Source organism: Momordica charantia (assembly GCF_013281855.1).
Source record: "Momordica charantia cultivar OHB3-1 chromosome 11 unlocalized genomic scaffold, Mcharantia_2.0 BLBB01000011.1, whole genome shotgun sequence".
In the NCBI taxonomy this organism is placed as follows: Eukaryota; Viridiplantae; Streptophyta; class Magnoliopsida; order Cucurbitales; family Cucurbitaceae; genus Momordica; species Momordica charantia.
In genome coordinates, this window is record NW_028275159.1 from 12,432,932 (window position 1) to 12,504,438 (window position 71,507).

Consider the following 71,507-nt stretch of genomic DNA (forward strand, 5'->3'; position numbering starts at 1 on the left):
TAATCCACAGCAACCACAGCGAACTTGGTCTGGCCCTTGCCCAAAGGGAAAGGACCAATGATATCTACCCCCCACTGCGCGAATGGCCACGGGGCCGAGATGAGGGTGAGCAGCTCGGGAGGTTGGTGGATTATGGTTCCGTAGCGTTGGCAATTGTCGCAAGTTCTAACGAACTTCTTGGCGTCTTGGCTGAGGGTCGGCCAATAGTATCCTTGTCGGATCACTTTGGCTGACAGCGACCGGGCGCCTGAGTGATTGCTTCGTGGATTTCTCTGAGGACGTACAGGCCCTCTTCAGGGGTTAGGCATCTCAATAGAGGCAGGGAAAAGCCGCGTCGGTACAATGCTCCACCTCGGACCACGATCCGAGCTGCTCGCCTTGCCAACTTTCTACGCTCCTTGGGGTCTTGTGGTGAGTTGCCCCTAATGAAGTCCGCAATCGGGTCCATCCATGAGGACTCTGGAGCGCCGATCTCCATCAGTCTGGCTCTGAGATCGAGGGATTATCTAAGATCTCGACGGGGACCGACCTGGCCAGGTCGGTCTCGTACGTCGATGCTAACTTGGCCAAGGCGTCAGCAATAGAATTTTCTGCTCGGGGAACCCGGCTTACTTCGTAAGTTCGAATATAGGCGAGGTACGATCTGACCTTGCCCAAACACTTCTCCATTCGGGAGTTTTTCGCTTGGTACTCTTCCTTGATCTGGCTCACAACCAGCTGGGAGTCGCTGAAGACCTTAACACAAGAGGCCCCCAATGCTCTAGCGATTCGCAGGCCGGCAATAAATGTTTCATACTCAGCCTCGTTGTTAGAAGTCCGGAAGCCGAACCGCAAGGCATACTCAAATCGCTCGCCTCCTGGTCCGAGCAAGAGGACCCCGGCCCCGCACCCCTTCTCGTTGGAGGATCCGTCGACATAGATTATCCACGGTAGGTTGGACTCGCTCAGCTCGGAAGGTGGTGTGAGCTCGGCTATGAAATCTGCCGCTGCTTGTCCTTTCAACGCAGTTCTGGGTTCGAACTGGATGTCGTACTCACTTAGCTCCATTGCCCACTTCATCAGGCGTCCAGAAGCTTCTGGCTTATGGAAGATGTTTTTCAGGGGCAAGTTAGTGAGCACCACCACAGTATGGGCTTGGAAGTACGGTCTAAGCCGTCGGGTCGAGGTGACTAAAGCAAGAGCCAACTTTTCCATTTGAGGGTATCTGGTCTCGGCTTCGGTCATAGCCTTGCTTGTGTAGTAGACCGGGTTTTGCCGCGCTTCCTCTTGCCTGATTAGGGCCGAGCTGACGGCGCTGTCAGACACTGCTAAGTACAATTGGAGTTTGTCCCCCGGCATGGGTTTGGCGAGCAAAGATGCCGAACAGAGGTAGCTTTTCAACTTCTGAAATGCTTGCTCGCACTCCGCTGTCCATTCAAACGGCCCTTTCCTCCGTAGGACTTTGAAGAAAGGAAGGCACTTATCTGTCGATCTTGAAACAAACCGGTTCAGGGCCGCAATCCTGCCATTGAGGCACTGAAGCTGTTTCAGCGTCTTAGGTGCCTCCATCTCGAGCACGGCTTTAATCTTTTCGGGGTTGGCCTCGATTCCCCGGTTGTTCACCATGAAGCCAAGGAATTTTCCCGAAGAGACTCCAAAGGCACATTTAGCTGGGTTGAGCTTCATTTGATATGTCCTCAGAACCTCGAAGGCTTCGGTCAGATCGGAGAGATGCGACTTAGACTGCTTGCTCTTGACAAGCATGTCGTCCACATACACTTCCATATTCCGGCCGATCTGCTTGGCGAACATTTTGTTCACCATTCTCTGGTAGGTCGCTCCTGCGTTCTTTAACCCGAAGGGCATGACCTTGTAACAGTACAGACATTGATCTGTTATGAATGCGGTATGACCTTGATCTGGGACATGCATCTTGATTTGGTTGTACCCAGAGTAGGCGTCCATGAAGGTGAGCAGTTCGTGCCCGGCTGTGGCGTCCACGAGCTGATCAATCCTAGCAGTGGGAAGCAATCTTTCGGGCATGCCTTATTTAAGTTCGGTCGGTGGCCCCCAGCTTGGTTCCTATGCTTACTTGCTTCTCGGGACTAAGCAGAGAAACAAGCTCGAGCTCCTCAGTGGGTGCGGCAAACTCCCTTCTCGGCAGGTCGGCCTCGAACTCGAGCGTCCCATCCCTACCGACGAGAGTTTCGAGGGCGTAGACCGATGAGCCTTTGAGTGCGGAGGCATAACACTCCCTCGAAGCGGTCTGTTCTCCTCGGACCGTGCCCACGCCATTGGGGGTGGAATACTTCAAAATTTGATGAAGTGTCGAGGGAATGGCCCGAAATGAGTGGATGATGGGTCTCCCAAAGATGGCGTTATAGGCCGATCTACCGTCAATTACCACGAACTCGGCCATTTGGGTGACCTGAGTTTGGTCCTGCCCAAGTGTGACCGGCAAGTCGATGCAACCCTCTAGGATGACCGATTCTCCAGATAACCCAACCAGCGGTGTCGGGCTTTTCGTCAATTGCGACCTCGTCCAACCCAGGGCGAGGTAGGTCGGTAAGGACAGGATGTTAGCAGATGCGCCTCCGTCTATCAGCACCCTCCTGACCACCACATGATCAATCAAGGGAGCGATCACAAGTGCGTCATTGTGGGGCAGGTGGACCTCCTTCAAGTCTGCACCGTCGAAGGTGATTGAGCAGGTCGGCCTCTGCTCCCTGATGATGCACACCTCGCGTCTGGCTGCACGAGCTAACTCCTTTCTTTTATGTCCGGACTGATCCTCGCTTGGCCCTCCGAAAATGGTATTGATGACCGCAGGTCGGTTAGTGCGCCGGGGCGGCGTCCTCGAACGCTTCCGCTCTTCCTTTTTCTCTGCCGAGCTGGTCCTGGGCTTTCCCACAAATTTTTTGAAGTAGCCATCTTGAATTAGATCCTCAATTTGGCGCTTCAACTCTCAGCAGTCCGACGTGTTATGGCCGTGCTCCCGATGGAAGCGGCAATACTTGTCCTTGCTGCGCCTCTCCGGGGCTCCTCGAAGCTTCTCAGGACGTTTGAGTAGTTTTTCCATTCCAGACTCCTCGATGTTCGTTAGGATCTCGGAAATTGGAATCGTGGTCGGGGTGAAGCGTTCGTAAGGTCGGCTCCTGGTAGGTCCGTTCTCCGCCCTCCGATACTCAGCTCGATCGCTGGAAAAGGATCCCTTGTCCTTGGACTTGGGATCTGCCTCTTCTATATCCTTTCCACTTCTGCCCCGGCTGATCCTTCGTTCTGGTCGGCCGATTTTGGTTCGGAGGAGCTCCTGTCCATCGATGACTTTCTTCGCCTTCTGAAGCACCTCGGCGAAGGTGGCCGGGGCCTCCTCTCCAAGTTTCACCGTGAGGGCCTCGTCGACTAGACCGGTGAGAAAATAGCACATGGTCGAGTCATCGGAGCAGTGTGCGACCTTCAACTGCTCCTCCTGGAATCTGGTGACATATTCTCGCAGCGTCTCACCCTCCTTCTGTCTGATGGTGGCGAGATGGGTCGCTGTCTTTTTGTCATAATGCCGAGAAGAGAACTGGGCGAGGAACTCCCTTCTCAGCTGAGAGTAGGTCGAGATCGACTTGGCTGGCAGTCTCCGATACCACAATCGCGCGCTGCCAGTAAGCGCGATCTGAAAGGCGCGGCATTTGATTGCGTCTGATGCCGCTTGGAAATCCATGAGGCCTTCAAAGACCTCAACATAATCCTTGGGGTCTTTCGACCCATCATAAGGTTTCACGGTAGGAGCTTTGAACTTCGGAGGGATCAGTGCTTCCAAAATGTCCGAGGTGAAGGGCGATTCTCCCAAGTCGCCATCATTCAGTGGACCTTCTTTCTGCTCACATTTGGCCTTTAAGGCCTTCACCTGAGCGTCGAGCTGGCCCCTCAGCTGGTCGAACTCCTCCCCTGTAATCACTCCTGCAGGAGTTACTGGGTTGCGAGAGGATTCAGCCTGCTGGTTGGAGCTCCTGTGTGAGCGGGATGGTGACTGTCCTTTTCGGAGAGATGAGCCTCTCTTTCTGTTGAGGTGTTCACGGAGGTCTCCTCTCTGGCGAGTGTGTCCCTCGCTCTTGTTGTCTTCGGGATGTTCCTCCTCGACTGGGCCGAGGTGGGAACCCCTTTGCTCGCGTATGCCAACGCGCGTCACTCGGTTCTCAGATCGGGACCCTGCGCCTGCAGCTAATATCATTTCGTTATACATTTCCTCCATGGACCGCATTTTCGTGTGCATTGCCTCCATTTCTCTCTGGAGTGCGTCCAAGTTCTCACTTGTCGGGGCCGGGGCTGGACCCCGGGCGCCCTTTTTAGAGGTTCCACCTCGGCCACGGGTGGCCTTGGATTTCCTTGGGGGGTGCGCAGGTGGTAGGACAGGTGCGGTGATTCGTGCCGACCTGCGGAGGGGTTCTGTTGCTAGGCCGTCGTGACCTTGCCCCTCTACCACTGCTGGTCCGACCTCCCTCTGGTGGGCATCGCGGGCAGCTAGAGTCCTTCGATCTGCTGTATTGGTCGAGTTTGCTGGTTGAACCATTTTCGCTCGCGTATTGGTTTAAAAGGATTGGGATGACTTAGATTGTCGTTCCCAGAGACGGCGCCAAATGTTTATGCAAGGATATGCACAACAGTGTATTTCAGATTGCAGCTCGAACTCGGCCTCCGGACCGATCTGAATACTTGGGCGGACCTGCACAAAAAGGTGAGCACTCCGACGATCAAGTCAGTATAGGTCGGATTCCCAGTTTAGTTTGAGGTCAGAAATCATCGTACCTGATCGTGGAGTGAAGTCCTCTACTTATGGGTGGTAGTCCCGCTAATCTCGCGACGGTTACACCCGGTAATCTCGGGACCGTCGGTTACACCCGGTAATCTCGGGACCGTCGGTTACACCCGGTAATCTCGGGACCGACGGTTATACCCGATAATCACGCCGCTGACAGTAGCTCACATCGGCCCCTACCGAGCTTCCCGGTAGGTCGGACCTCGGCCAGGTTCACCTCAGCCCTCATACTTAGCATCTGTCAACGCTAGTGGTGGTGATCTCGGCGGTCCGAGTTGGGCATGACTCATGAGTCATCTTGGAGCACCAATAGGGGTCCTCCACGTGTCCAGGGTATTCTCTTCCCCAAACAGTCTAAAAATTAATTCAGTATTAAAAAAAATCATTTAGCCATTATTGCTAACGCTTTATTTATTTTAGCGGTGCAGTTGCCCTAATTAAAAATAGAGCTATCTAATAAATTATTTTACTAATTATATACTTTTATTTAATTGTATCTATAAACACAATATTCTCTACAGTTAAAATTTATGAAATTAATTTTATTTGAAAATTTTAATGATTTAGTTATAAAAAATGTATCATGTATTCGCACCTTTCCTGCTATTCTTTTTGCTATTCTACTTTTTTAAAATTTACTAATAATAAGTGCGATGCACGTGAAATTTTACCCAATAAAAAAGGAAGCACTTATATAAATAACATTGAATAGAAAATGAGTAGTTTTCATAGTCTAGGAACAGAGGAGTTCCATTATTTTTGGTATTCCAAACCATTTTTAAATGTCATGACTTTAAATTTTTGTAAATGTAGGCATACTCTACTATTTTATATTTCTTTTATTATTAATAATTGTATGTGAATTTGGTTTTTTTACCGAATAAATTCTCTAACAATTGGAAAATATATATAAAAAAGATTAATTTAATTTGATGTAAACATGTGTGATTGTGAAAAGGTCTTAGAAGACTTGAATTTAATTTGCATTTTTAAATTAAAAATATGATAGTGTATGTATTATCAAAAACCTAGAGTTTAATATTCTGTACTAAATTATTATTAATAACATTATTGTATTGTTTAAAAGTATTGCAATAATAAATTTTGATACAATTTATATCACCAATTCATATGAATCGAACAAACTAAAAGAACTTACAAATTTTAGATAATAAATTTACATATGTATTGTCACCACTCAGAAATTTATATCACCAATTTTTCGGAACTTGAACCATTAATCTACCTCCTTAATCTTGACTCATGCGGCTCATGTGCACCTTTGTGGGGGCTTTATTTCACTCCTAACAAAAAGAAAATTATTGATATTTTTTCTAGGTATTTACATAAATTGCATAAAATAATTTTGAGTTTTTTTAATATAGTAGACAACTTAAAATTTTACAAAAATAGCAAAATCAACATCAAAGTCAAATATAATATAAAACACAATAATAATAAAAGTCCTATGCTATATTTGGAAAGATGAAATTTGGTAACATTGTTTAGAATATCTCGCTAATAATAGGGGATGGAGGACTTTTAACTTCAAAAAATAAAAAAAAAAAGGGATGGAGGATAATCTCTCTTTCTATTTTTACGTTTAATATTCTTTAACCTTATAATATATTAATTATTAATTTTAGTAATAATTTTTTTTCTAAACAAGAGAATTATTCAAACTTCTACAAACCAAGACTCGATCTTCAAAATTAACAACTTAAACTAGCTATATTTAAAGGTTAATTCATGCCTAATGTAAGACATCTATTCTTATCTCAAAAATCGATATTTGATCCTCATTTCTACAATGGTTGAATTTAGAAAGAAAGGGAAAAAAACTATATTTAAAGTATTACATCGATCTAAAGGTTAAATTAAAGTAGTCAATCTAAGTGTAACTCAATCAGTTAAAGGTATCTATCCCCATACTTTATTCTCACAAAATTAAAATAAAAAAATATATTTTTTGTTTTAAAAGGAATATAATATTAATTAAAGATAAAAAGATTCGAAAGTAAAATAAATTAACCATATCTATTTAAATTTTAAATTAAAATGAACATTTATTAAAAATAAAATTAGACCATATGGAAAACAAGGCAGGCACACATTTGCTAAATTTAAAATAAAATGAAAAAAAAATTCTCTAAAATGTAAAGTAAAAATAAGTAACAAATATAGCTCAATTAGTAAAACCTATTTTGATAAGTAGATTCGAATAACTATCCTCACGTATTATTGAGTAAGTTAAAAATAAAACAAAGGATGAACTTGAACTAATTGTAATCAGTAATTTTATTTCTCTTGATTAACAAGTTTGATTCCATCGACAGATTGGACCAATTTTTAACAGATAAACCAAATTAAATTATAAAATTGAAACAACATTACTTTCTTAATAAATTCAAAATATTAAAATCAATTGATAACATCTAAGTATACTAAAAATTATAAACTATTTTGTTGAGGGTACACATACATATTACCATAAAAAGAAATTAATTCTACTTTTATTTTCCTTTTCCTACTTAAAATTTTTTTAATTAAAAATTGATACAAAAGCAGTCAAAGAATTCTATTAAGAGATAAAGAAAATACTATATTATATCTTTTCATATTAAATATTGCACAATTGAAAAATTACATGCAATTTTTATTAGAAAGGAGGTAAGTTCAAATTCAAGATCTTTCCTCAAAAATATATTTTTTTTACAACTTTGAGATTAAGATTTTGAAGTTGAAGAAGATATATTTGAAAAAATCTTCACGATATCAAAATTTGAAAAAATATATATATAGTTACTCCATGGTGAAAATGAAGCATATAAAATCAGCATGAGAGAATCCAACATTTGGTCACGAAATGCAATCAGAGGATTAAACTGTCTATATACGATATAAGTATGTAGTTACCCCACTGTCAAAAGAAGTTATAAAGAAGTTACAACAAATGGTAACTTCCCGATTCTGCAAGTCAAAAATAAGCGACACGAAAAAAAAAAGCAAATAATAAAGAAAAGATCAAAATAAAGCATAAAAAATTACTATAAGAGAGATCCTGCCTATGGTTATCAAATGCAACCAGATATAGGATTAATCTGGCCATACACAATACATCTATGTAGTTACCACATCTTCAGAAGAAAACATAAAGGAAGCTACAAGTGGTAACTTCTTGATTCTGCAATTCTAGGATAGTAGCCAAACAAAGTTGGTTCATACATAGTCTAAAATAGTAGCCAAAAAAAGCATAAACAAAGTCTGTCTAGAAAGTTTCAGGCATAAGTGTGTCACTCTCGCGGTTCCAGGGATTGGCTTAGGAGTTCAAACGACGGGTGATGGTATCCCCTTGGTGTCTTCTCTTGCATAATGCTTTGTCCCCTCACTGCGTTTATACATATTCCCGTAGCAATATTTTCGGTGGAACCCTCCACCTTTTTCATTATTGAATCACGGGGCAATAATTCTTTTTTCTTTTTTCTTTTTGCATTTTTATATTGGTGTTCACCTAAAAATTCAAATAGACCATGTTACCATGACTGTGCATGTAGCTAACTACATTTACAGTTAGGACAATTATGTATACAATACCTCTTAAAGTGCCAACCTCCCTTCTGAAAGTCGAGCCTCATCGGGAAGTACTTGATCCTATATTTTTATCTCCATAGCGTATCATTTCTAAAATGTCAAACCAGTTTTAAATAATAATTTCATACAGTTATAGGATTACTCACCCGTTGCAAATGATTTACTCCTCTACAAACCGGTGTCTTTGGAAGCTTAGTGTGTCTAAGTTTGGATGTATTCTGCATACGGTAGGATTACATGAGTACACGTTTCATTTTATATAGTCTATACATCTAAATAAAACAAAAGATCACCTTTCCCACCGCTGCCGCTCCTAGTTGGGTCATCTTCATCTTCTCAATAATTTTATCCTCATCAATACAACTTATGACCTCATTGACTTGTTTTTCAGAAACCTTTCCTGCATCAGTTCTCGGGGTGGCACTCGCTCGGATACCCTGCATAACTGCAAGGTGTGGTTGTCTTTATCCACCTGTAGGATCCTCCTCATCATCTTTCCTCTGCATACCTGAGACTTTTTCTTGGTGGTGATCATCAATTGGATGGTCATTCTTTTTCTTATCTTTTTGAGCTTCTAGAGTCTCAAGCTCATTTGTAAATGATGATGTCCTCTGCAACATTACAACCTTCATATATCAAGATGAGGCTGTAATAAACATACAGAGTAGCTAATTACATTTACCTTATAGATAGTTTCGAATGCACTTCCCACGTTCACATCACCTCTCATCATAAACCTATCGAGTCTTTCATTCTCCAGCCCAGCACTTGTTTTCAATTGTTCAAGAATCATATTTAAGTTTGTCATAATGCCATCAAGCTTCCCTGAAAATTCCTTCTGGGTATTTACAATTTCATCCTACTTATTTTCAATTGTAGTCAAACGCTCGTTTATACCTATTGCACTCCCAAATTCTGGGGCTTGGACCGCCCCCATTGTTGTTCCATCTTAATCTTCGAGAAATGGCACCATATATGCCATGGTCAGTTCCTCTTCGGTTGGCACCAATGGCACCACTTCCAGCTACACAAAAAAGTGAGGTATTTAGTAATTTAATCAGGTTGACAGTACAATTTATTCTAAAAAAGAGTAACTAGAACATTACCGTTGGCGAGCCAAAAATCGTTGCAGCCAATTCATTTCACTCTGGCTGTAGTTCAGCTTCCCAATTGACCATTTGTAGAGTGCCATACCTAATTCTCCGTGGGGTACTAAGTGAAGGTATCACCTCATACGTCCACACTATCGGCGCAGATATAAATCCACCCATCCCTACGCATGTTAGCCCTCGGCTATCTGGCGCCTTTTTCATGTAGTCAATAAGAAAGTCAAATGCTACCCTCCCCATGGGTAGTTATTGAATATTTCTTCATCGTCTACCATTAGAATGTGGTTCATATCTACATGTACGGAGTTTTGGTATGGCAAAAGAAAACTCTCTAAACAATAGAGCAAGGTCATCTTCACCATATCATCTTCATGTGCATTCTTGTTAACCTTGAAAGCAAGGTTTAGGTGTTTCCTTGTCACAGACTTCTCCCTTCAAAATAAACATTCTTATGTGTCCTTCCCCCTTCACCCTATCCATGTCTATCTGGGGTAATGGACCACAGTTCAACTCTGTCACTATGGCAAATTCCTTGACTCCAAACTTTAATATCTTCCCCCCAATATAGAAGTTTAATTCTGATGACTTTCTTGGTTTACAAAGGCGTTGGATTAGGTGAAGGAGAAGTTGAGATGACGTTTTGCTAATGGAGAAGTCCAATAAATGGCCAAAACAGGTTTGCCTAAACCTATCACTATGTTTTTCACCTAGGTTTGTTCGAATACTCTTCATAATTCCCCCCTTGCAGCAATGGTTTATTTCAGTGCTCGATTTCTCCTAGAAGCCTTCATTAGGTACATATCATCCTTAACGATTTTAAAATTTGAGTAAGTAAAAAAATAATGGCAGTAGACTAAAAATTATAAACTAAGTAAACTATGTTCAGTACAGTATAAGTTTTGTTATATACGACGTATGAATAAGAAGATACCTCGATTTCATCCTCGTCTCGCTACTTCAGTACACTTGTAGTGTTCTCATTCTGTCCTTTATTCTTATCTTTGTTTGTAACCACCGTCTTTGTAGGGTCTTTCTTAACAATGATCTGAAAAAAAATTTAGCACATTTATTATGTAGCGTTATTGGGAATTAAATTTTACAGAAACATACCTTTTTTAAGCTGTCTTTTGTGATCTTTTGTTTTTTGGCTCGAGGAACTATCTCTTCTGAATCCGTCATTGATTTGTCCTCATTATCGGAGTTGTTTATCTTGTATTCGTCTGAAAATTCGTTATCATTGTGTGATTCCCCGTCATTTGACTTTTGAACATCCTATTGGAAGGGAAGAAAATATTGGAATGTACAACTATATCCATACAAACCCAGTTTAAAAATCATATTTACCTCGCTCTTTTCATTTGGCCGCCCATGGTTCTTGGTTTTCTTTTTTTTGGTAACCTTTTCACCATTCCCTTTTGTTTTACTCGGTTTATCTTTCCTTTTTTTCACCGGTTCTTCGATTTCTGCTTTGCCACATTTTGACTTTTTGTCAAGCGTCTTTTTAAGTGCATGTGCCTCTATAGTGTCTATCTCGATTATAATATCATGGTAGACAAGTTTGGGTAGGGGAGTTGGGCCCAATGTACATGGGTACCGTTACCACTTAGCATTGACATATAATAAACTTGCCTAACATGATATTTTGTATTTTGTATTAAAAAAACATGATATCTTGTATTTAAAATATGAATGAGGGCTAGGTTAGAAATGAGTGTTTCTAGTTTATATATCGAGTTTTCAATAAGTTGTAGAAATATTAAATTTTCTTCTCTTAACTAACCTAGTTTCTCTTTTAAATTTATGTCAACTCATTTAGTATCATGTTAGGTAAGTTCTTAATGAGCCAATTTCAATACTCATCGGAAAGAATGATATAATTAAAAAATGTTAAAGAAGCTGAAACTCTTTAAATTTTATTGAGATTAAATTGAAAAAATACACCAATACTAAAGACTAAAACATATATTTGACATCTAAACTTTTTCTTCTCAACTTTAAATTTTATCTAATTTGTTGACTCAGTTTCATGTCATGATAAATTATTACTCTAATTCAAACAGAAAGTTAGTTTAAATTTTATGTAATGATGTTAAAACAAATAATTATTATACTTTTTTTTAGTACAAATAATTATTATACTTAAAATTGAAAGGAAACTAAAACTTTTTAGAATAAGACTAAATAAAACATCATTATTAGTTTTTAATGACTACAGTTATAATTTAACTAAAATTTATTGACAAGTGGCTTAAAAAAACTTTATTGACACGATTGTAATATATTTTATTTTACTTATTAAATATAGTTTTAAAGTTCGAATTTAAAAGGAAAACATTCCACATTCAAGGTGGGATTTAGCTGAGGATATGATAAAAATAAGGTGAAATTACCAAATTTGCATCCCTCGTTTTAGAATAAAAGGATTTGATCAAACTTGCGAAACAAAGAAATATTACGTGTGGTGCTAATCACCTTAAGTCAGAACGGGACTTGTATCAAAAGGCAATGAAAGTTAGGTTTCGTAGTGTATCTCTATAGTTCTACTATGAGATATCTTTCTCTATTCATAGCAGTAGTATACTTAATGCTTCTTAGTTATCTTCTTCTTCTGAATTCTTTTGATCGCGAACTTTTTTTATTACAACATATGGGGTGGGAGATCGAACTCATAACCTTTTGATTGAATATGTATGTCAATTATCACTGAATTATGATCGCGAACTTCAAATCCCACAACCCGGTCAGTTGATCATGAACGAATTGTGGGTGGCAACCTAATAGATTAAGTTGGTTGACTGTGGGCCGACTAGCCAGCCCGTGGGCTTATTGGCCCACCTGGTCGGTTGTTGGCAGATTAGCCCAGCCTACTAGCCAACCCATGGATGGTTGGGTGGGCCATGGATTGACCACTCAACCATATGGTGGCCTTGGTTGTTTCATTCTTAGGTGTCCAGCTCTTCGAGACCTGAACCATTAATCTGCCTCCTTAATCTTGACTCATGCGGCTCATTTGCACGTTTGTGGGGGCTTTATTTCACTCCTAACAAAAAGAAAATTATTAATATTTTTTCTAGGTATTTGCATAAATTGCATAAAATAATTTTGAGTTTTTTAATATAGTAGACAACTTAAAATTTTACAAAAATAGCAAAATCAACATCAAAATCAAATATAATATAAAACACAATAATAAAAGTCTTATGCTATATTTGGAAAGATGAAATTTGGTAACATTTTCTAGAATATCTTGCTAATAACAGGGGATGGAGGACTTTTGACTTAAAAAAAAAAGGATGGAGGATAATCTCTCTCTTTCTATTTTTACCTTTAATATTCTTTAACCTTATAATATATTAATTATTAATTTTAGTAATAGTTTTTTTTTTTAATTTTAAAGAATGATTTTTTTTTTCATATATATACCATGAAGAGCACTATTTGGGGTAAAATTGCGTCAGCACGTGGAGGACAAAGAGAAGTCCCTGGACACTTCCGGAAGACCAGACCACCTTAAATCGTTCCGAGGTGGCTTACTTATTCATAAATACGTTTTGGGAACCGTCTCGCAGTGCGATTAGCATCCAAGTCTGACACAGCTTAAGATATGTCCGACCTACTATTCGACACTGATAACTGCCTGTCGAAAGAATTGTCAGATCCCTAACCCGAAAATAGAAAGCACCACTTCTGCATACAGGTATCGCATTCTATCTCGAACTTACTATTGAGTCCGAGCTGACACTGATTTGAGCGTCGGAGTGTTTGCCTATCTTATGCGGGTCATTCCTTGACGCAGCGGGTATGCTATTTCACGTGTCCGACCTTGACCAGGTCTTACCTCATCCGATTTTATGCATAAACAAACACTTAAACAAGAGAATTATTCAAACTTCCACAAACGAAGACTCGATCTTCAAAATTAACAACTTAAACTAGCTATATTTAAAGGTCAATTCATGCCTAATGTAAGACATCTATTCTTATCTCAAAAATCGATATTTGATCCTCATTTCTACAATTGTTGAATTTAGAAAGAAAGGGAAAAAAACTATATTTAAAGTATTACATCGATCTAAAGGTTAAACTAAAGTAGTCAATCTAAGTGTAACTCAACAAGTTAAAGGTATTTATCCCCTACTTTATACTCACAAAATTAAAATAAAAAAATATATTTTTTGTTTTAAAAGGAACATAATATTAATTAAAGATAAAAAGATTCGAAAGTAAAATAAATTAACCATATCTATTTAAATTTTAAATTAAAATGAACATTTATTAAAAATAAAATTAGACCATATGGAAAACAAGGCAGGCACACATTTGCCAAATTTAAAATAAAATGAAAAAAAAATTTCTCTAAAATGTAAAGTAAAAATAAGTAACAAATATAGCTCAATTAGTAAAACCTATTTTTTGATAAGTAGATTCGAATAACTATCCTCACATATTATTGAGTAAGTTAAAAATAAAACAAAGAATGAACTTGAACTAATTGTAATCAGTAATTTTATTTCTCTTGATTAATAAGTTTGATTCTATCGACAGATTGGACCAATTTTTAACAGATAAACCAAATTAAATTATAAAATTGAAACAACATTACTTTCTTAATAAATTCAAAATATTAAAATCAATTGATGACATCAAGTATACTAAAAATTATAAACTATTTTGTTGAGGGTACACATACATATTACCATAAAAAGAAATTAATTCTACTTTTATTTTCCTTTTCCTACTTAAAATTTTTTTAATTAAAAATTGATACAAAAGCAGTCAAAGAATTCTATTAAGAGATAAAGAAAATACTATATTATATCTTTTCATATTAAATATTGCACAAGTGAAAAATTACATGCAATTTTTATTTTTCAGAAAGGAGGTAAGTTCAAATTCAAGATCTTTCCTCAAAAGTATTTTTTTTTACAACTTTGTGATTAAGATTTTGAAGTTGAAGAAGATATATTTGAAAAAATCTTCACGATATCAAAATTTGGAGAACAATCTATTGGTTGGAGGTATATGTCAATTATCGCTCAGCTGGCTTTTGGCCATTCACTCTCCCTCTTAAATTACGTTCTCTCCTCTATTCTTATTTATACTTTCAATAAAATAAATTGGACCCCACATTTTGAATATTTATATTGGTAGATTTTTCTCCCTCCAAAAAAATTTATAGTTTTGTCAAAGTATCTCATTTTTAATACTAAAAAATATATAATTTTTAAGTTTTTGTTTTTATATAATGGTACTTACCATTTCTCAATGCATATAGATAACAAATAAAATTTAATTATAACATTCTAAATTAGACAAAAAAATTACTTAGTCATTTTAAAATAAAGTTACAAATAAAAAGAATATATATAAATGGGTAACAAATAAAATATAATTTTGCTAGAAATAACAAATAAAATCTAAATATAAATATTGATTAAATAGGATAAAATAAGTTAACAATAAAATAACATGCGAAAATGGTTAACCAATAAAATAAAATTATAATATTGATTAGATTGGAAAAAATAATTATTTAATTAATTGAAAAGAAAATTCTAAATAAAAATAAAATATCAATAACGAATGTTGGACCAAAGGACGAAAAATCTACCAATGAATTGAGGAGTAGGGAGAGGAACGTGGAGTTGTATTTTTGTTTATTGTTTCCTTTCTTACTTTATTGTTTACTAATATAGTTTTTTAATATTTTAATACAAAATTAAAATATTACAATGTTAAATAAAAAAAATCTCCAAATTTAATTCACTTTAAAATTTAACCCAATCCAACCATTTTAATCTAGAAAATAGTTTAATTAAAAACAATATTTGAAATCCATATTATATTTAAGAGATAAGAAGAATCTATTTGAAATGTGTCCCAATTTGATTTGAGATCATTAAAATCTTGAAAGAGGAGATAGCTATGGAACAAATGCTTTTACTGATTTAATTTTCTAATTTATTTTGATACTAAAGGAAATAAATTATATCTAGATAAACAAGATTCCCTATAGGACTTTTAAATTTATGAGATTAATTTTATTTAAAAATTTGAATGATCTATTAAAAATTTATATGTATTTTGCACCCTTTTATGTTATTCCTTTTACTATTATATTTTTGTTTTAACTTATAATGCTATAATGTTTGTATTAAAAGAGAATTTTAACCAACAATAATATACTCAATTAAAAAAATATGATTATAATTTAAAAACTCATGTTTTCATTAGTTTTCATTTGTTTGATTGAGTAACTTTTAAGTCTTATCAATATTATCTTTAAACATTGAAATTATAAACTTAAAATTTGAATTTATTTTCTTTATTAATTTGAGTTTAATTTAAATTTACTATTTTTCTTTAACTAAAAAAGATAGAAAACATGGTTAGCATGTTAAGATAATAGTGAATATATATAGATGAAGGTGATTTATAAATTGACGAAATTTGAAACTATTAAAATCATATATACTAAATTAAAATTAAACAAAAATCATAAGAATAAAACTGAAATTAAAGCCAAACAATAAAAAATTGTATTTAAACTTCTGCCATTAGAATTTATAGAGAACAAATGCGTATTTAAGTAAGTCACATCATTGATTTAGGTTGGACTTGCCCAAATATGCAACAGGATTAATTTATTTTTAATTATTAAAAATTATTTTTTTAAATATCTTCCAAACCACCTTGGACTAATTTGAAATCAAACTCAGATAATAAAGATTAAATTAAAACTTGTAAAATTATAGGGATAAATTGGTTTTTTATTTTATTTTTAAAAAATCAATTATATATTTAAAACTAATTTATGGATGAATTTAAAAAAGAAAAACACTTATCTCGAGTGTGGACTGACTTCACTGAAATGCGTGAGTCTGCTCCAAATAAACGCTCCCTCTTAATAAAAGGAATCGTAACAAATTTTCCCTTTTCCTAACAAATTTCCTATTCCTTATGAGATTCTGTTAGGTGGATGCTTATCCAAATTATATCTGATTTATCTCTATAAATAGTGCAGAACTGAGATTGCAGAATTCACAGATCTGTTACAGAGATCATTCAGAGTGTTCATCCCAGAGATTTTGTTACACTTAAACTTTTTTTCCTTCTTTTGATTCTTTGATTGCTATGGATATCGATTTGACCCCGAAATTGTCGAAGAAGGCGTACGGCAGCGATGGAGGAGCCTACTTTTCATGGTCTCCGGCCGAACTTCCGATGCTGCGCGAAGGAAACATCGGCGCCTCGAAGCTAGCCCTCGAGAAGAATGGCTTTGCGCTCCCTCGTTACTCCGATTCTGCCAAGGTCGCTTACGTTCTTCAAGGTAAAATTTCTATTTCTATTTCTATTTCAAATCCGTCTTCTCTGTGTGAGTTATGTTGTGGTTCTGATTTTTATCTGCTCTGTTTTGTCGCAGGCAATGGTGTTGCCGGAATTATCCTGCCGGAATCGGAGGAGAAGGTGATTGCGATAAAGAAGGGAGATGCGATCGCGCTGCCATTCGGCGTGGTCACCTGGTGGTACAACAAAGAAGCCACCGATCTGGTGGTTCTGTTCCTGGGGGACACGTCCAAGGCGCACAAATCGGGCGAGTTCACGGACTTCTTCCTCACCGGGGCGAACGGAATCTTCACCGGCTTCTCGGCGGAGTTCGTGGGGCGGGCCTGGGACCTGGACGAGGCATCCGTGAAAACTCTGGTGGCGAACCAGACGGGAAGCGGAATCGTGAAGCTGAAGGAGGGGACGAAACTGCCGGAGCCAAAGAAGGAGCAGAGAGAGGGAATGGTGCTGAACTGCGAGGAGGCCCCGCTGGACGTGGACATAAAGAAGGGGGGGCGAGTGGTGGTTCTGAACACGAAGAATCTGCCGCTGGTGGGCCAGGTGGGGCTCGGGGCGGATCTGGTCCGGCTCGACGGAAGCGCGATGTGCTCGCCGGGATTCTCGTGCGACTCGGCCCTGCAGGTGACCTACATAGTGAAAGGCAGCGGGCGGGTTCAGGTGGTGGGCGTGGACGGGAAGAAGGTTCTGGAGGCGACGTTGAAGGGAGGGAATCTGTTCATAGTGCCCAGATTCTTCGTGGTGTCGAAGATTGCAGATCCGGAGGGGATGGAGTGGTTCTCCATAATCACAACTCCCAATCCAGTCTTCACCCATCTCGCCGGAAGCATTGGGACTTGGAAGGCTCTCTCGCCGGAGGTTATTCAGGCCTCCTTCAATGTCGATCCTGACTTACAGAAGCGCTTCTCCTCCAAGAGGACTGCTGACGCCATCTTCTTCCCTCCTTCCAACTAAACTGTTTTGTTTTGTTGGTGTTTTAATTTTCCAGCCACAATAAAACTCTCTCTCCCTCCCTCTCCTCTGATCTCCTCCTTTTCTTCACAGTTGCGTTAGGGATTTTTGTTTCTCTTTGGGTTTTAGTTAATTATTTGCTTTTGTTAATGCTTAGTTTTTAATTTCGAATATTCAGTAATAATTTTGCAAATTATGTTTGTCACTGTGGCCCATGTTTTTTGTTTCCCTTTTTGAGTTTTTCTTCTATTCTAGTTTCTTATAATTTCAACAAGTAACCAAAATACTTTTTAAACTGTTATAGGATTGAGTCACAAATTTTAGTGATTTGGTTGAGTCAAATCTTTAAAAGATTCATATTAACTCACCAAAACTTAAATTCTCAGATTAAAACCTTGCTTCTTAATTTCTAACAAAAAAAAAAAAATTATAGATACGGAAACTGAAAACTAATTTTCGTTACCAAACAAGCCCTTAACTTTCTTCAATCTTAATTAAAAACTCATATAAGGTAGGCTCAACTGATTGAATATTTGGGTCATAATTTTTTTATTTAATATTCTTTGTTTCTATAATGAAGGAAAAGAAAATTTAGAATCCTATGTCTCATGGGACTCACATGAGAAGATGAGAATTTGATTCCTTTATTATATAATAAAGTTTAGGAATCAATTCTCAGTGCTGGGTGAAAAACTAATCAACCTAATTTTTTTATGTATGCTGCAAAGATGGCAGCAACATGTTTATATTTTGATAATAATTTTATATGAATTATAGATTTTATACTTTCTAAACAAATTTTAAATTCTCAAAAATATAATGTTTTAATTTTAAAATGATTTAACATTGAACCTATTAACTTTGGTGAATCAAAGTTTACCTAAAAATTAAACTATCTATTTGGAAAGTGTGAAATGAATATTTTTGGTCCTTCAACTCCAACTAAACTAATTTGAGAAGAAAACATATATACAGGTAAGTAATCCCACAAATTTATAAATAAATTAAATTATTAATTTAATATATTACAATTTATCCTCTACAAAATTGATCCAAAACCTCATGTCAAAGGCACAAATTCGTATAAAGATATATTTGAACACATCGATATGATATCAGTTTATATATTTTTATATTAGTTTGTACCTCAATAAGAAGTATAACTAATTTTTCTATATAAATATTAGAGAACGATAATGAAACCAAAAACAATAATATTATATAATTTGTTATTATTTCATATTTGTAGATACTTTATGCGTGTAAACTGTAAGGAAAAAAGGGCTTCAATTTACAAAACACAAAAAATATAGCCTATAAAACATGAAATTCTAAATTATTTAGTTTTTTTTTAATTTTTTTTATGTTTTTTTCTTATAAAAGGATTTTATGGATGGATAAATAAAATAATATTTCAATTAAAAAAATTCTCTTGTCTAAAAAAAATGAATTTTGATTAATTTTTAAATAAATAAAAAATATATATACACACCAAAGCAAAAGTTGTGAAGCAATAATTGAATTAATTTGGACATTAACCAAACATAGCTAGCTGGACGGGTTAACATACATTTATCTTCCACCCCACAAGTTGATGTACTCAAGAAAAACTAAATAATTTGGACACCATCATTTTATAGTGCGTACCCTTCTTTAACAGAGGTGCAACAAATCGACCTAAACTAACCAAATCAAATTTGTTTGGTTTAATTAATGGTTCAATAAAATTATGTTGGTTCAGTTTGGTTTTCTACGTCTGATTTGAACCAAACCAAATCGATTCGATTGAACACTTTCCTATTTTGAACAAAATCTAACTAAACCTCTGTTTCTACCTTTTGGTTTTGGCACCTTCGTATTTGGCTAACGAATAGATATATTACTAGAACTTTTTTTTCTTGATGAAATATAAAATAGAACAAAAAAATGGCATTCTATCAACTTGAATGAAAGGGTTCAGCTAGCTTGGGGGCATTTGAATACCACTCCTCATAAGACCGTCTTCCATAGCACGTTTTGCTAGGACATGTGCAACCAGATTTCCTTCTCTGAAATGTGAGTCATGAGACCACTCAAATTTCCTCTCTACTATCTTTGTTTCATCTTCTCTAATTCAGAATATATTCGTCAAGTCTTCTTGCTGATGTTGAAGAAGTCGTATCGCCGTTAAAGAGTCTGATTCCAAGTATGGGAAATGTTGATTTCTTGGCGGAACTGTTCTCAATCCCTCCCAAATTGTTGACATTTCAAGGTAATGTATGTCTCTTATATCTCTAATGTACGTGCATCCAGCTTCGATTAAATCTCCTTTCTCATCTCTAATGATCCAACTCAACTCACTGACACCTAGATTCTCTTCTCTTTCCAAACCGCATTAGTATTCAACTTCAAAGCATGGTTCAGAGGTGGGTTCCATCTAATTGTCTAAATCAGGTTCAGATTCCGTCTTACTGAATTGTCTTGTATTTGCCTCTAGGATGTTAATTGTGAAATATTTTTGTCAATAACTGATTGCATTCCTTTAATTGTGAAATATTTTCATTATTCTTTTGCCTCCTCTTTTGGTTTATTGTCGTACATGGTTTCAGAGCTGTGGCTCTCTCCTAACAAATTTATTTATTTTTTGATGGCTTCTTCCTCAAATACCAGCATCCCTTCTACCGACATCTCAATCAGACCGATAATAGCGCCAACGATTACTCCCACTACTCCGGCGATTACTGGTCGTCATTCAGAATCAGACCCATTGCCCCGTGGTTTTGGGTGTGTTGAAAAATGATAGCTTAATTTACACTTGTTTAATCTAATCAGCTTATATTTGCCATTATGGACAGTCACAGATGAGGTGTATTCTTCGTCATTTGCAATTTTATAAGTTAATGCCTTTAATTGACATGTGCTAGACATGTGGGTAGTGATGCCACTCACCAAAATTAGTTATGGCTCATGTCTAAGCATGTGGGGAGCTGCAAAATTTGTTGTGAAGCGTCAAGGAGGTGCGGAGAAATAGCAAGATTGATTTCTGGTTTTACTTCTGTTTTGTTGAGGATTTCTGGGCGAAACAATTCATCAGGGTGTCAAGTCAGATTCCTTCTTTGTGGTCGTTTCTCTTTGTCTTCTCAAGAGATTGTTTCTTTTTCTTCAGTTGGCCCACATCTGTTTTCTTCTTCTTTTTCCAGCCAGTTATATCAACTTTAGTTTCTCCTGCGTCATCTGCTCTTCCTGACCGAGTGTGAGTGCCGTTAAATAATATTATATTTGAATTAGATTCAGTTTACATTATATTATTTAGATTAGATATTATTTGAATTAGATTTAGTATGAAAATCGATGAACACTAACTAATGATCGAGAGTGAGAGAATCTGGAGAATAGGAAATTGAGGGCTCATTTAGTAACGTTCTCTGTTTCTTGTTTCCCATTTCTTGTTTCTAACTTTTTTAGAACTAGAAAAAATGCGTTTGTTAACCATTTCTATTTCTTGTTTCTAAACAAAAATATGTTTGATAACATTTTCTTATTTCTTATTTTTATTTTTAGTTCTTTTAGTACAACAATTTGAGAGGGTGAGAATTTGAACTTGTGATATATTGATTTAGGATATATACTTGAACAAATATTGATTTTTAAAATTCTTGTGGTCTATTTTGTTGCTGAAAATGGTTTGAAAATCGTCTCTAATCACTTGTTCTAAAACAACTATCTTAATTAGTCGTCAATTAACTTCCCTTTTACATCTCTTAAATAATTTGCACCTAAAAATTACACAATACAATTCATAATAATCTCCTAAATCATTTGAATTGCAAAAGTAACTTTTAAGATTGAATTGCAACTATTGAACATAAGATAAATCCAATTTCGAATAGTAAAAGTTAATTGATTAAATTGCAAATATCTCTATCTAGTCATTACATCCAAAAAGAGGAAAAAAAACATACATCAAAAGAGTACAACTCATATGAACTTCAACTTTCTGTTTGTCCCAAAAGTACTGGTCTTCAAGATTAGACAAGATCTACACACCTGAGATGAATAAAATAATATATGGACATGTTATTACATAAAAAAACAAAAGTAGTAGCAAAATAAAGTGGTTAAGTGAGATATGGAGGCCAAAATCATGATGAAACCATAAACTAAAACAATCTTCAACGTGTAAACTCACATAAACTATAAACTAAAAGCATATAAGCTAAAACCATAAACAAGTGTCTTAAAAGAGCCTACGTGCCCTCTAAGACCAGAAACTAGCTTCAAAATCATACTAAAATGTCTATCCGTCCCTCGAAGAAAATGATATATGTAAGAAGTTAGAAAAATATTAAATAAGAAGTAAAACAAACAAACAAAACATCTAGCCCACTAAGCAACACAAATCATGAATGAATTCTCTCCCAACCAAGACTTTCCAAAACAAACAAAGCACAAAACAGTATACAGAATTTGAAAAGCATACCAACTAAAACTAACTTGGAGGAAGTGAATTTCCCTCTTTATCCCTCCGCATAACTACTTACTATCCGGAGCCTTGCATCTAAGCTCCAACCAAGCTCATAAACAAAATGAAAAGTTTTGGAGGTCGTAATACAAATAGTCACAACACCCATCAACTACAGCAGATACAATATAAGCCACACAAATGCTCCCTTGTGAATGTACTTAACAAACACAAGCTATGACTATCATAAAACTGCAGGATAGTCATAACAATTCAACTACATCGAACATCAATATTTAAAATAACATGCATCAAATATCTAGTGAAGCTCTATGAACAACTATGACTACCATAACTGTAGATAGTCACGACAATTCAACTACATCAAAAACTCATATTTAAAATTACATGCATCAATATCTAGTCAAACTCTATGAACAACTATGACTACTACAACTGCAGGATAGTCACAACAATTCAACTACATCAAAAACTCATATTTTTAAAATTACATGCATCAACATCTAATCAAGCTCTATGAACAACTATGACTACTGTTATGGAGAACGAAAATGACCCGAAACGAGACAAGGAGTTGAAGTCTGATTGGGGAAGACTGGCCCGGGACATAACGGGTCGGCCAAAAGAGTGACCTAACGCCGGGGCAGAGAACGAGGAAAGCGACCAGAGGGAAGCCCACTGAGCCACGAAGGGCTCGGCCCCGACCCGGTGCTCGGCCCCGACCCGGGGCTCGGTCCCGAGCCGTGCTCGGCCCACGACCCAGCCAGTGATCCCCCGTCTTCGATCGACGATGTCGCCCAGGCCCTGCAACGGTGAATTAGGGTTAGCTACGGAAGATTCTGGAACAACTTCACGCTATAAGTATTGATCCAGCCTTAGAGGTATAGGGGGAAGAGAGTTGACTACATTTACGTTATTCTCTTGCTAACTTAAGCATCAGAGCCCGTGTGACTAGAGTCACACCGGTTTAGCTCGATTTGATTTTGCAGGTACTAGTCCCGGATCAACAAGTTTGGTGGATGCGAGGTAGTGAACCGGAGGACCGAAATCCACGCATCAACAATTGGCGCCGTCTGTGGGGACGATACAGCAAAACGAGTTTCGTCGAAGCAAAATCCCGATCTGAGGTGAAATTTCGATCCAAGGCGTGTAGGGTGCAGTGGCCGACCATTCAGGCGAGGTAGGACGAAGCCCTGATCATCGACTTGGTCCGAAAGCGACATGAATCCTGATGAGAGCCATCGGTGCTTCGAAGAGAAGAGCCTGAAAAAAGCGGCTGATCACTTAGATGAGGCAAGACCGAGCCCTGATCGTCAACTTAATCCGACCACCCTTGACGGGGGAGAACCAGTGTCGGGCCTGAATAAAGCGACAGACCTCTCGGGAAAGGCGAGGCCGAGCCCTGGTTATCGACTTAATCCGACCACCCTTGATAAGGGAGGACCAGTGGCGGGCCTGATTAAAGCGACAGATCTTTCGGGAGACGCAAGGCCGAGCCCTGGTCATCGACTTAATTCGACCACCCTTGACAGGGGAGAACCGGCTGAAGAGGTAGAATCTGTCCCTCTGACAGCCGAAGATCGACGGGTCAACATCGGAACCAAGTTGGGGAGTGAGGAAAGAGAAAGCCTTATAAACTTCCTCAGAAGCAACGCTGATGTGTTCACATGGTCACCGGAGGACATGCCGGGAATCGACCGAGGAGTTATGGTACATCGACTCAACGTCGACGAGAGCTGTAAGCCAGTGAAACAGAAGCGTCGTGCGTTCAACCAAGAAAGGAACGAGATTGTAGCTGAACAGGTGGATGAGCTACTGGAAACAGGCTTCATTCGGGAAGTACATTATCCCCTATTCTATTAGAATAGCTTGGCAACCCCTACCTCTTAAAGCTGAAGTAAGGTATTCATGCTGGTGATCTTACAGCCAACTAATCTCGATGAAGGCGCTCCACTACTGGCTTTTGCTTTTTCTTCGGTGACTCTCAACGAGATTGGAAGAGCAAGAAAGAGACAGTGGTTGCTCGCTCTAGTGCAGAAGCCGAGTAAAGGGCTCTTGCTGATACTACATCAGAGATTATTTTGTTGGGATGGTTACAACAAGATATGGGAGTCACTTTTTCTGGGCCTACTATTCTCATTTGTGACAACAAGAGTGCCCAGTGGATATCCAACGTGGTGCTGGTAAAGAAGCCAAACGGCAAATGGAGAATGTGCATCGACTTCACGAATCTAAATAAGGCCTGTCCAAAGGATTCTTTTCCTTTGCCTCGAATAGATCAACTGGTTGATGCCACTGCAGGACATGAAAGATTGAGTTTCATGGATGCCTACTCTGGATATAATCAAATCAAGATGCATGTACCGGATCAGGAGAAAACTTCTTTTGTCACGAGTCGAGGCTTGTATTGCTACACCGTGATGCCGTTTGGATTAAAGAATGCAGGTGCAACCTACCAACGAATGGTGAATCGGATGTTTGCAGCCTTAATTGGCAAAAATATGGAAGTCTACATAGACGACATGCTGGTAAAGAGTCGAAAGAACGAGCGACACGAGGAGGATTTGGCAGAAGCGTTCGACATCTTGCGAAAGTACAAGATGAAGTTGAATCCCACCAAATGCACGTTTGGAGTGACCTCAGGCAAGTTCCTGGGATTTTTAGTGCACTAAAGGGGAATCGTAGCCAATCCAGATAAGATCAAAGCTGTTCTGGAGATGGATCCACCTAAAACTCTAAAGCAGCTGCAAGGACTCAATGGAAGGATAGCAGCACTCAACAGATTCGTGAGCCGTTCCACTGACAAGTGCCTACCATTCTTCAAAATCTTAAGGAAGAAAGGACAATTTGAATGGACGGAAGAGTGCGAGGCTGCCTTTAAGGAGCTGAAACAGTACCTAGGGGCAGCTCCACTTCTCGCAAAGCTGATCGTGGGTGATGAGCTCTACTTATACTTAGCTGTATCCAACACTGCGGTGAGTTCCGCGTTAATAAAGGAAGAAGATGGACGACAATCCCCAATTTACTACACAAGCAAAGCAATGGTAGATGCAGAACTTAGATACCCACCAATGGAGAAGCTGGCATTGGCACTGGTCACTTCAGCTCGGAGACTACGCCCGTATTTCCAAGCTCACAAAATAATGGTCCTCACCAACTTTCCCTTACGACAGATCTTACAAAAGCCAGACACTTCTGGACGACTGGTAAAGTGGGCTGTAGAGCTCAGCGAGTACGACATTCACTATAAGCCAAGAACTGCCATGAAAGGGCAGGTTGTGGCAGACTTCATAGCGGAATTAACACCAACAGAGCCTCAAGTATATAGTATCGAACCACAAGTGGTTGAGGAAGAACAACTCTGGACACTCTACGTAGATGGGTCCTCAAATTTTCGGGGATGCGGGGCAGGACTCCTACTAATCTCTCCAGATAAAGAAAGATTCGAATATGTGCTGCGATTCAACTTTCATGCATCCAACAACAAAGCCGAGTACGAAGCTCTACTAGCAGGACTAAAAGTGGCCAGGTACGTTGGGGTCAGGAACATACTAATACTTAGTGATTCACAGCTGATTGTGGGTCAGGTGAAAGAGGAGTTCCAGGCTAGAGAACCGCGAATGGCGAAATACCTTTCACAGGTAAGAAACCAGCTCGACCAGTTCTCAAAATATGAAATTCGACAAATTCCACGTGCTCAAAACGTCGACGCCGATGCGTTAGCTCGACTAGCTGCGACTTATGAAACCGACTTAGGCAGAACTGTACCGGTCGAGATTCTACCCGAGCCAAGCATAGAAGCTCAGGAAGCCATGGATATCGACAATCAAGGGCAACCAGAAGAAAACTAGAAGAGCCCTTTGATCAAATATTTGAAAGATGGGATCCTGCCTACTGAAAAGATAGAGGCCCAACAGCTACAACGACGAGCGGCCAGATATGTGCTTAAAGACGACAATCTGTACAAAAGAGGCTACTCGTTGCCGCTTTTAAAATGTCTAACGCCCGATGAAGCCGACTACGTCATGAGAGAGATACATGAGGGTGTTTGTGGGAGCCATTCTGGAGCACGATCCCTAAGTCACAAAATAATTCGACAAGGGTACTACTGGCCGACCATGCTGAATGACACGAAGCAATTTACCAAAAAATGCGACAAATGCCAACGGTTTGCAACCGTACCTAGACAACCGCCAGAGCCTCTGACAAGCATAATGAGTCCTTAGCCCTTTGCTCAGTGGGGAATAGATCTTATAGGGCCTCTCCCACTAGGAAAGGGCCAGACCAAATTTGCAGTAGTGGCAGTCGACTATTTTACTAAGTGGGCCGAAGCCAAAGCCCTAGCGACAATTACAGAGAAAAAGGTCACCGACTTCATCTGGAAGAACATAATTTGCCGCTTCGGAATACCCTACGCCATTATCAGTGATAATGGGAAGCAGTTCGACAATGCTGCCTTTCGAGAATTTTGCAGGGAGTTGGGCATTAAGCACATCTGTTCCTCGCCAGCACATCCGCATGCTAATGGGCAGGTTGAAGCAGTCAACAAAATTATCAAAAGAACTCTGAAGACCAGATTAGAAAAGCTCAAAGGGTTGTGGGCAGAGGAACTTCCCAACGCATTATAGGTATACAGAACGACACCTTGTACTTCGACAGGAGAAACGCCATTTTCATTATCATTTGGCTCTGAGGCGGTAGTGCCAGTCGAGATCGGACTCCCCTCTCTAAGGGTAGAGCAGTTCACCCTACTTGACAACGACGAATCCGTAAAGCTCAACCTCGACCTATTAGAAGAACATCGAGAAACAGCATGACTACGAACGGCTGAATACAAAAATCGAATAGCTCGATACTACAACTCGAAGGTCAAGCAACGTGACTTTAGAGAAGGTGATCTGGTGTTAAGAAAGGTTATGCCCAATACAAAAGATTCAACTAGCGGTGCGGTCGGGCCAACATGGGAGGGCCCATACAAAGTCACTAAAGTGGTGCGAATAGGCAGTTATGCTTTAGAAGACCAGCGGGGGAAGACCTTACTACACCCGTGGCACGCCCAACACCTCAAAAGATACTACCACTAGTTCGACATATTTCTGGACATTTTTATGTTTCTCCATTATTTGGACCAACTAAGCTTATTGTGACAAAATCTTCGACAGGACGATTTTCCTACTAATAAAGTATTCGACGTTCGACGTGATACTTGAGTTCTTATGTTCATTCTGAAATAAATTTCTCAAGTAGGGGGCATTATATAAATATCTACATATCCACGACCTGAACATCTACATATCTACGACCAATCAAGGAACTCAAAATTGGGACGGACCTAGAAGCAGGCCGATAAGCTGAAAGCCAATCAATGAAACTAGGGAAAAGAATCCCGAGGTGCTAAGAAAGGCATGCGTACGGGCCCAGCAAGGTTAAAACAGAAAACAGGCAAGCCTAACCGATCAACGAAACCCACGGGTAGAAAATCATATGGCAAAAGCCAAAATAGGTTAAAAACCAGAGGGTGTTGATTTAACTGGGGGTAAAAAACCGGCAGAAGCCAAATATGTTAGAAACCTAAGGGTACCGACTAAACTCAGGGTATAAAGGCCATTGGCAAAAGCCAAGTGGGTTAGAAACCCGAGAGTAAACCCTGAGGTATAAAACATGGGCAAACGCCAAATAGGTTAGAAACCCAAAGGTATCGACATTAGTTCTGTTAAAGTTAGATACCAAGGCCAAAATGGTTTAAACTCAGATGAGAATAAAACCAGGCTCAAGAGACTTGATTATGGTCAACGAAAATTGGAAAAACTTCCAATTCATGAATAGTATCGACAAGTTCAAGGTACAAAACCAGTGGCAGGAACCAAGCACTAAGATCCAAAATTGGATCAAAAGCTTTTGGTAGAAGCCCTGTGCGTTAGCAACCTTCCCATTTTTAGCCACTGATATACAATGATCTCGTGGTAACGACAAAGCGACAAGTACTCTCAAAACAAAGATCATTACACAATTATTCGTCTTCTGTTTTGAGAGTGGGGGTCATTGTTATGGAGAACGAAAATGACCCGAAACGAGACAAGGAGTTGAAGTCTGATTGGGGAAGACCGACCCGGGACATAACGGGCCGGCCAAAAGAGTGACCTAACGCCGGGGCAGAGAACGAGGAAAGCGACCAGAGGGAAGCCCACTGAGCCACGAAGGGCTCGGCCCCGACCCGGGGCTCGGTCCTGAGCCGTGCTCGGCCCCGACCCGGGGCTCGGTCTTGAGCCGTGCTCGGCCCACGGCCCAGCCAGTGATCCCCCGTCTTCGATCGACGATGTCGCCCAGGCCCTGCAACGGTGAATTAGGGTTAGCTACGGAAGATTCTGGAACAACTTCACGCTATAAGTATTGATCCAGCCTTAGAGGTATAGGGGGAAGAGAGTTGACTACATTTACGTTATTCTCTTGCTAACTTAAGCATCGGAGCCCGTGTGACTAGAGTCACACTGGTTTAGCTCGATTTGATTTTGCAGGTACTAGTCCCGGATCAACAAGTTTGGTGGATGCGAGGTAGTGAACCGGAGGACCGAAATCCACGCATCAACAACTACCATACGTGCAGGATAGTCACAACGATTCAAAACTTATTTATTCAAATATCTATATTTAAATAAGTGACGCTCTATATCATCCAATTTATTTCCAAGGACATTTAAACAGTTCGAACAAGGACATCTCGTTTTTCCTTCTTTATCCAAATAATTCTTAGCAACTTCAATAAAACTGCTGGCCCCGTTAGAGTATTGACTACATCTTCGATCCTTCAAAGTTATCCAATTTCGATTCATTGGAATGTTGTCTAACAAAACAATCTTTTGTAGAATTAGATATCTTTTAGTTATTTACCTATTTACAAATTACATTTATTTAGTTTAATTATAACAAAAAAAACATTTAAATAATATCAATCCCTATAACCTCAATGCTATATTTACATTTAACTAATATTCAGACATGAAGAAATAAGTATTTAAAAGCAGTAAATAACTCTAGCCCATTGAAATCTCCAATGTATTTTCACCAAGCGCAATGAACATAGCAATAAAGGCCAGATATCAAGACAGAACTCAATTGACAGAAACTCATAATTTTAATTACTTGGGCAAAGTCTCACGAGCATCTTTCAAAACCCACTAACACAACATAAGCATGCCATTTAATGCTGGGTAAGCTAAAATTACAAGAAATTTAAGCAGCTACAGTTTACAAGGAACTCATTTCCATGCTCAACAAAGAAATGAATTGGATAAAAGATCTCAAATCCAACAATTAGAATAGCACATCACTTGACTCGACAAAGCAAATGACTTAAAAGAGACAGAACAAAACATGATGCAGGACAACATTTATTTGTAAGAATCCCATTTCAAGTATCAAATCTAAAAAACCCTATGACTATTGAAAGACACTTCTCCAAAATCAATTCACCAACAAATTTTCTATTTTAATACACTTCAATACCACCCACTTCACAAAAATTTCAACTTCAACTTCCTTCTGTACAACTTCATTCAACCCAACACACGTCTGGTGTAAGTTTTTAGCGACGTGGTTATTTAGCCGTGTCGCTAAAAAGATTTTCAGCGACAACATAGTCAACCCGTTGTCGCTGAAAATATTTTCAATGACGCGTGCGGACATGTATCGTTGAAAAGTGATTTTAGCGACACCTAAGGTGTCGCTGAAAAGTAGTTTTAGTGACAAAATACTTGTATTGTCGCTGAAAAACATGGTAGAGCTCCTTTTTCTTATGGTGTAACTACACAGTTTTTTAATAATTATAGACTATGAAATGGAAACAGAAAAAACGAAACTACTTTTTGTTGTTTCTAAAATTTAGCCTCTTTTTTGTAAACGTTTCTCAAATTTGAGAAACAAGAAACGGGATAAGTTACCAAACATTTATGTTTCTCAAAAAATGAGAAACGAGGACAAGAAACAAGAAACAAGAAACGGGAATGTTACCAAACGGGCTGATTGATTCAATGGAGTTCACGATCAAATAAGATCATTTAATTTGGATTGTAAATTAAAATACTTTGTGAGAAGATAAAATGGATATTAGTATTTTATTTTATTTTAAGAAAAGTAGAATATTAATAATGTTTTGCCCAATACATGTTATTTTACATATAAATTAAATTCAATACATACATATTTAAAGATTTTAATATTATGATTTTGAACTTTCAAATATCATTTTTAAATTCTTGAAAGTTATATCAAATCGCAATTGATCCCCTCACTATCTCTCTCACACACCAATTTCACTCACACTAATCTCACTATCGCACCCACCAATCTTGCTCTCGTGCACAGGGATCTCGCTCTCTCTCACACCATTCTCGCTATCGCTCACACCAATCTCACTCTCACACATACCAATCTCACTCTCGCTCACACCAATCTAGATCCAAGTTTGTCCATGAAAACACATCATCAGTACAGAAGGAACAGAAGAACGGACAGCGCCGGTGAGGGGGTGAGGGCCAGTGAGGTAGCACTATGGAAGAGACCCAAAAAGCCAGAGGAGTTAATTTCTTGCTCATCAATAAACAGATTTGAGGGCGCTGTGGATGCATACCATGACTAGGATGGGCCAAGACAAGGACGAATTCAATGCTAGTGAGGAATAAGACACAGACGGTGAATAGGATGAGTCCAATCAAGAGCTCGTTGTCCTTGAAGGTGCAGACGAAGAGAACAAGCGGCTTGTTGTATTCCTAGCAAAGGGTAAATTATAGCGCAAGTATACACTAATTTTTGTCAATTATAGTACAAGCAAGGTCGTCTCCATAGGGAATTCATGCTTGCAGAAAATGGTTAATTGCTTCGAGCTACCAAAAGAAATAATAAAAGAAAAGGGCAATCAGGCTAAATAGCCTTTTTCAAAGGCCCATTATGAAATGTGGCCCCTCTCCTCATTTTTATGTTTTGTAAATATTTGCTGACATAAATTTTGTGTGAAAATACGTATTTTATCTCTTCATTTTTTCTTCAATTTATTACTTTCTCTTTCTTTTCTCTCTCCTCTCTCCTCTCTCATGTCGTTACAAATTTTTTCTTTCTTGAAAAATCCAACACTAACTTTCTCTCTCTTCTTTACTCACTATAAAAAAAATTCCTAAATATTTATTGCTATTTTCCTCTTTATCCCTCCTAAACCACCTCTTCTCATTCCCATTTTTTTTCTTCACCTTCTTTGAAAAAACGAGCAACAAGTTGCTCCATTTACAATTCTTTTCCGATGAGAGACATAGGTCGAGAGCAGGAGCGAGAGTGCTGAGAGCGGGAGCGAGAGAGGCAAGAGCGGGAGCGAGAGCGCCGAGAGCGGGAGCGAGAGAGCGATAGCTTTTTTTTTTTGTCTGTTCTATTTTTTTCTTTTTATTGGGGGGTTTATGTGAACTCCTTGTTCTTGGTATTCTTTGTTGAGTTTTTACCTCTCTTTTAGGTGTGATCCCGTTCTTTTGTGTTGTATATTTGTTATTTTGTTTTTTGAATTTTAAGGTCCAACAATGGAGTCAAGATTGAGAGAAGATGAATGAAGAATAAGGAAGAGAGAGGAGAGAGAGAAGAAATAGGAGAGAGAAAAGTGCATGTCTTCAAAATCAAAACAAAAATATCCAAAATCAAAAGAAAACAAAAAATCGAATGGGATGTGGTGTAGAAAAAATAAAAGAAGGAGAGAGAGGAGTGTACGTCATTGAAAAATCTGATAGTGAAAAAAAAATCAAATCACAAAAAGAGTAAAAGAATCGGTAGGGAAATGGAAGAATGAAGAAGAGAGAGAAAGAGAGAGTTAGGAGGAAGAAGAAAGAGTAGAGAAAATGAGAGATAAAATAGGAAGGGGTAATTTATAATTTCACGCAATCACGCACAGGAGCTTTCCCAAGCTTCCTATGAGCTTGCACACTAAATCTGTTGGCCAAACATGTTTAGAACGGTGGAAAAATAAAACCCACTGCTATTAAATAAGAGTTCAAATGCATTCAACAGTGGTTCAATGTCTATTACAACAAGTTTCAACCCTTCCCCAGAGGAAGGGAGATTAGTTCGTGATGAAATAGAAATAAAAAAAATGCGAAGATGGAAGAGGACTCTATTTCAGAAGGCAATAAGAGAAAACCCAGAAGCTTCCTCGGATGAATAGTGAAGAGCTCGAGCCAAATCAGTCTCTCTCTCTCGCCCGTCGTCAATGGAGACCCCACGTCTTTTTTTCTTAGGGAATGTTTCCCTGAAAACGATGCCTCTAGTTAGGTCCACCCTCCTCTGCCCCTTTGCGGCTGGGGTGTCTTTTCTTTTTGTACCCGACCTTTTGATTAGAGTACCAAAGAACCTCACGTGGATGCTGTCTGAACAATGTACAGACACTGTACGGATACGGTAACAGTGCGGGTGAAATCAAATTACTGCTCCGGCCTCTGCTCTATAGCTTCTAAAGCGCTAGCCTGCTTCCGACTTCAACCAGTTGCCTTTAGCTTCCAGCAACACCAATCTATTCCACTCATGATTCACCTACTCCGAATGCACCAAACTTTGCTTTCTGCACTAAACATCCACAATTTAGTATTTATTAAAAAATTTAATAAATCTACAAGAGTCTATACATCAAAGTTTCCCTCTGGGATTTCTCACATTCTTGTGGCTTAATTAGCTTGTATCTCATATTCTTGGCACACAATTACCCTTAGCTTGGCCCATAATTCACTCTCTATTTAAGAGCTATCACACCCCCAAACTTGAAACCTTGATTGTCCTGAAGCAAGATTACACTGGCACCCCAGAATTATAGTCATGCCTGCCTCTGTTATACCTGCTTCTTAATACGAGGGCTGACCTCTGCTTTCGCACTAACTGCTCGCACATACTAGGCTTACGAGCTAGCTCCAGCTAACAGCTTCTAGAAGAGAGTCTCTGGCTCAAGCTTCCCCCTAGCAAAGCTTCTTCCTCCGGCTCCAACATCATCCTAATTTCCTCCTAAAAAACATTGACTTGCCTAGAGCTGCACTTCTCAACTCCCTTTCCTTAGTCTACAGCACTACCCTTTTATTACCAGTCTGACTTTTCAACTAGGGGCTAATAGCCCTTCCTAGCACTGCAGCCTCCTTGAAATTTTTTTTTGGCTGAATTACAGGACTAGAAATATTTATAGTTATACATTATAAGCTTATCCTTACAAAAACAAAGCAAGCACGCACACCCCCAAACTTAGATGTAGCATTGTCCTTAGTGCGACTACAACAGGATATAGGATGCTCCCGCATACCCCCAAACTTAGAACTAAGAAAAATGGTGTTATAGAAGGGGCATTTTTCGCAGGTCAAATATAGATGGTATAAAGGGACATCAAAAGGGTGTGAAAAAGAAGGATTGACTCTATTGTCATACTAAGGTAGCGAGCGACATTGGGTAGGGAGCTACTAAAACATAACATCATGGCGGTCTCTGTTTAAGATTGGTACTCAGAAGATGTTGTTAGGACCTTTGTACTAAAAACTAAGCTAAGGCAGAGCTTAAGTCAGGCACTCGCAAATGACGGTTGCCAGCTCAGAGCAGACATAAAACCGCCTACACCGAGACAATAGCACTACTTAAGAAGTCAGAGCTAGAGTTAGAAGCAGGACATAACAGAGATTGCACAACATAATTCGATTAATTTTACTTTCAGAATAGAGGACCGGGAGTTGAAACTAACAATCTATCCTAGAACAAAAGGAAACAAAAATGATAAGTAGGAAGTAAAATTGAAGATAGGAAATGACAGATTAACCATGACAATAAAAACAGAACATAAAAACTGAATTTAAAAGCAGAAGTTAAAGTCTTGATTTGCAAATAGTGGTTGGTGCCAAATGGTTTCCGCAAAGAAGATAGTTGAGTCCCCAGCAAGTCAGAAGGAGCAGTTGGGGCTCCCATTCCCTTCAGAGCTCTCCGACTGGCCAGCATCCGCAACAGTATTATTGGAGCTATGCTCCAACAATGATTCCAGCGTGCGATTCTGTGTGGATGGGCCTGGAACATTCGCGTGAGCGAGCTTGTCGAGGATACCTTTCAGCTCTACATCTCTGACAGCGAGCTGCAGCGATAAAGTGGAAACCATGTCCTTCAATTCTCCAATCTCATTGGAAATGCGAGCTTGGTGAGCCATCATGGACCACCAGAGCGTTTGCCTGCATACACAACTTTGAGATCAAGTTAGGGAAAAAAAGTTGGCCTTGGCGTTTGGTGGCACACTGTGCTATCTCATGGAAAATAAGCTGCCCCAAATCCAGCGGTTTGCCCTCCATCATATAAGCTAAAAGAAGCACCCTGTCCTTTGTGATGGATGAATCGTGAGTAGTGGGTAAGATGCGGCTCTTCAAGGGTGATGAAGTTGAAGGGGAGGGAATTGGCACCGTGAGGGACAACAATTTAGGTTGTGCTAGGGTGTGCCATGATAGATAGAACGTGGTCTAGCTGCACGAGTGACGGCTGCTCCAACATCTTGTTCCTCATAGCTTTGGGAATAGACGGGAGATGAAGTGCTTTGTTAATTCGCTCTTGGGTCCAAAGGACTTTCACTTCTCTCACTGTCGTACGACCCAGATTGCCTGGAATGAGGTTGGCATAAAACTTCTTGACCAGCCGTGGGGTGATGGGACTTGGAGGTGCACAAAATACTCTTGGTGGTTCCGTTGAATCACGTCTTGGATGAAGGTAGGCTTGGGGTTTAATTCGAAACCCTTTTCGAAGAAAAAGTTCTTCTTCGTCAGCTTCTCGTATGCGTCCATTGCTAAATGGGACTGGAAGCGCTTGAATGTGGTGTCCTGAGGAGCGACCAACTTAGGCTTTCGACGGCCCGGACAAAGTGACTGCTTAGGTTCTGGAATGGCAACCAGGCGCTTCCCTTTTGAGATAGTGGAGGGTTTGGCGGAAGTAGTTTTGGGTGCAGCGGTATTAGATGACACATGCAAGGATTTCGTTGCAGCGGGTGAGTGGGTGGCTTTGAACTTCTTCACCGGTGGTAGTGTAGTAGCTGATGCAGTAGGCCGCTTTGTGTTTCTTGTCCTCGATGCTGGTCTAGTCGGAGAAGGCGGTTTCTGGGCAGACTTGGAGGTTTTAGGTGGTGATACGTCAACTTCAGCGGTTGCGGGCGGAGGAGGGGTAGTAGTGCTGGGTGGCGGGAGGACCTCCTCCCGCTTAACCTCCTTTTCAGAACCAGATGTCTGAGGCACGGTAGCCGGTTTAGGGAGCGCAACGATGAATCAGCTTCAACCTCTGCTGAATGCTCGGCGTCGTCTGCGAGGCTCTCAGATGAAGACTCTGACAAGGCAAGGTCCATGCGAGGTTTTTTTATCGCCTTTAATTTGATCCTCGACATTGTTGGATGGGAAGCAAGTCGAGATTGGGGACTAATTTCACAGATGAAGCAGAGGGGAACTTCTAGGGCTTCGCGCCGGGGGGGGGGGGGAGAATGAAGGTGATAGTGAGATAGAGAAAAGAGGTGGGAGGTTAAATAGCCATTAACCGGCACAATCTCCCACGATCTCCCATTTAATGCCCATCATTTAAAATGAGATTTCAAAATCGAAAATTTCAAAACTGGGCCTCCCTCCAAAATTTCAAATTTGGCTTCCTTGAAAATTTGATACCGTGCTCAAGTCCCTGAAGCGCCAGTTGTCCTTTGTAATCCATTCTTTCATTAAATCCCGCCTGCACGCTGCCATATTTTCACTTAAATTCCCTGCACTTTAAAAGCTTATTGGATAACCGCGCTTGCCATCAGAATCAAGATCTATTTATTAAATTCAGATGCATTTAAAGAAAAACAACTGCACAATAAAAAAAATAAAATGAAATGATAAGTAATTAAAGCAGATTAAAACTGGAGCTCATAAAATTAAAACAGATTTATATAATGCTCCTTTATTCGTTATTCATTGTTTTCTCTATTGTTCCGGGGCAAGCTGGCATGTTCCAGCATCCCTATTCATGATCTCTCCCTATAAGTGCTTCAGGCGTTGCCCATTCACCATGAATTCCCTCTCTGAATTCAATTCCTTTACTGTGCTACGCCATGGGAAAAAACTTTAACTATCTGGAATGGCCTTGACCATTTGGATTTTAATTTCCCTGGAAATAACTTCAACCAAGAGTTGTACAAAAGAACTTGCTGACTCTCTTCAAATTTTCTTGGGTGGATTCGGGCATCGTGCCATTTCTTCGTCTTCTCTTTATAAATTTTTGCGTTCTCATATACATCCCTTCTAAATTCTTCGAGTTCATGGAGTTGCAGCCTCCTCACTCCTGCTACTGCTGTGTAATCGAAGTTCATTTTATTCAATGCCCAATATGATCTAATTCCAGGGACAGATGGCAAGCTTTTCCGTAGACCAACTTGTAGGGGGATGTTCCAAGAGGTGTTTTAAAAGCTGTCCTGTAGGCCCAAAGTGCTTCATCTAGCTTAGATGCCCAATCTTTCCGACTGACCCCCACTACCTTCTCTAGAATATTCTTCAGCTCTCTATTATATATTTCCGCCTGACCATTTGATTGTGGGTGGTAGGCCGTGACAATCTTGTGCTTCATGTTATACTTTGCTAGAAGAGTGGCTACAGCTTTATTTACGAAATGTGTACCTTCATCACTAATAAGGGCTTTTGGGGTACCGAAACGAGTGAAATGTTCTTCAAAAGGAACTTAGTGACCACTTTTGCGTCACTTGTTGGGCATGAGATGGCTTTCACCCATTTGAATACATAGTCTACAGCTACCAAAATAAACAAGTGCCCATTAGATGGTGGAAACGGCGCCATGAAATCAATGCCCCACACATCAAATAGTTCTATTTCCAAAATATAGGTCAGCGGCATTTTAGACTTCTTAGAAATATTTCCTACGTGCTGGCACTCATTACAGCTTTTGACTAAGTTGTGGGCATCCTTGAAAATTGATAGCCAAAAATATCCACTTTGTAGCACCTTAGCTACTGTCTACTGCCCACCGAAGTGTCCTCCATAAGGGGCCGAGTGACAATCTTGCAACACTTGGGATGCTTCGGCTTCAGTGATACATCTTCTAATTATGTTGTCTTGTCCCACCCTATATAAGTAAGGTTCATCCCAAAAGTAAAAGTTGCATTCATGGAAAAACCTCTTCATTTGCTGTCTCGTCCATCCCTCTGCTTGATTCCACACGCTAGAAAATTCGCTATGTCTGCGAACCATGGTTCTTCTTCCTTTGCTCCTTGTGAGTAACTTTCATGAGCTGCTCATTTGGAAAACTATCTCTGATCTCCACATCATCCAACTTCTTGTCAGCTCCCACAATCCGAGATAAATGGTCTGCTACTAGTTTTTCATATCCCTTCTTGTCTCTAATTTCCAGATCAAACTCTTGTAAAAGAAGTATCCATCTTATCAGTCTTGGCTTGGCATCCTTCTTTGTAAGCAAGTACATAAGCGTAGCTGGTCCATGTGTACTATGACCCTGACACCCATTAAATAAGATCTGAACTTTTCAAAAGACTACTGCGAATAATTTCTTTTCAGTGGTTGTGTAGTAAATTTGTGCTTCCACCAGTGTCTTGCTAGCATAATAGATCGGATGAAGCGTCTTATCCTTCCTCTGGACTAACACAACACCAACCGCGAAGTCACTTGCATCGTACATCAGTTCGAACGACAACTTCCAGTCAAAATCTTGAATTATGGGCGTATGCGTTAAAGCATGTTTCAGGAATGAGAAAACATGCACACATTCAGGAGAAAAGTTAAACACCCAATCAATTTTAATAATGCACAAAAAGGTTTAGCTATTTTAGAAAAGTCCTTTATGAACCGTTTGTAGAATCCATCATGGCCTAGGAAGCTTCTGACTCCCTTTGCTGTTGCAGGCTGTGGTAATTGTTCAATCATTTCCACTTTTGCTTGATCAACTTCTAATCCATTTCTTGACACTCTATACCCTAGCACAATCCCCTCTTGTACCATGAAATGACATTTTTGCCAATTTAATACCAAGTTGGTCTCCTCATAACGTTTTAGTACTCTCTGCAAATTTCCTAAACAAGTGTTGAAATTTTCCCCGGATACTGAAAAGTCATCCATAAAGACTTCCACTACAGATTCAATCAGGTCAGAGAATATAGCCATCATACATCTTTGGAAGGTAGCTGGGGCATTGCACAGTCCAAACGGCATCCTCATGAAAGCGAACGTTCCATAAGGACAAGTGAATGTTGTTTTGTGTTGATCTTGCGGCGCAATGGTTATCTGATTATACCCACTATAACCATCAAGGAAGCAGTATTAGTCTTGACCAGCTAGTCTATCCAACATTTGGTCAATAAAAGGCAGGGGAAATTGGTCTTTCCTCGTAGCCTTGTTGAGCTTTTTGTTGTCCATGCAAATCCTCCACCCGGTCACTGTCCTTGTAGAAATGAGCTCATTCTTTACGTTCTCTACCACTGTCATTCCCCATTTCTTTGGTACACATTGAACCGGGCTAACCCATTCACTATCTGAGATAGGGTATATAGTTCCAACATCTAACCATTTGAGTATCTCTTTCTTTACCACTTCCTTCATCCCTGGGTTTAACCTTCTTGTTGCTCAATGGAATTTTTGCAATTTTCCTCCAAGACAATCTTGTGCATGCAGTAGCTGGGACTAATTCCTTTGATATCCGCTATGGTCCAGCCTATAGCACTTCGGTGCTTCTTTAGTACTACTAGGAATTTCTCCTCTTTGTTCTTGGGCAAATTGGCTGTGATAATTATTGGCAAGGTGTTGGCTGCTCCTAAGTACGCGTACTTAAGATGCTGCGGTAAAGCCTTGAATTCCAGTTTTGGGGGCTCTTTTACTAATGGCTTTAATTGCTTCCGACTGACTTCTTCTAGCTTTAAGTCTTCGTGCATCCTCGACCATGAATTTTTTATTTCTTTTCCTCAATCTATAGAAAACACTTCATAATAGAAATCTTTAGCTTTTTGCAACATGACTTCCAGTTCTAAATTTTGGTTCTCAAGCAGAAATTCTGAACTTGCATTCTTTCTCTCAACTTCATCCAACACCTTGAGCGCAAAACACTTCTAAGCTTTTGCGGGGTATTTCATAGATTCGTACACCGAAAATTTTATCTCTTGTTCTTGTAGCCTCATAGTGACTTCCCCTTTATGCACATCTGCTAAAGCTTTTCTTGTCACCAGAAATGGTCTTCCCATAATGATATGTACTTCCTCATCTGAATCAAAATCAAGAACAATAAAGTCAGCAAGGAATATAAATTTACCCACTTATACCAAAACATCCTCATTTTTCCTTCTGCAGCAATGGATCTATCAGCGAGCTGTAGGTTGACCGTAGTTGGCTTAACTGCTCCCATCCCTAGCTTCTGATATACTAAAAAAGGCATTAACTTGATGCTTGCTCCGAGATCGCAAAGTGCTTGTCCAATCTTATGACCACCAATTGATACGGGGATTGTAAAGCTTCCTGGATCTTTCATTTTTGTGGTATTTTGCTGGTTAGAATTGTGCTACACTCCTTTGTTAAGCAGACCGTTTCAAATTCTCCTAACCGTCTCTTCTTAGTGAGGACATCCTTTAAGAATTTCACATATGTAGGCATCTGCTCCAAGGCTTCCACGAGAGGTATGTTTATGTGTATATGTTTAAGCACCACAAGAAACCTTTTGAATTGTCCCTCTTGATTCTTTTTCTGTAAACGTTTAGGATAAGGTACTGCTGGGACGTAGTCAGCTATTGGTGCTGGAACCTTAGACTTATTTAACTTTTTAGAGTCTTTAGCTCTTATAGTTACGGATGGTCCAACTTCATTAAACATGAGCTTTTCAGACTCATGGCTATCCATTAAGGTTTCAGCCTTCTCAATGTCTATTGTTTGTGTTCCACTATGTCTCTTTTTTCAACTTCTAAGTTTGTACCAGTCTCTGGAGCTTGTGCTTTCGCTGGTTCTGCAACGGTTTCTTCATGATCTTTCTCCTGCTGCGGTATTGGTGGTAAGGCTTTGCCACTCAGTAATGTCAACGCCTTGCACTGATCTTTACCGTCTCTCTTAGGTTGCTCTATATCACTTGGCAGCACACTTTTTGGTCCATTTTTCAGTTCTGTCGCCAACTGTCATATTTAGACTTCCATGTTTCGCAGTGATGCTGTCTGACACTGCAAGAGAGTTGCTTGACTTTGAACGTTGGCATCATTCTTAGTCATGTAGATTTTAAACATCTCCTCTAATCTCATTGATTCTGGTTGCTTTTGTGTATTCTGCTGATTTTGTCTGAAAAAACCTGGCGGATACTGTAGTTTTTTAATATACCTAGGGTGTTACTTGACCTGACGTTGTTGCCTACTTGGTTCCCTCCCCAACTGAAGTTTGGGTGGTTCTTCCAACTTGAGTTGTATGTGATACCATACACATTATTTCTATTTTGTTGCTGATTGCCCAAGTAATATATTGATGTGAGATTACCCAGACAGTTTTCAAAATGATGCTCTCTTTCACAGTATGGGTACAGGCTGTTCTGTACAGCTGCCTGTACAGCTGCCACCATCGCCTTAGGCCCTACGACCTCATTTCTAGTGACATTCTTCATGACAATATCAACCAAGTGTCAAATTTTGGAATTGAGGTCCACCACTACATCCTCTATTACTAACCCTATGGGACTTGATGTTGTTGATGCAGCTCGTGATTTTAACCATTGATGCTTATTCCTTGAAATTCTTTCCAATATGTCAAAAGCTTCTGCATACAGTCCTAACAGCAAAGCTCTATTAGCTGAGGCATCAATTACCAACTGTGTGGCCTCGTTTAGCCCATTGTAATAAGTCTTAATCTGAATGCAGCGGGGTATTCCATTATGGGGGCATTTTTACAACAGCCCTTTGAACCTTTTCCAAGAATCACTTAAGGATTCTCCTGGCAACTGCTGAAAATTGTTAATCTTGTTTCTAAGTTTAGCATTCTTCGAAGGTGGGAAATACTGTATCAAAAATTGCTCTGCTAAGTCGTTCATGAAGTAATTGATTCGATGGGCAAGGAGTCCAGCCATGCTTCAGTAGAGTCCCTCAACGAGTAAGGGAATAGCTTCAATCTCATCGCTTCCTTACTAACTCCAGTTTCCTTAAACGAATAAGCTACTTGCATAAAATATCTTAAGTGTCTGTGTGGGTCTTATGATGCCAGTTCATAAAATGGTCCCACTGTTTGCAACATTTGAAACATTTCAGGCTTCAGCTCAAATCTCCCTACTTTGATGATTGGATCAACAATGACAGGGTTGAAGTCATAGAACGTTGGAGCTGCATATGCTCTAATTTTCTGCTTTGTGTCATCGGCCAGCAGAACATCGTTTAGGGTAGGTACTCCATTAACAACTCCTTCCCCTGGTATTCTTACTACTTCGTCCTCAGGTGAGTTTTGCTTGTTGCGATTCATTTCTATTAACTCTCTTCGCACCCGCTGTTCAGCCATTTTTCTTCGCAAAGTTCTTTCCGGTTTTGGGTTAAAATCGAATTTGAATGCAAGAAAATCGTTCATTCACAGCTCTCACACTCCTCAAAAAGAGCAACAAGGTCTTTAAGCACCGTAGCTCAAAACAACTAACCACAATCTATAGTTTTTCAAAAAAATTCCCTGGCAACGATGCCAAAAGCTTGTTGTATTCCTAGAAAATGGTAAATTATAGAGCAAGTATACACTAATTTTTTGTCAATTGTAGTACAAACAAGGTCGTCTCTACAGGGAATTCATGCTTGCAGAAAATGGTTAATTGCTTCGAGCTACCAAAAAAAATAATAAAAGAAAACGAACTTGGTTTATCAATATTGCTAGTAACTTGTCAAAGTAACATATAAATAAAGTAGTGAATAAGAGGACAAATAAACTTTTCAAGATTGCTTCCAACGAAGAATTGAACACAAGGGGGGTTTAGATATGTTTTTAGGGATTTATGTAGAGGAAATCCACCTACTGATTTTAAGCGTCGCCTACTGAAGAAAAACACATGAAACTCTTAGAACTCAGACCGTCACGACTCTCTTTCGAGTTACTCAGCAAACGTTCTAACCCAACTCCCGTCGTAGTTACAACAAGCATGAAACCAATCAATAGGTGCCGTAGAGTGAACCCCATTCCTAGGTACTCACTACTCTATTTTAGAAAGAACACAGAAACTACGACTAACAACAGCAAATCCACGCATAGGAGCTTTCCCAAGCTTCCTATGACCTTGCATACTAAACCTGTTGGCCAAACATGTTTAGAACGACGGAAAAATAAAACCCACTGCTATTAAATAAGAGTTAAAATGCATTCAACAGTAGCTTAACGTCTATTACAGCAAGTTTCAACCCCTCCTAGAAGGAAGGGGGATTAGTTCATGATGAAATAGAAATAAAAAAATGCAAAGATGGAAGAGGACTCCATTTTAGAAGGCAATAAGAGAAAACCCAGAAGCTTCCCGGATCAACAGTGAAGATCTCGAGCCAAAATCAGTGTCTCTCTCTCGCCCTTCGTCAATGGAGACCCCACGTCTTTTTTTCTCAGAGAATGTTTCCCTGAAAATGATGCCTCTAGTTAAGTCCACCCTTCTCTACCCCTTTGCAGCTGGGGTGTCTTTATTTTTGTACCCGGCCTTTTGCTTAGGGCACCAAAGAACCTCACGTGGATGCTGTCTGAACAATGTGCGAACACTGTACGGATACGGTAATAGTGCAGGTGAAATCAAATTGCTGCTCCGGCTTCTGCTCTATAGCTTCCAAAGCACTAGCCTACTTCCGACTTCAACCAGTTGCCCTTAGCCTCCAGCAGCACCAATCTATTCCACTCATGCTTCAAATGCTCTGAATGCACCAAACTTTGCTTTCTGCACTAAACATCCACAATTTAGCATCCACAATCCACATCGAAGGTTCCCTCTGGGATTTCTCACATTCTTGTGGCTTAATTAGCTTGTATCTCACATTCTTGGAACACAATTACCCTTAGCTTGGCCCATAATTCACTCTCTATTTGAGAGTTATCACGGCTGATCGGAGGGGCGGAAGACGTAGAGGAAGATTCAAGAGGTGAACAGCACAAGGTGGAGGAACAAAGATGAGGGATTTGAGAATAGATAAACGGCAAGAATTAGAGCAATAATCGCAAGAGTGAGAGGGAGATGGGAGAAGAGGATGATAGGAAGAGAAAGAAGAAGAAGATGATGATTTAAGGAAGAGTAAGGTAAGTAATTTCACATATGAGTGAGGAATTAGGGCAAAAATCACGAGTGGGAGAGGGAAGAAGATGATGAATGGGAAGAGAAAGAAGAAGATGATTTAAGGAAGGGTAAGGTAAGTAATTTCTGAAAGGATCGGATCCCGCAGCAGAAGCGTGCGAACGCGTGTGCTTCGTTCTTGTTTTAGAATTGCAACAAAGAAAAAACACATAAACATGAATAACAAGAAGTCAGTAATACATACATTTGAAGACACCTCTTCAATGTAGATATCAACGCCACCACAAAGTCTTCCTCGCTATCCTCTGGACGTTAAGAACTCGTTTTGTGAGAATCGTCTTATAATTGAAAGGAAAATTGAGAAATCGAGAGAGAGATTTTCTCGTTAGAGTCGGAAATTCTATCAACCGACATTCGGGTGATAGAAAAGAAATGGGAGAACCTCATTTTTATAGGGAAGGAGAAGTGATGGGGAAGTCACCATTTCCCCACCCAGAAAACCTCCCCACTTTCCACCATTAATGGTGGAAAATTGGAGATCTTTTACCAAAAAGTATAAGAAAATTATGGCCCATACAGGTCTCGAACCTGCAACCTTCGCATTATTAGCTTGACGCTCTAACCAGCTGAACTAATAGGCCATGCATTTATTAATTCCTCAATTTGTTTTTATTTTTGTCGTAGTCTTTAACATAAAGCTAAAATCAAAACAAGTTTTGACATTCAATTAGGGGTGCACATCGATCGGTTGGGGCGGTTATTAGGCCAAAATCCCAAACGATCGACATGTTGTCGGTTCCCAAAAATGAAAATCGACCGACCGAACATTATTTATATAACCAACCGACCAAATTGTCGGTTGATCGGTCGGTTTCCGCCGAAACCGACTTTTTTTTTTAATCAGTGTCTTATTTTTTATATATATTTTTCTGCATCCTTTCTTATTCGAAATTTTAATCAAGAATTCAATTCAATTTCTAATCCAATGCAAATTTCATACAAAATAAAAAATAATTTTAATCCAAAAAATTCAATATTCAATGATAGTAAAATTTCAAAATATTCTAATAAAAAACCAAATCTATTTTAATTTCTTATACAATGCAAAATCCATGCAAAATAAAAGAAATAATTCTAATCAAAATTAAAAAATCGATAATAGTCCAAATCCATATTCAAATTAAAAATAGAGTTCAAAGTCCAAGTCCATATTCTAAATAAAGTCCAAAGTTCTAGTGCTAAAAGTACTAACAACTTAGAAAATAGAAATACCAACAAAAGTCTACACATCTGCAAGTCTTAGTCTTCCACAGAGTCACAAACTATTACATCGAAAGTTTTGTAAGATCTTGAACGTCTTCAATATTCTTTTCCTCAGCCATAACGACTCTGAATCCTATAAAATTAGATGAAATAAAAAAATAAACAATGTTAGGATTTAATAGAGAAAAGATTTAGGAAAATGAAAAACAAAAGTAGAATGATACCTTCTTCGAGCATTGAATTTTCATCTAAGTATTTATGAAAATCAACATCCACCGGCTCAAAATTTAACCAATTCTGAGAACATATAAGAGCTTCAACTATTTTTGGAGCCAAAAAACAACCTGAAAAGTCAACTACATGCCCTCCAGTACTGAAAGCCGACTCAGATGCTATAGTGGAGACCAGAATCGCCAAAATATCTCTACTAATTTGGCTAAGAATCTAAAATCGACAACTATTCTACTTCAACCATAGAAGTATGTCAAAATTACTATCATTCTTAGCAAGAGATTCTAACAAGTACATATGGATCTTTGAATCGTTATTATGAGTTGTAGTCTCTTTGGTTGAGAAATCAGAACCCAAATCATAACATTCATCAAAATCTGTATCCAAGTCCATACCAATAGTACTAGTACGTGGAGCAACAATTGATGTACTACCACGACCATTTGCACTATTACTCCACATTATCTGTCATGCTTTTAGTCATTTCAGGTCCTAATTTGTTGAAACAATATGACAAAAATTTCAACTTATATCGTGGATCCAACACAATCGCAACATACAACAAAACATTGGTTTTCTCACAATTCCCCCAGTACTTATCAAATTTAACCTGCATGCTCTTAGCCATATTACAAAGAATTGAATTTCCCTGCTTCATTGAATTCAAATGTATGCAATTTTGAACAGTGCTAATCTCATGATAAATCAAATTTGATGTGGTATACAAAGATCCAGAAATCTTCAAAGTCATATCGTAAAAGACTTTCCAAAGACCTAACCAACATCCTAGCATTCACCCAATCCTCCTTTCTAGATCGTAATTCACTCACATAAGCATGTTCTTCATCCTCTAATCTAATAATAGCTTTTTCAAACTTTGTAGCTGCATCAAACATCAAATATGTGGAGTTCCATCTAGCAGCAACATCAAGACAAACAACAGTCATATACGATATCTTAGCAATTTTGTCTCAATAGTCCTACCAATGGTACCTCCTTTATGATTCTCAATTGGACTAAAACTAAGAATCCTCTTATGCAATTTCCAATCAGAATCAATGAAATGAGCACTTAATACCATATTGTTTATATTTTGTCCAGAAGTCCAACAATCGGTAGTGAGAGAAACGTTATAATTTTTTGTCTTAAACATGTCTTTCAAACGTTATTTCTCACTAAGATATATCTTCAAAACATCTCTAGCCACAGTCATTCGAGATGTAACAACAAACCTAGGCTCAAACAAACATATTGATTTATTGATAAATCTTCGAAAATCCTTACCCTCCACAAACCTAAAAGGCAATTCATCTATAATGACCATCTCAACTAAAGCTTTTCTACAACTCTCCAAATTAAATGAATCACAAACAAGTTTTGAATCATATTCCAAAACACTACCAACATGTTCTTGGTTTTTGAAACCTAAAACTTTTTGGGTAAGATCTCTCTTCTTTTGATAAGGGTATTTATTGCAATTTTCTATATGAAATTTTACAGAGCCCATCCCGTTACGCTTAGGATGACATGCATACATATTTTCACAATATTTGCATTTAGCTTGAGGATTAGCAGAATCACCTTTCAATTTCTCAAAATGATCCCACACTATAATTTTGATATTCTACTTACGCTTCCTTCTTTTCGAACTTGAAGAACAATATGCCACTGGATCTAGATCTATGTTGATAGTACCAACTTTCTCCCCAACTTTCATACCACTTGGATGTTCCGGTGTATTCATATTAACTCTGCAAAATATATAACAATTTTGTCAACAAGTAAGGTGAACAACTTGTACCACTTTAAACAACAAAGCAAATTCCTTTACTGAAGAATTAGACTCCATTAAGGCCTTTATTGAACTGAAGTAGTGAACAATTTGGCATACAGTTACATTTCCAATTATGCATCATAGTAAAAAAAAAAGTACAGAACACAGCAAATTTAACTCATTATTCCAACACATGTGACCAAATCGACTCGTAACGTGGTAGAAAATTTTTGAAAACAAACAGATCTACAAATATAATTTTAAAAGTAAACTAAACAATACTAGAAACTAACTTTGAGAATAGAAAAACTTTGAAAACATATAGATCTACAAATTTAATTTTAAAAGTAAACTAAAGAACACTAGAAACTAACTTTGAAAATAGAAAAATTTTGAAAACACAGATCTACCAATATAATTTCAGAAGTAAACTAAAGAACACAAAATCACTAAAAAATAGAAAAACTTACTCTTCTGAACTTGAATCCAGTTTGAAAATTGAGGTCCTTGATGGGAAGGGCAAAAGCCAGCAACGGATGGCAGCTGTAAGACTAGGTCTCGGCCGCGGTTGGGTCCGACGGGGCTGCTGGTTATGAAATAAACGAGATTTATGAATGGAAACTCGAATATGAAGAAAAAATTGAGAGAATAGAAGAGAAATACTCACTGATCAACGGCGACGTGGCATCACTGCGACAGGTGATGCAATGGAGAAGAAGGAGATCGTTGCGGTGTGTGGCGGCGACAGCGAGCACTGACTGCGGAGTGCGGTGGCGGCAACAAGTAGTGGCAGTGGCAGCAGAGTGTGACGAGGTGGGTAAGAGTGAATCGAGCCGGTGACGGCGAGGTCAGGAGGGAGAAGAGAGACTGTGAGTGTGAGAGAGGCAGAGATGAAATGATGGAGGGAGGCCGTGCAGCGTGCGTGAGGGTTATGTTTACAAACCACGAATTTAAGGCATAAAACTCAACAGAATATATACTGTTCCAGTTACATGACATAATCTTGGATGTTAGTTTATTAGATTTGGGTTAATGCAATTCTAAGAGAAACATTAATAACAACTTTATTGAATAATTTTTTTTTTTTTATGTTTACAAACCACAAGTTTAGGGCATAAAACGCAACAACAGAAGAGTACGTATCGAAGTAATCGATGCCATACTTTTGTGTGTAACCTACAACCTACAATTCCGGTCTCATTTTTCTTTTAAAGATCCATTTACACCTAATAGGTTTATTTCCTACAGGTAAATCTACCAATTCCTAGGTTTGATTCATAACTATGGAGTCTATCTCACTTTTAATAACTTCTTTCCATAGGCTAGAATCTAAGGCATTTATAATTTCTTGGTAGGTTTTAGGATCTTCGTCTATCAAATATACGCAAGCGAACTGATCATCTATCTTGTCAAAGTTTTTTACTAGATAGGAAGTTAGGAAGTGGGATCCAAAACTTTTACTAACCTTTAGCCTTTTACTTCTCCTAGGTTCAAAATTTACTGTATCATTAGATCTAGGTTTAGGATCTATCATATCAATAGAAGTGGAGGGCAACGACATGCTTGCAGTTTTTGAAGTACCAGTAAATTCACTATCAGTTCTAATCATAGGGAAGATATTTTCCAAAAATACAGCATCTCTATATTCATATATTGATTTATCATTCAAGCTCATGAACCTATATGCAAAACTATTTTGAGCATAATCAATGAAAACAAAATCAAAAGTTTTAGATCCAACCTAGGTTTTTTGAACCCTGGATATGCCACCTCTACGAAGTATCCCCACACCTTCAAGTAGCTCAAGTTTGGCAAATACCCTTTCCAGAGCTCGTATGGTGTCTTATCTAAGCCTTTTGTGAGGGACCCTGTTAAGAATAAAACATGAAGAAACTGCAGCTTCCCCCCACATATCATCAGATAAACCAGAACTTAATAGCATCACATTTATCATTTATTTTAAAGTTCTATTTTTCTGTTCAGCTATTTTGTTTCATTGAGGTGAATATGAAGCAGTAAATTCAAGTATAATTCCACTTGATTCACAAAAATCTCTAAGCGAATTATCACTATATTCACCACCCGTATATGATCTTATCTTTTTTATTTTTATATCTACTTGGTTTTCCACTTCAGCTTTGAATTTCAAAAACATACTACTAGCTTCATTTTTAGATTTTAGGAGATATATTTTCGTATATCTAAAAAGATCATCAACAAAAGAAATATATTATTTTTTTCCACCTCTGCTAGTTGTGTTTTCGAAATTAGCTAAATAAGAATGAATTCATTCTAGGAGTTCAGTACACCGTGCAGTGACAGGTTTAAATGGTTTTTTAGCAAACTTTGCTTCTACACAGACATGACATTTTGTAGTTTCAAGCAAATCAGAAGCATTAATTAAATTTAATATTCTAAGCCTTTTAATTGATGCAATATTCACATGCCCTAATTTACCATGCCACATATCAAGAGACTAAGCAGAACTAGAATTAGTTTCATTTGAAGAGGTAGCGTTGAGAACAAACAAACCATCTGCCAAATAACCTTTAACAACAAAGTCACCATTTTTGGTATAATAATTGTATCGGCCTTAAACACAATCCTAAGTCCGGCTCGGTTCAGTAGACCTCCTTACACCAAATTCCTACACAGGGAAGGAATATACAGCACATTATTTAATGATAAAGTTTTGCCAGATGTGAGTTCTAAGAGAACCTTCCCTTTCCCAAGTACTTCAGCTGTGGCAGAGTTTCCTACAAAAATACATTCACCATCAGCGGAGTCCTGAAAGTCATGGAAGAGGTCACGATTCGAGCAGGAATGTCTGGACACTCCTGTGTCAAGAATCCAGTTGGATTTGTTCTCTACCAGATTTGCTTCCACAACCACAGTGTCAATGATGTCATCTGTTTTTGTAAGGCTGGCTTGTGGAGTAGCCCTTTGATCTTCCCTATCTTTTCTCTAGGTGCACTGATAGGATTTGTGCCCGGGTTTTCCACAGACATAGTAGACCAGTTTGGATTTCTCGATTCTTCCACCAGTATTTTTAGGTTGGAGACCTTTGTTCTTTTGAGCTCTATCCCTTACAATTTGCTTCCCTTTGTTCTTGAACCTGTCTTTGGAAGCACTAGAAACCTCATTGAAAACCATCTCCCATGGCCCACCCTCGTGCCCAATCTAAGTTCAGTGTGATATGATATTTGACAAATAGGAAAAGTTAGCCATTAAGTGAAGTGGAAAATTTTTCTACTCTATAAATGGAAAAGTGAACTTCATGCAACAAAGGTTAACAACATTTTTGCCCCATGTAACAATTTAAATCCTGATGAAAGATTGCATCTAGATATTTATTTTTATTATATAACAATTTAATATTAGTAATTTATAAATACATCTGGTCCCTTGTCCATCTATCAACCGACATATAAGAAACATTATTCAAATATTAAAAATATTTATCGTGATAGAGACTAAATTATTACAAACATTTAACTAAAAAGATTAAATTGTTAGACATTTAAATATTGACGATATTTATCATAATAGAGACTAAATCGTTAGAAAGACTAAATCGTCAGATATTAAAATTCATGGAATAATTTATTATCAATTTAGAGTACCTTGACTAAACATTTCAAACTAAATCCACCAAAGTTGTTCTACCTATAAGAAAAAAGAATTGTTAGGGATTGAGAAGAGATCTTATCCATTAGTCTGTTGGCTTCCTCCATGCGCACGTAACTAATCAGTTTTTGCAGAGTAAGATCCTTCTTATGTTTCAGGTGGTTTCGATAATCACTCCAAGAATGAGGGAATTTCTCGAACAACACATTAGCATGAAGAATCTCGCACATCTTCATGTTGTCTTTTTGGCCTTAACTTCAAATTAATTAATTTTAATTAATTAATTAATTAATTAATGTTTTGATGATAACAAATTTAATTTTATTTATTGACATTTTTTGTATTTTAAAGTGTCCACAGTGTAGAGCTCGTTACAACGATTCCAATGACTGTTAGATCATCCAAATCGGAGCTCAAACGGAGAAGTTACGATCGAAACAAATTGGAAGGAAAAATACCCGAAAAGATGACCTGGACAGTTCATAAGCTAACAAGTGACAAGATTCTTTTTAAAAAAATATATATATATTGAAAAAGAAAATAAAAAGATAAAAAAAAATTAATCACTTCACATTAAATGCAGTGTCGGTATTTAAAAAAAAATAAAAAATTTGAAAAGTTTACCGTTTTCTCACATATATATATATATATATATATTATAATATATATATATAATTAAAAAAAACTTGTCACATCAACTGTCACATCTCTGTTTTATATATATATATATATATATATATATATATATATATTATTCTATATATATTATTCTTAATTTATTTTTTTTTAAAATTATCTCAACCCTTCATTCTTAATGATTAAGATCTAATGGTTTAAAATTAAATTTGAGTTTTTTACCATTTTCTTCCCTCTATTTAAACTAAACTTCTCATTCAAAATTATACAACAATTCTCTTATTCTCAATCCTCCATAACTTCAAAATTTTCATTTTGCTAATCTCTCCAAATTCTTAATTTTTTTTTCCATCTTATTTGTGAGAGAAATTTTATTGTTGTGAGGATTGAAATTTTTGTGAGCTCAAATTTGTATATTTACTCTATTTGAGAGTTTGTAAGTGTGTATTTCAAAATCTTCAACTCATTGTAATGGTGTGATCCTCACCGTGGAGAGGATCATCTTTGCTCTTGTGAAGAGCAGTGTACCGGTTTGACTCCTACCGTGGAAAGAGTCAAAATTTCAATTTACAACCCAAGAGGTGCTTGGGAAGTGGAGTAGGACAGTTGTGCCGAATCACTATAAAAATTCCCGGTGTCAAATTTCTCTAACCCTCTCTCTTATTTATTTTTGCAATTAATCTTAAAATTTGATTGTTTGCTTTAAATTTCTCTTGTTTGCCTTAGAATTTATTTTATCTTCTCAAAAAGTGTATTATTTTGGACCTTCGCAGATCAGATAATATTTTGCTTGGCTACACCAACTTTCATACATCCACGTATCCACCAATTCTTCTGAAAAGAAAGTCAGGCCCAAGTTGGAGGATGATGTCGCACGTGTGGGCCTTCGTCTTGGCTTACCTCACACAAAGTTTATAAAACCACTACACAAGCAATGCTTATAAACCAACTTCTCAAATGTTATGCTTCCGATGTGGGACAAAAGCAGGTTTTAATATTTGTCATTCCCAACATTTAGTACAGTTTAAACATGGTTTTGGTTACTTTTGCACTAAAAATACATTATTCTAGGCACGTGTAAGCAACTTAGAAGCAAAAGACACTAGTTTATGAATGTATGGAGGTGAGTCAGACATGTTTAGTACACTTTAAAAATGTTTTTTTATTACTTAAGCACTAAAAATTCATTTTAGCACGTCTGAGCTACTTAGGAGAAAAAGTTACTAGTCTTGGAGTGTGTTCCGAGTCGAAAAGCGTACCGATAGTATAGCTTTAAATTATAAATTTTTTTTTTATAAAATAATTGAACCAACTAAAGTATAGCTCAAGAGATAAGGCATTAATAATCCTTACTGTAGCTTTAGATTTAGAATCTTTACTGTAGCTTTAAATTTAGAATCACCACCCATAATTGTGATGAAATATAAGGTCCTATTTATTTATAAGGAATCAGAATGAAAAATCAATAGGAATGAAATCAAGCAGAATGAAAATGTTATTCCTTTCATGTTGTTTACTATAAATTTTATGGAATCAGAATAAGAAATTGTTTGATGTTGTTTAGTAAAACCGACTGAAATCGAAATAGAAATAAGATATATAATAATGACTAATTATAGCACTTTCTTATCTCTAACTAATTACAATTACATTATTGTACTAATTTTTTTAATTAAAATAATACTACATTTTAATTTATTTTATTACTATTTTAATTGATAGTAAATATTTTTTATTATAATATTTTATTTAATATTAACATATAATAATTAAAAAAAACTTGGATTCAAATAGTTTTTTTTAGAACAACCATCATTTAAGGTAAAATATTATAATTTTATTGTTCTAATATTTAATAATAATCAATTCTGTTTTAAAAAGTGTATTGATGTTAATTAATAATAGCAGACAAAATAAAAAAAATTAAATAGAAAAATGTAATATGTTATAATAAAATCACACCAAAATGTAAATTTTTATTAGTAGTATAAAAAAATGAAAACATAAAAATGTAAAAAACTTAATTCAACGGTTATTCGTCGCATCAATAAATGAGACAGAAAGAGTAAACGTTGTAAAGTAATTATTATAAAGGTGTGTAATCCACAAATAGAGAATAACTACATTTTTGTCCAATAACTTTAATTAAAGCAACTTAATCAACCTTTACTACTATGACCTATCCACTAAGATAATCTTTAATACTCAAATGGCAATGAACAAAAGGCTATTCATTTAATCAATGTTAATCTCAAAAGTTCAAATTCTCACAATCTGAACAAATAATCAAATTAGAGCTCTTAAAATTGTAAACAAACAACTTTCCAGCGTTCTTTATATAGGAATCTAAACAAGCAAATTAGTTAACCAAGCAACAACTCGCACTAGAAAGTAACACTCTAACCATCCTATTCAAAAAGAAAATAAATAACGTAGCACTAAATATGGTCTCTCCGGTCAAGTCTCTTCCTTGCCATCACCGTTTCCGTGAGTGACCTCGTTACCTGCAAAATCTGGAGGGAAAAAGAAGGGGTGAGTACAATCACAGTACCTAGTAAGCAGTCCATACTTGAAGGTCATGCACAAACAACATGCTTCACAAAAAGGTTCAAACGACATGTTTATCAATTCATTATGCTTTCCATAATAAGAGAATAAAGACATATATCTAAACATGCAACCTACATGTCATACCCATCCTCACATCTCAACTCACTGGTTTTCTTTCCTGTTTCTCCATGACTTTCACTTGTAAGTCGTACCGGCCCCTGACCACACATAGGCAAGGCGTCAACACTTCTCTAAACTCACTAGTTTTCATTACAGGACTTATTCCTTCGAGTTGTACCGACCCCTAACCATGCATAGCCAAGGCATCGACACTTCTCTAAACTCACTAGTTCTCTTTCCATTGTCCCCAATACTTACTCCTTCGAGTCGTACCGACCACTGACCACGCATAGCCAAGGCATCGACACTTCTCTATAGCGCTTGGCATTCGACCCTTGACCATGCATAGCCAAGGCCTCGAACTGTCGCATTGACCCCTAACCATGCATAGTTAAGGCATCAATGGCTTTGCAAGCTATTGGCCCTTGTCCTTCTCTCTCAACGCTCCAATACTTGCCTTCCACTAATACTCACTGCGCCAACCCTTAACCAGGCATACTTAAGGCCTCGACACTCATCCTTATCCAAAATAGGCATATCGATCCCCGACCTTTGTACCTGGAGCCTCGACACCCAACTAGTGACGTATCAGCCCCCTGACCCTGATACTCACTCATTCACTTCATTACAAAACCAGACTCTTACCAGAGTCCTACTACATGCTTCCTAGGCCATGACCCATACAACACTCAACTCACAATAAATCCAGCATGCTTCCAGAACCAAAAACAGTAAGCTAATAATGAAACGACATGTCCAACATGCATGCACAACATAATAGATTTCTCCCACATTATTTCAGTATGCTTTTATGAACACAACCATACAACAATAAAACCATTCATAATTCATAATGCTTTCATAGATACCGCTAAGCATCAAATCCAACAACGCAAAGGAAATCAGTTATAAACAACCATCACCAACATTATTTCATCCAAACTACTCATAATTATTAGCAAATATTCACAAAGAGACAATAAACTTACATATTCATAAATAATAAACACATGAAAAGCACCAAACAATTCATACGTATTCAAACAACAAACATCCCCCAAGTAAAAACTACTTACTATCAAGGTCCTAATGTGCTACTAAGCTCGCCGAACGGTTCCTAAATCCAAAACAACCAAACTCAAGTTAGAGTTCCTCTAAAAATGCTTAATTTGAATCGAAACAAAGTTTTGGTGAATCGTTACCTACTAACTCACGCTAAAACCTCTTGGGTTAGAAATGCATCGACGCCAAGGAGGTTTGGGCTTCCAAATCCAAGTTCGAAAGACTTCGCGCTTGCTGGTCCGTTATCGAAAAGCAATCGGTAACGTCTATTTGGATCCGAATAGGGTGGGTAACTCAAATGTAGTCCCGTTTGGGTATGGGTAACTCGAAACCAACTCTGAACAAGGATGGATCAACACCAAGTGTCACCGGAACAAGGAAACCTTCCCGGATTTGCTACTGTTGGCGTCGAGATTGCAAAACGAGTCGTCGGAGATGTGGGTTCGTGTGCTGGGCTGCGGGTCTGAGCTTCAAGGCAGCAAAAAGTCACGTCGGGGTGTGGGTGGCTGTAAAAACAGCGTGGAATGACGTGAGTCGTCGAGTAGAACGTTGTTCGTGATCGCCAACAGTTGCTGCCGAACCACAAATCGACGCGAGTTCGGGCACGGGTCACTGGACCCAATTGCTCGTGGCTGGGGCTGCTAAAAAAACCGCTGGAGTAAGCTCAATGTCATGCCGCCATAGAACTGGTACGAGTCGCCACTGACCGGAAGGACGCACTGCTGCTACTAGAAGACACGTTGTCGGAACTGCTGTAAAAAAGCGATGCCTACGTCGGGTTCGTGGTGTTGTCGCTGGTTGTTGGGAAAGAGTGTCACCACTACTTTTCAATGACCGGCGGAGGGCGGTGCTGGCTGGAAGGAATGAAACCACGAGGGGGGCGGCTAGGGTTAGAAGAAGGGGAAGAAGATAACAATTTTCTTTAGGGCTTTGTTTTGTTTTAAAAAAACAAAACCTTTTCTTTATTTTTTTTTTCAATGAGGGATGGGCCAATTAAAATAATCAGAGAAGAATGAGCTAAGCCATAAAAGAGTTGGAATTCTTCTTAATCATTTTTCAAAATAAAACCCACTTCAAAAGGATTTGGGAAAATAAATTACGAGGTTAACTTTAGTTTGAAATTAAATTTCAAAATTATTGGAATAAGATTTAATTAAAAATCTATTCCCAGTATTCGAAAACTAAATTTATCTTAATCCAAGGAAATTAAATTTAATTCTAATTTACCCAAAATTAGAACTCCAACTTAGAAATCCAAAAAAATTTTAATTACCAGCTCAGGGGAATATTCCAAAGGCCGTATTTAAATCTTAAGATAAAAATAACTCAAAAACTTAGGGTGTTACATCCTGAGAGGTCCCCTTAAGCATATCGCAGTTTGGGTATAGGGTGTTAGCACCCTACCCACTGATCAGGTGCGCTCAGTCATATGTGGTTCTTTGCTTGACTCGACTCATGTGTTTGGATGAGCCATTAATAACTCTCCACAAGAGAATTATTTTGGTGGAATAATGGGTATATTGAGTGCAAATGGGAGAGTCCAAATCATAAACCATACTAAAATGAGGAATTATGTAAGCAATATAAAAATCATATATAAAATCCTTGTTTTGCTTAAAGAAGATAAATTGTGGCTTATTTCTTCTGTTTTTAGGTTGTTTGTGCAAAATTTGGAAGCTACTAGTAGCAGTGTAGCTAAACCAGAGGATAATGCTAGGACTCTCAAAGCTAGGACATCCGATGATGGAGCATCGCTTGCTGTAGAAATTTTTGGGCAACGAAGTAACTCGTTTTACGCGGGCTTTTTACTGATGTCTGTACTACACGTGCTTTATCGAGTTTTGCCATAATTTTTTAGGAAGCTATAAAAGCAACCAGATGAATGGGCTCACATCATCAATTCCCAAGGGGAATCAATCCAAAGTGGAATTTTCACACTAGGACCCAAAATGATAGAGAGAAATACCCATTTTCAGGTGGTGGACCTAACAACTATTTGTGATGTTTTTCGGCCAGTTTATGACTGAATTCGTGAAGTTTAGGCTGTTGCCCTTACTGCTTATTAGAATGAGTTGTAACTCTATTCTCCTTTTTCTTCTTTTTTCCAATTATGAACTATGTTGGGTTTTATGCCCTAAACTCGTGGTTTGTAAACATAAAACAATTATTTATTCAATAAAGTTTTTATTGATGTTTCTCTTAGAATTGCATTAACTCAATAAACTAACATCCGAGGTTATGTCATATAACTGGAACAATATATAACATATATACAATATATATTTAATATACAACGTATATATTTGATATACAGGTGAATAATGTTCCAGTAGTAACCTAAAGGGTCTATAATATATGGATAAGGTTGGGTACCTAATCCTGGTAACACTACGGATACAGCCCATTTTGTATTAGTTACAAATGATTTGATCCAGGTCGTTCGTGTGGAGACATGCGAGTGAAGGTATCCTATACAATGAGAAAAGGTACATAAGGCGCTAAGATGACTTATGTAAGTTTATCACTCTTATAATAATTAACTAATTCAAATTATACTTCAAACTGTATGTGTGAAATATTTTATTGTTTTTTGACTACTTAATTATGCAGTTAGACATGATGCGAGTTAGAGACAAATTTATGAGAAAAGGTAGCGAACCAATGTCAGACCCAGAAGTACTGGAAACAATTCTTGGGTCTCGATCGAGCTACGTTAAAAGCGCTGGTTGGGGCTCAAAGCCTAAATCTCATAAAGGTTCTACTTTGAGTGTTGCTTCCTCACAACAAGAACAAGAGGTGTCTAAAGAAATAACTAACATAAGTGGAGAATTTGAGGAGCATCTTACACAAAAAGAACATGAAATTACGAGTCTCCGTGATGAAATATCAAATTTGAGATCAATGATGCTCCAATTTATGTCTCATTCTGGTGGAGCCAGCTATTCAAAATAGGTATGACTATATAAAGCGTTATTAGAATTCAATTACTGTAAATGTGGTTATCCTGCAGTCATGGTAGCCACTTTTTGCAATTTGGTGATCGAGTGTGCATGTTTTTAAGATTTTTAGGTAACGGGAGTAAGAGTTTTGTAAATTTGAACGTTGTTTTGATGAGGTGAAAAGTGGGGGGGGGGGATCGTCCTACATTTGAATTTAAATAGCCTTGTTGAATTTGAAGGTAATTAGTGATAGAGTGTGAACAAATTTTTAAGACTTAGTGGGAGTAAGTTTTGTAAATTTTAAATTTCTATTGATGAGTTTTTGTTAACTTTGGATGAAAATATTGGGGGGAGGGGAGAGGGGTGCTCTTATATATACTTTTTTTCTTTAGTTTGTGCAATTTGGATTGAGTTTGTTTTTTAGTTATGTTTGGGGGAGAAAATACCTTGGACACGTGGAGGACAGCTATTGGTGTTCCAAGATGACTCATGAGTCAAGCCCAACTCGAACCGCCGAGATTACCACCACTAGCGTTGACAGGTGCTAAGTATGAGGGCCGAGGTGCGACCTGGTCAAGGTCCGATCTACCGGGAAGCTCGGCGGGTCCGATGTGAGCAACTGTCAGTGGCATGATTATCGGGTGTAACCGTCGGTCCCGAGATTACCGGGTGTAACCGTCGGTCTCGAGATCACCGGGTGTAACCGTCGCGAGATTAACGGGACTACCACCCATAAGTAGAGGACCTCACTCCACACTCATGTATAGTTTTTTACCTCGAACTAAACTGGGAATCCGACTTATACTGACTTGAGTGTCGGAGTGTTCACCTTTTTGTGCAGGTCCGCCCAAGTGTTCAGGTCGGTCTGGAGACCGGGTTCGAGCTACGATCAGAAAAAACATTGTTGTGCATATTCTTGCATAAACATTTGGCGCCGTCTGTGGGGACACGACAATCGAAGTCATCCCAATTCTTTAACATAAACACGCGAGCGGCAATGGTTCAACCAGCCAACTCGACCAATACGACAGATCGCAGAACTCTAACTGCCAGTGATGCCCACCAGAGGGAGGTCGGAGCAGCGGTGGTAGAGGGGCAAGGTCACGACGGCCTAATAACAGAACCCCTCCGCAGGTCGGCACGAATCACCATGTCTGTTCTACCACCGGCGCACCCAAGGACATCCAAGGCCAGCCGTGGCCGAGGTGGGACTTCTAAGAAGGGCGCCCGGGGTCCAGCCCCGGCTCCAACGAGTGAGAATTTTGAAGCACTCCAGAGAGAAATGGAGACAATGCGCACGCAAATGCGATCCATGGAAGAAATGTATAACGAAATGGTACGAGCTGCAGGCGTAGGATCCCGATCTGAAAACCGGGTGACGCGCGTCGACATACGTGAACAAATGGGTTCCCACCTCGGCCCAGTCGAGGAGGAACATCCCGAAGAAAATGAGAGTGAGGGATACACTCGCCAGAGGGGAGACCTCCGTGAGCATCTTAACAGAAAGAGAGGTTCATCCCTCCGAAAAAGACAGTCACCATCCCGCTCACACAAGAGCTCCAACCAGCAAGCTGAATCCTCTCACAACCAAGCAACTCCCGCAGGGATGATCACAAGGGAGGAGTTCGACCAGCTGAGGGGCAAGCTCGATGCTCAGGTTGAGGCCTTAAAGGCCAAATGTGAGCAGAAAGAAAGTCCACTGAACGATGGTGACCTGGGAGAATCGCCATTCACCTTGGATGTTTTGGAAGCACCGATCCCTCCGAAGTTCAAAGCTCCTACCGTGAAACCTTATGATGGGTCGAAGGACCCTAAGGATTATGTTGAGGTCTTTGAGGGCCTCATGGATTTTCAAGCGGCATCAGACGCAATCAAATGTCGCGCCTTTCAGATCGCGCTTACTGGCAGCGCGCGTTTGTGGTATCGGAGACTGCCAGCCAGGTCGATCTCGACCTACCCTCAGCTGAGAAGGGAGTTCATCGCCTAGTTCTCTTCTCGGCACTATGATAAAAAGATAGCGACCCATCTCGCCACCATCAGACAGAAGGAAGGTGAGACACTACGGGAGTATGTCACTAGGTTCCAGGAGGAGCAATTGAAGGTCACACACTGCTCCGATGACTCGGCCATGTGCTACTTTCTGACCGGTCTAGCCGACGAAGCCCTCACGGTGAAGCTTGGAGAGGAGGCCCCGGCCACCTTCACCGAAGTGCTACAGAAGGCGAAGAAAGTCATCGACGGGCAGGAGCTTCTCCGAACCAAAACCGGCCGACCAGAGAGAAAGATCGACCGGGGCAGAAGTGGAAAAGATACAGGAAAGGCGGATCCCAAGTCCAAGGACAAGGGATCTTTCTCCAGTGGCCGAGCTGAGTATCGAAGGGTGGAGAATGGACCCACCCAGAACCGACCTTACGAACGCTTCACTCCGACCACGATTCCAATCTCCGAGATCCTAACGAACATCGAGGAGTCTGGAATGGAAAAACTCCTCAAACGACCTGAGAAGCTTCGGGGAGCCCCGAAGAGGCGCAGCAAGGACAAGTATTGCCGCTTCCATCGGGAGCACGGCCATAACACGTCGAATTGCTGGGAATTAAAGCGCCAAGTTGAGGATCTTATTCAAGATGGTTACTTCAAGAAATTCGTGGGGAAGCCCAGGACCAGCTCGGCAGAAAAGAAGGAAGAGAGGAAGCGTTCGAGGACGTCGCCCCGGCGCACTGACCGACCTGCGGTCATCAATACCATTTTCGGAGGGCCAAGCGGGGGCCAGTTCGGACATAAAAGAAAGGAGTTAGCTCGTGCAGCCAGACGCAAGGTGTGCATCATCAGGGAACAGAGGCCGACCTGCCCAATCACCTTCGACAGTGCAGACTTGGAGGAGTCCACCTGCCCCACAATGATGCACTCGTGATCGCTCCTTTGATTGACCATGTAGTGGTCAGAAGGGTACTAGTAGACGGGGGCGCGTCTGCTAACATTATGTCCCTACCAACATACCTCGCCCTGGGATGGACAAGGTCGCAATTGAAGAAAAGCCTGACACCGCTAGTTGGGTTCTCTAGAGAGTCGGTCACCCCAGAGGGTTGCATCGACTTGCCGGTCACATTTGGGCAAGAAAATACACAGGTCACCCAAATGGCCGAGTTCGTGGTGATTGACGGTAGATCGACCTATAACGCCATCTTTGGGAGACCCATCATCCACTCATTTCGGGTCGTTCCCTCAACACTTCATCAAGTTTTGAAGTATTCCACCCCTAATGGCGTGGGCACAGTCCGAGGAGAGCAGACCACTTCGAGGGAATGCTATGCCTTCGCACTCAAAGGGTCATCGGTAGGCGCCCTCGAAGATCAAGCCAGTGGGGATGGGCCGCTCGAGTTCGAGGCCAACCTGCCGAGAAGGGAGTTTTCCGCGCCCACTGAGGAGCTCGAGCTTGTTCCTCTGCTTAGTCCCGAGAAACAGGTAAGCATAGGAACTAAGATGGGGGCCACCGACAGAGAGGAGCTAATCCACTTCCTCAGGTCCAACTCGGACGTCTTTGCATGGTCTCATGAGGACATGCCTGGCATTGACCAGAAGATTATGACGCATCGCCTCAGCATAGACCCGTCATTTCGACCTGTAAAACAAAAAAGAAGACCTATAAACAAGAAGAGGAGTGATGTAATTGTTGAGGAAGTAAACAAACTATTGAAAGCTGAATACATAAGAGAAATTTTGTATCCCGAGTGGCTCTCTAATGTTGTATTAGTTAAAAAATCTAACGGGAAGTGGAGAATGTGCGTAGACTTTACGAACTTAAACAAGGCATGCCCGAAAGACTGCTTCCCACTGCCGAAGATCGATCAGCTCGTGGACGCCACAGCCGGGCACGAACTGCTCACCTTCATGGATGCCTACTCTGGGTACAACCAAATCAAGATGCATGTCCCAGATCAAAATCATACCGCATTCATAACAGACCAAGGTCTGTATTGTTACAAGGTCATGCCCTTCGGTTTAAAGAACGCAGGAGCGACCTACCAGAGAATGGTGAACAAAATGTTCGCCAAGCAGATCGGCCGGAATATGGAAGTGTATGTGGACGACATGCTTGTCAAGAGCAAGCAGTCTAAGTCGCATCTCTCCGATTTGACCGAAGCCTTCGAGGTTCTGAGGACATATCGAATGAAGCTCAACCCAGCCAAGTGTGCCTTTGGAGTCTCTTTGGGAAAATTCCTTGGCTTCATGGTGAACAACCGGGGGATCGAGGCCAACCCCGAAAAGATTAAGGCCGTGCTCGAGATGGAAGCACCCAAGACGCTGAAGCAGCTTCAATGCCTCAATGGTAGGATTGCAGCCCTGAACCGGGTTTGTTTCAAGGTCGACAGATAAGTGCCTTCCTTTCTTCAAAATCCTACGAAAGAAAGGGCCGTTTGAATGGACAGCGGAGTGCGAACAAGCATTTCAGCAGTTGAAGAGTTATCTCTGTTCGGCACCTTTGCTCGCCAAACCCTTACCAGGGGACAAGCTCCAGTTGTACTTAGCAGTGTCTGACAGCGCCATCAGCTCGGCTCTAATCAGGCAAGAGGAAATGCGGCAAAGCCCAGTCTACTACACAAGCAAGGCTATGACCGAAGCCGAGACCAGATACCCTCAAATGGAAAAGCTGGCTCTCGCTTTAGTCACCTCGGTCGGACGGCTTAGACCATACTTCCAAGCCCATACTGTGGTGGTGTTCACTAACTTGCCCCTAAAAAACATCTTCCATAAGCCAGAAGCTTCTGGACGCCTGATGAAGTGGGCAATGGAGCTGAGTGAGTATGACATCCAGTTCGAACCCAGAACTGCGTTGAAAGGACAAGCAGTGGCAGATTTCATAGCCGAGCTCACACCACCTTCCGAGCTGAGCGAGTCCGACCTACCGTGGACAATCTATGTCGACGAATCCTCCAATGAGAGGGGGTGCGGGGCCGGGGTCCTCTTGCTCGAACCAGGAGGCGAGCGATTTGAATATGCCTTGCGGTTCGGCTTCCAGACTTCTAATAACGAGGCCGAGTACGAAGCACTCATTGCCAGTCTGCAAATCGCTAGAGCATTGGGGGCCTCTTGTGTTAAGGTCTTCAGCGACTCCCAAATGGTTGTGAGCCAGATCAAAGAAGAGTACCAAGCCAAAGACTCCCGAATGGAGAAGTATTTGGGCAAGGTCAGATCGTACCTCGCCCAATTTCGAACTTACGAAGTAAGCCGGGTTCCCCGAGCAGAAAATTCTAATGCTGACGCCTTGGCCAAGTTAGCATCAGCGTACGAGACCGACCTGGCCATGTCGGTCCCCGTTGAGATCTTGGATAATCCCTCGATCTTGGAGTCAGATCTGATGGAGATTGACGCTCCAGAGCCCTCATGGATGGACCCGATTATGGACTTTATTAGAGGCAATTCACCACAAGACCCCAAGGAGCGCAGAAAGTTAGCGAGGAAGGTAGCTCGGTTCGTAGTCCGAGATGAAGCGTTGTACCGACGCGGTTTTTCCCTGCCTCTACTGAGATGTCTAACCCCTGAAGAGGGCCTATACGTCCTCAGAGAGATCCACGAGGGAGTATGCGGCAATCACTCAGGCGCCCGGTCGCTGTCGGCCAAGGTGGTCCGACAAGGATACTATTGGCCGACTCTCAGCCGGGACGCCAAGAAGTTCTTTAGAACTTGCGACAACTACCAACGCTACGGAAACGTAATCCACCAACCTCCCGAGCTACTCACCCCCATCTCGGCCCCGTGGCCATTCGCGTAGTGGGGGGTAGACATTATTGGTCCTTTCCCTTTGGGCAAAGGCCAGACCAAGTTCGCTGTGGTTGCTGTGGACTACTTTACAAAGTGGGCCGAGGCTGAGGCGCTCTCCCACATAACGGAATCCAAAGTCACGTCCTTCGTATGGGCAAATATCATATGTCGATTTGGTATACCGAAGGCCCTTGTGACTGACAACGGGAAGCAGTTTTACAACGCAAAGTTCAAATATTTTGGCAGCAAGCTTGGCATAAGTCACCTTAGCTCGTCCCCTGCACATCCGCAAGCAAATGGGCAGGTGGAGGCAGTCAATAAGATCATCAAGCGAGGCATCAAACTTAGACTGGACTCCAGGAAAGGCAGGTGGGTCGAAGAGCTACCAGAGGTTCTATGGTCATACCGGACCACCCAAAGAGAGTCGACGGGTGAGACCCCGTTCTCCCTGGCCTTCGACTCCGAAGCTGTAGTCCCGGTTGAGATCGGCATGCCATCTGACAGAATAGAACATTACGAGCCCACAGTAAATGGGGAAGAGCTGCTCCTCAACCTCGACTTGTTGGAAGAAAGAAGAGAAACGGCCCAGCTACGCCTGGCGGAATATCAAGGCAGAATGGCCAGACATTACAACGCCCGCGTTCGACCTCGAACCTTCCAAGTCGGACATCTGGTCTTAAGGAAGGTCCAAACCCATGTGGGTACCCTTGACCCGAACTGGGAGGGACCGTTTGAAGTCAAGGGAATAGTCCGACCGGGGACGTACATATTGGCCGATTTGAACGGAGACGTCCACGCGCACCCATGGAACGCGGAGCACCTGAAGCGTTATTACCCTTGAAATGCCAAAATGATTCTCAATGGATCTGTAAAAGCTTTTTTCAATGGGATTATGGTCGGAATAGATGACATGATTTAATTTCATGAGTCCGGGTTCGACCAGAAATTAAATGGGGGCCACGGACTCCCACACGATCAAATTTCAGCAATCGGTTAAAATTCAATCCTCCAAAACCTAAGGGTACGAGGTGCGATGCAAAAACCACTGATGAACTTAAAATTCAAACCTTCAAGGTAAAGGGGCGATGTGAAAAGTTCAGAATGTTCAAGCTTCTGAACCTAGGGGTACGAGGTGCGATATGAAGGACAGCTACGGACTTAGGATTTTAGCCTTTAAACGTTTTTAAGTTAAGGGTGTGATGTTAAAAGTCCAGAGTTGGTGCAATGCATTGAATACTAGACGGAGATTCGAATTCAAAATTTTAATAATTTCAATGGAAGGCGCGACCTCCAAGGTAAGAGGTGCGAGGTGACGTTGGCTACAAAGTTTAAAGAAAAAGCAAAGAAAGGAGCGATGTTGCCAACACCAAAGTAAAAACGAATAAGAGCTTCTTCATTGAATGGAGAGCAGAGCCAAGACTTATAGACCTTGCAGCTCTGCCTTAAAGCTTACAAACAAAAGAGAAGAGAAGAAGGACAGAGAAAGGCCTCAGAGTGGTGATCGCCTAAGAGCCTGTTTGAGGAGCGCCCTCCTGAGTGGTGCCGACCTGGTCCTCTTCGAGATCGGAGTAGTCAGAGTCCAGATCTCTGACATACTTATTCACCAACGCTTGGGGGCCAGGGGTGCCGTTAGGCCCAGAAGCCCATTGCTCGGCATACCTCTTCTTCAGACCACTGAGATCGATCTGAAGGTCAGGCATGTCGGAGGTAATGCCCTTCATGAGGAACTTGAAGCCCGCATCAGAAAAGTCTTTGGCAAATCCGTCGAAGTCAGGATGTTGCCTGAAAGACTCCTCCAACAGAGCGTCGTTGCTGAGACGCTCCTTCGCCGTCTCTAGCTCGGTAGTTGCACGCCTCAGCTCCTCGTCCTTCGCTTCAAGCGCCTGAAGCATGTCGTCCTTCTCCTTGAGGAGTTGGAACTTCTCCTTCTCCAGGCCCTTGGTGATAGCATGGGCAGCTCGGAGCTGGGCCTTGCATCTGTCCTCTTCCTTCTTCAACAGCTCGGCCTTGGCCTCCACCTCGGCCTTCAGAGCGTCCACCTCAGAGTAAGCCCTTAGCAGCTCATCCTTCATGGTGGAGGAAGCAGCCTCCAAGGCAGCAGAGAATTCCTCTTTCTCCCTCGCTGCCAGAACTTCCCTCCCATCCAGCTCGGCCTTTACGGCTAGGGCCGATTGAATGGAAGCAACAAACGCCTGAGAAAAACACCAAGAAGAAAATTAGACCGAGCTACCTGTTAGGTAAATTGAGCAAACTAAAGAAACCAATCTCACCTCAGCAGCGTAGTCAATGGTCATCTGCAGAACGGACCCCGGGTCACTTATAAATTTGGACGCTCTTTTGAGGCAGCGGTCCAAACTTGCAGCTGAGATGCGAGACACCTGGTCCCTCACCCCAGAACTTGACGGTTCAATTCTGAACCGTGCCGTCACGTCGGACGTCCCGCCCATCCTGGCTTCAGGATCGTCCACCCGGTCTGCGAAGCTCGCGGGTAGAACCCCACAAGCTCCGACCTACAAGGGGGAGGTGCTTTTCTTCTTCTTCTTCCTCCACTTCAGAGGGGCTCCCTCCCCCACCTCCTCGCCCAAAGGCGAGACGTCCACCGCCTCGGTCTGACCCCTTGGGCGCTTCTCCCGCGAAGGACCTCCAGAAGACTCCAGCTCGATCACTGGGGTTGGATCTTCTGAGGCTGGTCCTGCCACGGCGGGAGTTGCAGGTTTCGAACTCTGGGCGGCCTCGAGAGCATGGGCTCGGCCCTTGGACTTGCGCTTTACGTTACTCGCAAATCCGCAAACCATGGCTACGAAACAAAGAACAGAAAGTCAGCACAAAGTTAGAGGAAAGGGAGGGTAGCAAGCTCGGCATACCTAGTTCGGAGTTCGGCCTTGAAGATTCGATGGGATGAACTGCAGGGTTGTAATCTAATAGCCCGGACTCAAGCAGCAGCTTGTCGGTCACCAAGGTTCCGACCTTCCTGCCCTTCGGAAAGTGCTCCTTGTAATATTTCAGCGTGTCGAAGGAGGCTTGAGTAAGCTCGGGAACTAGCCGAATTGATACTGCACAAGACAAAATCCGAGTTAGACCTGAGTAACAAAGAAAGAAAGCTTATCATAAAAAGCAAGAACTACTTCGTACCTAGGTTCCCAAACCTAGTGGGAACGACCTGACTCGTCCTTTGCTAGCCATTCCCCAGAAGCATAGAACCACTTCCTCACCCATCCTTTGATGGAGGTCGGCCCCTTAACTATACCTCCTGCGCCTTTCCTTGCGCACATATTGTACCGACCAGGCTTCTTGGCTATCCTTTTCGCTTCGAAGCACGCGAGAAACTGGTCAACATCCAATAGCTCGGCCTCTTCATTGTCCCGAGCTTGCAACCAAAAAAGGATGGCCAAAGCAAAAATGACACCCCACCCATTGGGGGCCACTTGAGCCGGAGCCAGCCCAGTTCGGAAGAGAAACTCTTGGACGAAAAGGTGAAGGGGAAGTCTGAGGCCGTACTCAAACATTTTGAAGTAGAGAGTGACCCATCCTTTTGGAGGATTGTCAGCTCTCTCCCCCTCCTTTGGAATCCTAAGGAGGATGTTTTCAGGGATATCGAACCCCTTACGAAGAGGTCCGAGGTAGTGTTCGGGTATCCTAGAAGGGTACTCCAAACCCTGACCCGAGGTGGAAGCATCACTATCTTCCCCGTCGTCGGAGAACCTAAAGTTTTCTATCTCTTCGAGTTCGGACTCTAACCTATGAGCTAAATCCTCATCGGATCCTAAGTCGCTACTAAAAGAGGACGACATGAAAACTATGCTCGAAAGAGAAAGTTAGAGGGAAGAGACCGACCTACCAAGGGTTCGAGCTGCCTTCAGATCGAACTCCAAGAATTCAGGAAGCGTAAGGTATGACCTGAAGGATTGGGGGTATTTATAGCTCATCGGAAAAATTTCCCCACCATACACGTGTAATCAACGAGCGGCTAGGATCTTCCCAAAATCCGAGCGTCGGAATATTTGAATATTCCGACGATAAATCTACCGCAGCAGTTGTATTTTTCCACGAATAGGAAGTCACCACGTGTCCAAAGCGAATCGAATGAACTTCTCTGCCAGGTCGAGATCGAACCGGACAGAGAGGGGGCCGATGTTTGGGGGAGAAAATACCCTGGACACGTGGAGGACAGCTATTGGTGTTCCAAGATGACTCATGAGTCATGCCCAACTCGAACCGCCGAGATTACCACCACTAGCGTTGACAGGTGCTAAGTATGAGGGCCGAGGTGCGACCTGGTCAAGGTCCGATCTGCCGGGAAGCTCGGCGGGTCCGATGTGAGCAACTGTCAGCGGCGTGATTATCGGGTGTAATCGTCGGTCCCGAGATTACCGGGTGTAACCGTCGGTCCCGAGATCACCGGGTGTAACCGTCGCGAGATGAACGGGACTACCACCCATAAGTAGAGGACCTCACTCCACACTCAGGTATAGTTTTTTACCTCGAACTAAACTGGGAATCCGACTTATACTGACTTGAGCGTCGGAGTGTTCACCTTTTTGTGCAGGTCCGCCCAAGTGTTTAGGTCGGTCCGGGACCGGGTTCGAGCTACAATCAGAAAAAATATTGTTGTGCATATTCTTGCATAAACAAGTTAGTTTGGGCAACTTTTTATATTCAACTTTAAATGAAAGTTGTGAGTTATACCATGTTATAATTATAACAACTTTGAATACTTAGTTTGAGAGTTTATGGCATGTGGAGTGAGTTAGACATCAAGCCTTGTGTTAGACTATATATATTAGTATATTTTATTCTCTTGTATTAATATTAATTAATTTATCATTTACCTTCTTCTTATAGGAGTTTGTCAACCTTGTATATTTGTCTATATAAATAGACTTTAATAATGAGAAATAAGATACATTGGATTCTCTCAAACCCTAGTGTTTACATGGTATCAGATCCACTAGGTTTCTTCTAAAATTTTTGAATTTAGGGTTTTGTGTCTTGTACCCATTAGGGTTTTGTTCATTGGTATCCAACTCAACACACCACTGCTGCCGCCGTCGTCGCCACTGTCGTTGTTATCGTCGCTGATGCTGCTGTTTGTGGTTTCAGTCTTGCCGTCATTCGCGCTTCCATCGCCGCCAGCTGCCGCCCATCATCGTTGTTGTACGCCTCCGTCACCGCCCGTCACCCCCCCTCCCCGGTCGCCATCGTCGTGCGGTACCGTCACCGTTGGTCTCTGATTGTCGTTGGTTAGCACTTAGGGTTTCTGCTTTCAAATTACTTCGGTTCAGTCGGTCTGATTTATTTCGTTTGGTTCAGCCAGTTTGATTTATTTGGTCTGATTCAGTTGTTTCGGTTTATTTTGTCTGGTTCAGTCCTTTCGATTTATTTGATTCGGTTCCATCGGTTTGGTTCAGTTGGCCTAATTCAGCTATTTGGTTCAGTTAGTTTAGTTCAGCCGTTCAGTTCAGTTGATTCGTTTAGATCGAATCCATTCGGTTGTTTGTTATAGCAGAGAAGAAATCAACTGTAGCATCTAAGATGATCCCAATGCTTTCAAAAATTACAGAACATAAGTTGAATGGATCAAACTATTATTCATGGAAAATAAATGTTCGTATTTTTTTGCAGAGTATTGATATGGACAATCACATAACTGAAGATCCCCCTAAAGATGAGAGCCAGAAAGCTTATTTGTGGGATGATGCTCGACTGGTTCTGCAGATCAAGAATTCGATCGAGAGTGACATTATTGGCATGGTCAACGAGTAGAGTCCGTTAAAGAATTGCTTCAATACTTAAAATTCCTTTATTCTGGAAAAGAAAATATTAGTCGAATATTTGAAATCTGCAAACGCTTCTACCAACCTGAGTGTAGTGACCAATCACTTACAAGTTACTTTATGGAACACAAAAAGATTTATGTAGAGTTTAATGCATTACTCCCAGATGGCAATGATGCAAAAGTTCGGTTGCCCAACGCGAACAACTAGTAATTATAAGTTTTCTTCTTGGTCGTCCACCTAAATTTAATGTGACCAAAGATCAATTACTCTCTAGTTTATAAATTCCAGCTTTAGAGGAGGCATACACTCGAGTATCACGTGGAGAAGTCACAACCCGTCCTATCATCTCAGTCTAACAGTGCTTTGGTTGGACGTAGTACAAATGCATACCGAGGTAATACCTACCAAGGAAATTCCACGACTTCGAACTCTCAACGATGGAATTCTAGTGCTCTAAAATCAAATTGTCATTGTATGCAATTATTGTCATAAGCCTGGACATATGACGCGAGAATACAGAAATTTGTTGAATAAAAATCAGAGAACACAGTCTGCACACATTGCATCTACTCTTGATAATGCTGGTAAGTTAGTTATGATTCCTGCTGAAGAGTTTGCTAAGTTCCAATAGTATCAAGAGTCATTGACGGCATCGTCCTCTAATCCTATTACCGCAATTGCTGAATCAGGTAACACCAGTAAATGTCTTCTTTCCTCCACGACAAAATGGGTCATTGACTCTGGCGCGACAAATCATATGTCAAGTAACCCTAATTTATTTGCTAATTTCTCCTCGTCTACATCGTTACCTGATGTTACCATAACAGATGGCACCACTTTTCCCGTTCTTGGCTCTGGCACAGTGCATCTTTCCAAATCTCTTTCATTGACTTCTGTCTTAAATCTACCACAATTCTCTTTTAATTTGATCTCTGTCAGTAAACTTACTCGTGATCTCAATTGTTGTGTCTTATTTTTTCCTAGTTATTGCTTATTTCAAGATCTTACAACGAAGAAGACTATTGGTAAAGAGCGTGAATCCAATGGCCTCTACACATTTGATACACAAATCCCTACAGCTACTGTTTGCACTTGAGTACCATCTCTTTTTGAAGAACATTGTCGTTTAGGTCATCCATCTCTCTCTGTGTTAAAAAATCTTCGTCCTCAATTTCATAGTTTGCATTCTTTAGATTGTGAGTCATGTCAATTTGCTATGTTTCATCGTCTCAGTTTGTATCCTAGAGTCAATAAACGAGCAACTGCTCTTTTTGAATTAGTTTATTATGATGTTTAGGGTCCTTGTCCTATTGAGTCCAAAAATGGGTTTCGGTATTTTTTTACCTTTGTCGATGATTTTTCTCGTGTAACTTGGTTATATATAATGAAACATCGTTCTGAATTACTCTCTCATTTTCGTAACTTTCATGCGGATGTTCGAACTCAATTTGGTGGTCTTAAAGTTCTACGAAGTGATAATGCTAAAAAATATTTTTCTAGTGCTCTTGACTCCTATTTGAGTGAATATGGTATTCTTCACCAATCCTCGTGTGTGGATACTCCGTCTTAAAATGGAGTTGTAGAAAGGAAAAATAGACATCTTCTCGAAACAGCAAGGGCCTTAATGTTTCAAATGCATGTTCCAAAATCTTTTTGGGTCGATGCTGTTTCGATAGCTTATTTCTTGATTAATCGCATGCCTTCATCAGTTCTTAAGGGTGAGATACCTTATCGTACTCTATGTCCTATGCAACTTTTATTTTCTCTTAAACCTAAAATATTTGGTTGCACTTGTTTCATTCGGGATGTTCGCCCCCAGTTCACCAAATTGAATCCTAAGTCGTTGAAATGCATTTTTCTTGGTTATTCTTATGTCCAAAAAAGGTATCGATGTTATTGTCCTGATATCAACAGATTTCTTGTCTCTCCTGATGTTACGTTTTTTGAAGATACTCCTTTTTCATCATCCTTGAGTACCAATCAGGGAGAGCATTCACAGGAAGATGATGGCTTTCTTGTCTATTCCATTGTCTCTGTTTCTACTGAAATGCTTCATAGCAATACATCTCCACCTGTGCCTGATTCCTCTCTCCCAACTGTCACTCAAGTTTATTCTTGCCGACAACCTCGTACGGACTCATGCCCTATACCAGTAGCTTTTTCGTCCGTGGATCCACGAACAAGGGATGACCTTCCTATTGCTCTTCGAAAAGGTAAGCATAAGTGTACGTTGTATCCTGTTTCTTCTTTTGTTCCATATAACC

The 71,507-nt window shown here is 40.1% G+C and overlaps 4 protein-coding genes, 1 long non-coding RNA gene, 1 other non-coding gene and 1 pseudogene across 9 annotated transcripts; 5 read left to right on the forward strand and 2 right to left on the reverse strand.

Moving 5' to 3' along the window:
* Positions 1-16,413: 16,413 nt before the first annotated feature.
* LOC111025835 (glutelin type-D 1) lies at positions 16,414-17,986 on the forward strand. The gene is made up of 2 exons (XM_022303722.2): positions 16,414-16,816; positions 16,910-17,986. The coding sequence occupies exons 1-2, from the start codon at positions 16,621-16,623 to the stop codon at positions 17,782-17,784; spliced, it is 1,071 nt and encodes a 356-aa protein (XP_022159414.2). The 5' UTR covers positions 16,414-16,620; the 3' UTR covers positions 17,785-17,986.
* Positions 17,987-19,727: 1,741 nt separating this feature from the next.
* Positions 19,728-20,993, forward strand: LOC111023460 (uncharacterized). Of its 4 annotated transcripts, none has more exons than XR_015789004.1 (4): positions 19,728-19,836; positions 19,914-20,032; positions 20,132-20,214; positions 20,431-20,993. XR_015789004.1 is itself a non-coding variant. In XM_088120093.1 (4 exons), exons 1-4 carry the CDS (start codon positions 19,808-19,810, stop codon positions 20,558-20,560), a joined length of 333 nt encoding a protein of 110 aa, XP_087976219.1. In that variant the 5' UTR covers positions 19,728-19,807; the 3' UTR covers positions 20,561-20,993. The 4 variants fall into 4 exon arrangements, 1 of the variants encoding a protein (XP_087976219.1); XR_002603120.2 differs by having other exon boundaries at positions 20,160-20,214; XR_015789005.1 differs by having other exon boundaries at positions 20,160-20,186.
* A 2,471-nt stretch (positions 20,994-23,464) lies between these two features.
* On the forward strand, positions 23,465-26,094 carry LOC111023448 (uncharacterized). Its single transcript, XM_088120115.1, has 4 exons — positions 23,465-24,082; positions 24,170-24,287; positions 24,689-24,886; positions 24,929-26,094. Exons 1-4 carry the CDS (start codon positions 23,465-23,467, stop codon positions 26,092-26,094), a joined length of 2,100 nt encoding a protein of 699 aa, XP_087976241.1.
* An 11,380-nt stretch (positions 26,095-37,474) lies between these two features.
* Positions 37,475-39,182, reverse strand: LOC148208125 (uncharacterized). The gene is made up of 4 exons (XM_088120116.1): positions 38,867-39,182; positions 38,647-38,786; positions 38,284-38,538; positions 37,475-37,753 (listed from the first exon to the last, which is right to left on the reverse strand). The coding sequence occupies exons 1-4, from the start codon at positions 39,180-39,182 to the stop codon at positions 37,475-37,477; spliced, it is 990 nt and encodes a 329-aa protein (XP_087976242.1).
* A 1,956-nt stretch (positions 39,183-41,138) lies between these two features.
* LOC148208126 (small nucleolar RNA R71) lies at positions 41,139-41,245 on the forward strand. Its single transcript, XR_015789118.1, has one exon. It is a non-coding gene; the product is annotated as a small nucleolar RNA R71 (small nucleolar RNA).
* A 12,000-nt stretch (positions 41,246-53,245) lies between these two features.
* LOC111023452 (uncharacterized) lies at positions 53,246-55,742 on the reverse strand. Its single transcript, XR_002603119.2, has 3 exons — positions 54,908-55,742; positions 54,782-54,822; positions 53,246-53,548 (listed from the first exon to the last, which is right to left on the reverse strand). It is a non-coding gene; the product is annotated as an uncharacterized LOC111023452 (long non-coding RNA).
* Positions 55,743-63,008: 7,266 nt separating this feature from the next.
* LOC148208127 (uncharacterized) lies at positions 63,009-69,599 on the forward strand (annotated as a pseudogene).
* Positions 69,600-71,507: the final 1,908 nt, after the last annotated feature.

Bases quoted from the DNA above. Each gene is read 5' to 3' on its own strand.
- LOC111025835 (XM_022303722.2), top strand. From the start codon at position 16,621: ATGGATATCGATTTGACCCCGAAATTGTCGAAGAAGGCGTACGGCAGC. The intron at 16,817-16,909 runs GTAAAATTTCTA...GTTTTGTCGCAG, and splicing joins GGTCGCTTACGTTCTTCAAG to GCAATGGTGTTGCCGGAATT.
- LOC111023460 (XM_088120093.1), top strand. From the start codon at position 19,808: ATGTGCAACCAGATTTCCTTCTCTGAAAT. The intron at 19,837-19,913 runs GTGAGTCATGAG...ATATTCGTCAAG, and splicing joins CAGATTTCCTTCTCTGAAAT to TCTTCTTGCTGATGTTGAAG. The intron at 20,187-20,430 runs GTGGGTTCCATC...CTCAAATACCAG, and splicing joins CTTCAAAGCATGGTTCAGAG to CATCCCTTCTACCGACATCT.
- LOC111023448 (XM_088120115.1), top strand. From the start codon at position 23,465: ATGAATCCTGATGAGAGCCATCGGTGCTTCGAAGAGAAGAGCCTGAAA. The intron at 24,083-24,169 runs GTACATTATCCC...GTGATCTTACAG, and splicing joins AAACAGGCTTCATTCGGGAA to CCAACTAATCTCGATGAAGG. The intron at 24,887-24,928 runs GCAAGTTCCTGG...GGGGAATCGTAG, and splicing joins CACGTTTGGAGTGACCTCAG to CCAATCCAGATAAGATCAAA.
- LOC148208125 (XM_088120116.1), bottom strand. From the start codon at position 39,182: ATGCACGAAGACTTAAAGCTAGAAGAAGTCAGTCGGAAGCAATTAAAG. The intron at 38,787-38,866 runs GTTAAACCCAGG...ACCCTATCTCAG, and splicing joins TTCCATTGAGCAACAAGAAG to ATAGTGAATGGGTTAGCCCG. The intron at 38,539-38,646 runs GCTACGAGGAAA...GGGTATAATCAG, and splicing joins ACAACAAAAAGCTCAACAAG to ATAACCATTGCGCCGCAAGA.